General features: G+C 42.6%; 1 protein-coding gene across 1 annotated transcript; it reads left to right on the top strand.

Annotated features, from left to right (window-relative positions):
* Nucleotides 1–24,006: 24,006 nt before the first annotated feature.
* On the top strand, nucleotides 24,007–61,653 carry SP3 (Sp3 transcription factor; the record flags this gene model as incomplete). Its single annotated transcript, XM_084264546.1, has 7 exons — nucleotides 24,007–24,269; nucleotides 24,692–24,851; nucleotides 25,030–25,146; nucleotides 35,329–36,691; nucleotides 50,717–50,909; nucleotides 57,524–57,720; nucleotides 59,892–61,653. The coding sequence occupies 7 exons, from the start codon at nucleotides 24,007–24,009 to the stop codon at nucleotides 60,206–60,208; spliced, it is 2,610 nt and encodes an 869-aa protein (XP_084120672.1). The 3' UTR covers nucleotides 60,209–61,653.
* Between the last annotated feature and the right edge of the window lie 10,436 nt (nucleotides 61,654–72,089).

Raw genomic sequence — 72,089 nt, 5'->3', positions numbered from 1 at the left:
CGGCCGCGTAGCAAAGCTGAGGGGGTTTCGACTCAGGGATCTGAGCCTGCCTTATCACTAACCTGGGCACTTGGTTTACTGCTCGTTATGTCCTGGTGAATACTTTACTCTCTAACGAGATGGGAGGGTAGTTAATGTTTCCAGATTTAAAGCTTGCTGTTGCGGAGATTTGGCTCCAGAGCTCCCAGGAGGAAGGTGCTCCAGGGGGCCGGAGGGCTGCACTAAAGCATTTAACAGCTCACTCAGGTTGACTTTACATATGGGGTCAGTTAAAAGCTGTGCAGTCCCGTGGCAAGGTGCCAGGTTTGTGTTTCAGTTTAGATTGAAGTTTTTTAAAGAGGCTTACGAATGGAGGGGGTAGTGGTTTCCTCTTTGGCTTTGTTTTAAACCCAAGATTTGGCCCCAATGTTGAAGGCATTGCCCTGTGAGAAGGGAAATCTTGCTTGACTTTGCTGCACAAACTCTGCGTCCCACCCTGCCCATGCTGCAGCTGCAGGCTCCCTCTGCTGACCCTTGGCTCTGTGGGAGTCAGGGAGGTTCCTCGGGGTGGGGGTGCCTGTCCTCTGAGCCTTTGTTAAACCTGATTTCAGCCGAGCTGAAGGTATATAGGCGTGCCGAGGGTCCCAGGGCACAGCTCACTCGTGCTGGCACGCTGGCCACAGGCATCCCCACTGTGTGAGAGCTTCCCACAGTTACCCTCCCCTCCATTTATCCCTGCGCCGAGGTCCCCAAGTGTGTGTGACTCTCAGGCACCAGTGTCTTGGGGCTCCTGTTTCATCTCAGACACCTTTATGCTGTGGCTGGAAGCAGGTGATGGTCACTGCGTGGCGGGAGGTCACCCCTTGCTCTGTGAATGTGGAGCTGCGGTGAGGTCAGGCCGCTGGACTCAGGTCCCCTTTCTCTGTTCTTGCCCCTGACAGGAGCCAGCCTCAGAAGTGCCTCCAAGCACCTCTCCTTGCCGGCTTTGGGAACCCCTCTGCTACACTAATAGACCGTAAATCCCCAGAATACACAAATTCCTGCATGTGCCCTCTGCTTTGCAAGGCACAAATTAGGGAATAAGTAAAACACCGCCTGGCTGCTCCAGCCATCACAATAGCATCCGTAGAGCACAAACTTTTGTCTGTGTTCACAAATATGAATAAACCCCACCCCCTCTTTCATATTTGCCCAGAAAGGGAGCAGGAGATCGTTATAGCTGCACACTCTATGGGACCTTTAAAAGTGGTGAGTACAGGATACCTGGTAAAACTTTAACATCTAATTCTATCCAAGTTGCCTATTTTCTGAAAAACACATGGAGTTATTTGCGTGTTTTGGCCCTGGGATTAATTTGTAATGCAGAATGCTGAGAGTTCTGAGGAAGCTCAGGAGTCAAAATACAAACCAGCTACCTTAAATGCTGGTGGCAGGGCAGCATCAGCATTTAGGAATTAAACCCTAAATCTGATCTGTGGACTAGTGTCAGCTTGCAATGAGTGCTGCGGAGCGCAAGACGCAGCTCAGCGGTCCCCACAGGGTCCCAGCTTTCTGCAAGCACTGCAGGTGGCCTCTCAGGCTGACTCTGCTGACATGACCCCAGTAGTGGTGCAAGGAGCGCTGCTCTGCTTGCTTCACCCCCAAATCTCCCGATGGATTGGATGAGTGGGTGAGAAAAAGAAGAAAAGTGACGATGCCCACCTTGGCCCCACAGCCACAGCCCTGCTTTCGAAGGAGCTGAGGCCCTGCTCGTCTGGCTGCACCTCCCTTGCAGGCACTCACATCCCACAGCCTCCCATGCATTTGAGGAGGATGAGGAACTTAAGTCTTGCAAAACAGACCAGGAAAACTATTTAAAGCACCCCTGAAATGTATCGTGAGCCCATCTATGGTTGATAGACGCTGGTACTGAGAAGAAAGCCAACACGGTCCATGGCAGGGACATAGACTGGAGTGGATACAAGGCTATAAAAGATGGGAGTGGGTCACTTGAGCGCCTGAGGAGGGACAGTGCCACTGAGGGCCAGCACACCTCTGTGCAGACCAGCTGTGAAGTTCCTTCAATCTCCATCACGCGTTTCCTTTCACTTCCATCGCTAATTGCCACTTTTTACCCATTTTTGCATGTGGAGTGTGTTAGTACAGGATAGGGTTATTATCAAATTAATTAGGAGCTCCCTCCAATTATTCCTGCTGTGCCTGACGGGCTCTCCCCGCTCCCCCCGACGGGCTGATTGGCTACTATCAACTCTCCGGCTTTAAACGACTGAGCGGTGCCACGGGCTCATTAACAGCGCTGCCTCGCCGCGCTCCCCCGCCCCGTCGCCTCCCTGTTAGTGCTGTTGCCGGTTTCCCTCCCAGGTGCCAGTGAAGCCCCCGGGATCCATCAGGCCCTGGCGACGATGGGAGTTTGGACGCCTCTCTGAGCGGTGAGGGCAGCTGCCCCACCTCGGTCCTGGGGAGCTGAGGGACAGTGCCGGTTTGTGAGTGACCCTTCTACCCAGGCATGCAAGCAGGGGTCTTCAGGGTTGTTCCACACCCTGGCAGGGCAGAGGCGGTCAAGCAGCATGGCTTTAGCTGGGGTGTGTGACAGGAGGGGATGGCAGGGAACAGGAGAGTGGAGAGGTTTGTCCTGACACCCGCATCGCTGCCAGAGAGGGCAAAGCTGCGGTACCTGGTGTCAGGAACAGCCAGACGAGGCTCTTGAGCAGGGCACAGGGTTTTATATACAGGATCTTGCAACATACAAAACCACAGCAGCAGCTAAAGCCAACCAGGGTGCGGAGATTTGCTTAATTGAGAAATAAGCACATAGTTGTGGGTCAGTGACTACACAGCTGATTGGCTGCAGCTATTTTATTTTGGAATAATTTACAGTTGTTAAATGGATTTGGAAAAGCCTTAATAGTGGTTATTAAACTATTGACTTAGCCTGACGTGTTTAGTGTAGTAATCCGTGTTTGTATTCGTCGCTGTGATGAGGCTGCTGGAGCCGGGAAAGGTGCCGGAGCGCCGTTGGCCCCAGGCAGGGAGGGGTGCAGGGCTGGGTGGGCAGTGCCCCTCCTGCCAGCCAGCGAGGGCATCGGCAAAGCGCTTCGGACATTATCTGGGTCAGAAACGATGCTTTGCTTCCCTGTAGTAACAAATTCATTATGTGCATCTCCATCATCGTCTACTGAACCTAATTCAGAGTCCAGACACCCCTCCCATCCAAAGAGTGGCTTTTTTGCACCTGTGCAGAAGCAAACCCATTTCTCGCTCGTCTTTGTGCTGGGTACCTTCAAGCACAGGCCTTGTGGTGCAGCCTTCTGGCCAGCAGGTCAAGAAGTTACACGTTCGTTTATCCCACGGTGTGGGGTGTGTTAGTGAAGGACTACAGAGCACGTGCTCTGTGATGCACAGAAGAAACCCCTGAAATGAACTAAACGCCTCTGGCTCGTCACATGCGCTACCCACAGGTGACTTACAGAGCAATTCTAATTTCCCTTTTATTGTTTTCTTTCGCATGACAGTTAAAAAAGGCAGCAGACGGGTACTTAAAAGACCCCATTTTTTGGGGGGCTTGTTTACATGTACACATTACTAAACGTTGGTCTGGCCTGAAGAGCTGTTCTGTGGGCTGGCAGCGGCGCGCGTAGCGCAGAGGCTTTGCTCGGAGGAGCGCAGCTCTCGGATGTTTTACACAAAGCTTGTTTCTCCAAAATGTCAGCTGCTGCCTGAACTCCGGTAGACATTAACTAGGAGGAAGGAATGCTAAGCAGCCAGATTAAAAACAAAAAATAGATTATAAATGCATTTTCCCCGCTGGGCTTTCACGCCCTGGTCTCGGGCAATATTGTGGTTTCATTAGTGCCCAGTTAGCCGGAACCCCTCCTGGGAGGGACAGGACCTACATTTCGAAAGGAAAACAAAAAAACAAACCAACAAACCATCGTGCAGAATCTCTCCTCTACCTCTGCTAGTTTTCAAAGAGAAAAACTAAAAATCAAGACTCCTTTAAAATATGATAAAAGTACAGGGGAGGTCAGGGGCTCCCAGGCTGCCTTTGGAGGTCACCTTTGAGGGCTGCTGTGCTGCAGCCAAGAGCTGCAATGTTTTGATTCCCCATCGTCTCTTAAGATTGGTGCTTTGGAAATGCACCTTCAGTGTGAACGACGCGCTGGACTGAAATGGGTTTTAGGTTGCAGCGGAGAAGAAAAAACCCCATCTATTCCATAACAATTACAGAAATGGTGTGAAGTCCAACGTCAGGAACACTGGCATGAAGCACCTGCATACAGCATACAGTGTTTTCAGCTTCAGCAAACCCCAACTAGCAATGGGAAACTCGTGCTGTGGCCCATTTGCAGCCAGGACTCCTGCCCTGGCTGCCCGGCATACTCCTTGGCATGCCAGCAATCATGCTCTTGCTTTTCCAGCCGTTTCACAGGCCCAAGGTCAGATCAAAAGGCTCCTTTTCTGGCAGCGTTCCCAAGTGTTGGTGTGTGCTTAGCAATGCAAAACCAAGCGAAAGCAGCAACAAAGCTCCCCACATCCTGATCCTGTTAGTTGCGCCAAAGCAGTTGCGTTGTGGTGTGCCCTGGAGATGAAGGAACGTGCCTGCAATGTGCAGCCAGGTAAGAGCTGGGCATTTTCTGTGGTAGCTTCTGGAACATCAACTTTTCTTGGGCTGCAAAAAAAGTGGGGAAAAGATGTTTTGTGAGTCAGCAGCAAATATGCGTATTTCCTCAGCCTGAGACCCCTCCGCTCTTAATCACATCCTGGTAGCTTGGATGAGAACTGAAACTGTTGGCTGTGGGAATAGTCTCAATCAATTTTTGGTTTATTTGGTATTTTTTTTAATGTATCACAGAATGGTGTGGGATGGAAGGAACCTTAAAGATCTTCCAGTCCCAACACCCTTCCATGTTCAGGAACACCCTCCACTTGACCAGGTTTGCCCAAAGCCCCATCCAACCTGGCCTTGAACATTGCCAGGAAGGGGACAGCTACAACTTCTCTGAGAAACCTGTGCAAGGGCCTCATCACCGTCACAGCAAAGAACTTATTCTTAATATCTTATGTAAAAATATACCCTCTTTCAGTTTAAAAAGAATTACCCCTTGCCCATGCCCTTGTAAACAGTCCCTTTCCAGCTTTCCTATAGACCCCAGGATCCACAGATGCAACTCCTCAGGTCCCACAGACTTGTGCACCTTCAGGTTCCTTAGATGGTCTCAAACCTGATCTTTTCCTACAGTGGGCAGTTCTTCAATTCTCTCAGTCCCTGCCTTTGCCTTCTGTGACTTGGGTGGTGTGGCTTGAGCACTTGCTGGTGAAAGCCATGACAAAGCATCATTGAGTACCTCAGCCTTCTCCATGTCCTGGGTAACCAGGTCTCCTTTTTCCTTCACAAGGGGGGGCCACATTTTCCTTTGTCTTCATTTTATCACTGACGTACCGATAGAAGCTTTTCATGTTGTCCTTGTGGTCCCTGGCCAGATTGAATTCTCTCAGAGCTTTGGCTTTTCTAACCTGATGCCTGGCTGGTCTGAGAGTTTCGCTGTGTTGCAGCCAGGTTACGTGTCCTTGCTTCCACCCTCCGTAGGCTTCCTTTTTGGGCCTGTGTTTGTCCTGGAGTTCCTTGTTCATCTATGCAGGTACCTCCTGGTGTTTTTTCCTGACTTCCTTTTTGTTGGGAGCTTGAAGGAAGTGATCCTTGAGAATACTAACCAGCTTTGTCTTGGGCCTCTGTTCCCTTCAGGGCTTTATCCCATGGTACTCTACCAAGCAGATCCCTGAAGAGGCGAATGTCTGCTCTCCTGACGTCCAGGGTCATGAGCTTGCTGTGGTAGTTGTGGTTCCCCATGAGGGACCAGAGTTTGTGAAGGTGAGACTGCTCCTCTTTGTCTACAGACCGGCTTGATTTTCCTGGTAAGGTGGCCTGTAGCAGACCCCCTGCTATAATGTCCCCTGTCACTGCCCTCCCTTTAATCCTGACCCATGAGCTCTCAGCTTGCTCCTCACTCAGCCCCAGGTAGAGCTCCATGTACGTGGACAGTTCTTCCTCTTGCTTTTTTAATCGACTGTCATTGGTATTTCTGCTTTAAAAAGACCAAGTTCTCATTTAAATTATGCATGCTACAATTGTTTTTTAGAGCTGAGACATATTTCTGTGTTTTTTATGTATATAGTGCACATACATCACAAATACACTCTGTAGGTGCCACACCACTGCAAATGGATGTTGCTGCTCTTCACACATACTTGGCTATTCAGTCGTAAAGAACAACATGACAGTTCTCTATCACAAAATGAAAAGCACACACAAATTTAGGGGGTCCACATATTTTAAAACTGTGTAATGACATTATATTTACACCCCAGTATTCTGTGAAGTATCCTGCGTGAGGGCACAAATCGACATAGTTTACATAAGGCTGTGGAAATTCAGCTCCAGAAATGAACCTTCACATCTCTAGGAACAGCTGGAGAGGCTCAGGTCTGCTCATCCTGTTCAGAATGGACACGAGGAATTTGGATTAGATACAGATGGAGCGGGGATTTCGTTAATGACAGAAAGAAAAGCAAACATGTTGAGGCATAACTGCCTGAATGCAAACGCATAATATCTGTGTACGTATTGCTGACTTTAAACTATGAGCGCCATAAATATGCTATCATGCAAGAGCCAAAGCATATGCAACCCTAACAATATCCCATTACCTCTCCTGCAAGAAAGAATTTTCATAACTCATTCATACCCCATTGAATAAATGCTAAGATTCACTGCTGGCTGTTAATTATCCTCTACAAAGACCTGGTTATTGTGTTCAATCTTAGTAAAGGCGCAGTTGTTATTGTAGTGTACATAGAGAGAATGGTACCTGAGGGAGCGGGGAGGAAATACGCTCGTGCAGAATTTTAACAAGGAGAGCTCTGTTGCACAGAAGGGATTCATAGGGTGGGATTTTGATATGTGCTTCAGGAAATTAAGCTTTTTCAAGACAAAAACCTTGCTGTGATGCTCTGAATACATGATATCGCTCGGTATTTGAAAGACACCAGCCGCTTAAAAATTGCTTGCTGTTATTAAAAGGAATTTCTAAGACTGCTTTGACTGCGGGGGTAGAAGGGAGGAACTGGTCGGTTTTTCCCCTGAAGTCCATGGCACCATAATCATATCAAGATAGGTGTATACAAGAGCTCACAAGGCCCCATTCATCTCCCTGAGGTTTTTGAGGAGCACTTCGAAGACATTGGCCAAAGGCAGCAATCCTTTTGCCCAACAGCAGCACAGGGGAGGAACCAGGGCCTTAGACAGGAGCTTCCCTGAAGGTCCCAGTGCAACAGCATAGTAAGAGGGAGCCAGCTTGGGTTGCCATCTGGTCTGGGTGCAGTGCCAAGGACACCGGGACTCATCTGACTCCAGAAAAAGAAGAGCTGGGAACAAAGGCGATTTATCACCTTTCCAACATATTTTCTGCACTGGACTGTTGAGAACGTTGCAGCTGCTTGGCATTCCAGTGGGTCTAGGAAAGATCTGATGAAGGTATGATTTTAATGGGCGAGTTCTTTCCCACACACCCTCTGCTATCTGAATGTCAGGCAGGAGGAGGCGAAGCCTTGTGACATTTGGGTTGCTAAAGTCATTGTGTTCAGTATGAAGTGGGTCGGTGGCTGTAGGCTCATGTGGGAAGACTAGCCTTGCTCAGAGGTAGCACAGTGGCTGCAAGGAAGTCAACTTCTCTCCCTAAATCTTTTTCTCATTTCTGTTCTATGCCCCTCTTAACCTTGGCTGTGCAGGGACAAGTACAGAGCTCACACAGTTGTGTGCTTGTTCCAAATGTGCATGTTGAGAGAACAAAGCATGTAGCTTTGGATGGAAATACCAAGAGCAAGAGGAAAACAGAATAAAAAAAGATGAAAAAAAAAGAGAGAAGTAAAACTTCTATAAATATGAAGCATAGCTGGGAAAGAAGGGAACAGAAAGGAGATATCATAGGTCAGGGGAGTGATGCAAGAACTTTGGGTAGGGATGTAAGAAACCATGAGACATCACAAGATGATCCCAGCCCTGTTGAGGTGCCCTTCCTGCAAGGCCAGTTGGATATCACTCTGGTAGTCCTGCTGTCGCCTGCTCCACCGGCCTGGAGCAGAATGGGACACTTTCTTCTGCAGTCACTAATGGCTGATCCAGTACAGCAGTTAAGAAAGCCACACCCAGAAGGCTCAGTTCACGTAGGAGATACTTGGATCCTTGCCTTGTGTTGAAAAGGAAAGACCTGCATAGACTTCCCTCAGAATCCCAACCTTGGTCTGACTGTAGCAGTGAAATAGATTAACTGTACCTTCTGCTCATCAATTAGCACTGTGATCAGCATTAAATCCTCTCTAACCTTTGAGCAGATACTGGTGTTTTCTTTGTACCATCATAGTTAAGAAGCCTGGCAGCAGCAGTTCATGCTCAGAGACTTCCAACTTGTAGCAGCTAGAAATAGTCATCAGCTAGAAAGGGTTTATTAAAAACAGTACAGATTGTGTAATGCATTGTTTTATCTTCTAAGTTCTTTGTGACCAAGCTGGGAGATGCCTGCTGTTGGATGGCCATCAGTAGCTGTAGAACATCTCTTCCATGGTGAGACCTGATACATAAGCCTGGTGTTCAGATGCACCATTTGAGGAGCAAATAAGCAGGATCTCAGTGCAACTCCACAGCTCGCAGCTTGGGGAATGTTGCAAGACCCTTTTGTCTGTAAGTCATCTTATTACCAGAATTAATTTTCTGCATTTCAGCACATTGCTGGGCTAGAAGGGAAGACTCTAAATATTCTGGGGTTTTTAATAGTGTTGCTACAAACTGTGCAGCATTCTAATAGCTGTTCGCAAAGTTCTTGCTTACTTTAGGGAGCAACTTGTATCACATCTGTATGACTTTTAATGTTTAATATTAAAACATCTTGAGAGGATTTTAAAGATATTTTTTTTTCTCTGTTGATTTGTGTGATGAGTCAGAAAATAGTTTTGATGCCCCTTCTGCCTGTGATTTTCTTGACCCCCAGCTGTTGTCCTGCAGCTGTAACAGACGCACACTGCACCTCCTGGGGTCTCGCTGGCAGCAGGAGGGAAACATAGCCCTCAGTGAAATTCCATGGGAGGCATGCTGTGCTCCATGTATAAAGCTGGGGGATCAAAGATGTAAACTAGGAGTATGTGGTTTGTTTGGGGTTGGGTTTTTTTTTTCCCAATTCCTACAGGGGGTATGACTCGCCTTAACTGGATTTACCTCCTAGACATGGAGTGTCAGTGTGGAAGAAGGCTTGGGTCTTCCCACTTCCTCAGTGTCCGGATTGTGTGTATCAGCTTTCTAATAAAAGGTTACCAAAATGAGTATGCAGATTGTTGCAAGGCAGAAGCAATCATCTGGCCAGCATCTAAGGGATGTTTTTGTATTCGTGTTTCAGAGGTGCAGGCATGATAATGTGCAGGTGCTCAGGCAGAGTGTGCAGACTGTCAGGGCTCTGACACGAGGAGCGGTCACAGCTTGCTTTACCTCCTCCCCTCCATTTCTTTCCTTTGCTCAACCACGCTGCATACCCACCCAGCACTTCAGTGCTGTTTTGCAACGGATGTACAACGCTTTTCTGGCACGTATGTTGCATCTTGTTATCTGTTTCTAAGCATGTTATGCCCAATGAATGGCTGCCATGGTGAAATGTTGCACAGTAGATGAAAGGTTCTGTGTAGCCTTCAGTTTTGGCCTGAGTGGTGGCGTATGTATGGTTAGTTTTCACATGTGAGGGAAAGAAACACCGAGGCAGATGTTGTCTGCAAGCCAGTGAGCTGTGGAGATAAGCCGAGGTCTCTCAATGTTCAAGCAAATATGTATTAAAATGCAGAACACCTTAGCGAGATTCAGGGCAGCACTGTCGGGAAGGAGATAAGGAGCCAGGCTGGGACTGCCAGCTCTGAGGGGTTTGGGCCCCCACAGCAAAGTCTGGATCAGCCCAAAACACTGGCTCCTCTACTGGAGGAGACTGCACAACTGAAAGAAGAACTAGAAGAAAGGGAAGGTGTATCCCTACCTGAAGAGGAGGGAAGCCTCTTCTCACAGGTAAGTAGTGATAGGACAAGAGGGAATGGCTGCAAGTTGTGCCAGGGGAGGTTCAGGTTAGAAATCAGGAGAAATTTCTTCTCAGAACGAGTGTTTGGGCATGGGAACGGGTTGCCCAGGGAGGTGGTGGCATCACCATCCCTCAGGATATTCAAGGAAAGGTTAGGTGAGGTATTTAGGGACATGGTTCAGTTACTGATATAGGTGGTAGGGGTCAGTTGGACTAGGTGATCTTGGAGGTCTTTTCCAACCTTAATAATTCTGTGATATGTCATGTAAACCATGACTTGTTTGTCTGTTTTGGGGTTTTTTAAAATATCATGATTTCCCTTCAAATGTAAAAACAAATGTGACGCTCCTGGCTCTTTCTGGGCTTCTTGGGCAAGTGCACAAGCCAAAGGCCTGCACCACTGCCCTGCTCACCACCCCACAATGCTAAGCCTTGCAAGAGCAGCCAGAGGGCACCAGGGCAGAAAGGCAGGGGGTCGAGGGGGCACTGGGTTACCTGGCTCTGGAGCCCTGGTGGGAGTGGAGGGACGGAGGGACGCAGCAACACAATTTCCTGTGTGACAGAGGCAAAATATTGGTACAGAGTATTTCTGTTATTAGCTGTGATCCACCTGAATGCCCCTTGCTATGAGCAAACAGGCTGCTTTGACCATAGGCATGCCAGCACAGCCCCTCACACAGCTTGCAGTGTGCCAGGGGCCCAGCTTGTGGCCGTGTGCGATACCTTTGTGCCCCTGAGGAGTCTGGTTGTATCTTGCACACCTACCCAGGCGAGTAAAGTGAAGGTTAGTGTGGCCACCAGGTCAGGCTGGGGGGGCATTTTGATTTAATCATGCCTCATAGATGGCAAAGGGGTATCATTGTATTTTTCAGCTTTGCTTTTTCCAACAGTTTTAGATACCTCATGCAGGGAAAGGAGTATCTTTTAAAGAACATGTTCTATATTTGGTAATGATTTGAGGCTCGAACGTGTCTGAAGGAGAAAGGCTTTTCAAGCCGCATGCTGCTGGCTCAAAAGTTGCTCAACGAATTCTGCCGGGCTCTGCCTCTGAGCCATGCTGCCCTCTCACCAGCCTGAGCCTTGAGGGATCAATTCGGGAACTGCTTGAGACTCTACATGATATTCTTCAATGGCCCCTTTCTTCTCTGGAAGAAAGATACAGGGAAATGTCGGAGAGAATTAACAACTTGGATGGGCGGGTGGCAAGGCTTGAAAACTGAGATGATTGCGATAGGAGCACTGTCCTCCAAGGAAACAGTTACTAACACTGCACAGGTGGACCTGGAAAATTCGGTTATGTTTTGAGGGTGTGGTGGTTGCAGGTTTTTTTTAAGAACAGCACAACCTTCAATGCTCCCCCTGCCCCCAAAAGTGGAAAGTCAGAGCTAAATGATCCCCCAGTCAGTACCTTGGCAATAGCACATTGGGAATGGCTTCTATTAGCATCCAGGCTGAAAAACTGAAGTTGGCTGTGATGCTCGGGGGCTGCAGTGATACGTTTCCTACGCATGAGTGTGTGTGAAATTGTCAAAAATGGAGAGCGCAGGCCAGGCAGTGGGAGGGTCTGTGGCAGCTTTGCAGGGTTCCCGCTCAGATGGTGAAGTGCCCAAGAGGACATGGAGTTGGAATGAATCTGGAACTGCTCCCACCACAACACCTTCAGTTGTTTTCCTTCTGTGTAACTACAGGCGCGTGGTGCAGGCACAACCTGAGAGCTGCACTCAGAGCTGGCCTGCTGCTTCCCAGGACACTTAACTGGGAGCAGTTCTCAAGTCATGAAGGCGTGTCTATGTGGAAAACCTGCAACAGGAAGGAAAAACAGTTCCCAAAGAACAGAATGGAGCCATGGCCAAATAATTAAGCTCTTCCTCAAAAGAGAGGACAAGAAAGAATGCTGCTTTCCTCTTCTGTGAGGTGGAAAGACAGAGGATGGATTTGGATCCAAAAAACGGGTGTTTAGGTTTTGGTTCTGCTGTGACCTCTGGTAAGGATCTCTATACTTCTGCATGCCTCTCTCATGTCTGTAAAATGGGGATAATCACTTCCATGATCAACAGAGATTTTAGGAGAACATCCTCGGTAGCTGAAGTCCTCAGGCAGGGAGGTGAAGCAGTACTGGGGGGGAGTTCTCTGATTTCTGTAATGGGCACCGCGGAATTAGATAAGCAACAAGCCAAGATTTCAAACAGTTTTGGAGTTGAACAGTGTTGGTATCCGACAAAGAGTAAATGTTTTATACTGGGAGATAAGGATATTTTGTTTCTTACAGTGTAAACAAGAAAATATTTCCCTTTGTAGATTAGCTGCAGCAATGAAAATACTTCACAGAGTTGCTAGTTCTCAGACTCCACTAACACATCCCAAACGGTCTGGCATAGATTGGAATGGGGAGGTGAATTAAATATGAGGTCCTGGGCAGGCTGAGGCCTTTTTGCTCAGGATGCAGCAGGTCGTGTTCCCTGTGAAGTCTCTTCTCCACTTACAATCACTGTACCCACGACCTGCCTATCAGGCGTGGACACATGGCAGAGAAACCAATGCGGGAATGGCGGAAGGGAGCATTAGCTCACTGTCGTGTTGGCTGCCGCTCGGTTTGGATGGGCGAGGGACTGCCTCCCTGACCCTGTGGGAAATGATTAACATACTTTAATTCCTACTGATTTCTGTATGACAAAAGTAATATCTAACTCAGGCTTTGCACAGAAGCCAGACTGGGGCTCTTTATGCTGACTTTCACAAATAACTTTCTTCTCCCCGTGGAAAGCCCAGAGGCAGATTACAAAGTTTCACGGATCATTTGGAAACCCCTAAAATTGGTTTTGGGGGTTTTTTTGTCCTTTTTTTCCCCCTTGTTTTCTTTCCTGTGGCCATAGAAACCTGTTCCCAGCCTGCCTCCTTCATTGCCTGAAAGTCACAGGAATAAAGAAAGATCTTCTGACTGCGGCCCTTCCAACGAGGAGCGTTACTGTGTATTACAGATCAGTGAGCATCTGGGTCCCAGAAACTCAGAAATCAGGCACGTATTTAACTTCTAGTCCACACAGAGCCATACTGCCCTGGGATCTTAACTCCATGGGGAGCAGTACATAAGAATAAGGCAGCTTTTTCTCCCTCTGGCCTGGAATTAACGTGCAGATTTAATTGACCTGTTTTATTGCAGATGTTTATGTTGAATTGTCCTACTATGGGAATTATCATTCATCCAGGAAATAAAATGGCTCTAATGACTAACTTGAGTGCCACATAAAAAAAAAGATAGAGTCCTGCCAAATTTCTAAGGTTTTATAATACTGTTCCCTTATACTGTTAAAATGAAAGTAAATTTGTTAAATATTTACTTACTCAACAAACATGCGGTTCTAACTTCCTCTCTATATCCTTAAGTAATGAATGACAGAGCATAAAATGAAGGCCCCTTGTCTATTTTACTTTAGATTAGTGTAGGAAAAATAGGGACCAACAAGTATAATGTACTGAAGAGAATGGATATTTTCCCATAAAACTGCAAAATGTAGCTAGTTTAGAAGACTGTAACTTGATTTTATTGCTCCAAGTCTTGGAGATTCTTATTACTTTGTCAGGTCGTTATTATTCTCTTAGAAACAAAAAATTTTTTTATTAAAAAAGATTAAAAAAAAATCATTAAAAATATCTTGGGACTAACCTCACACACGTGTAGCAGCAAGCATAGTAACACCACACACATCCCTTTGTCACCCTGTGACAGGAATGGACACTTCTGTTTTTCTTGGAGTTAACTTCTTTGGGAAGAAGAGGGAAATAGCAGGATTTAGCTGCTGAATTCTTTCATTATCTCTCCTTCCTTTGTGTGGGGCATGAAGGACTGCGAATCAGAGCACTGCTAGATATGGCTACAGGCATCCAAAGCAGCCGAGGCACATTGATTGCCTCAGCACCTACGAGCAAGATTGCTGAGCTTGAGAACCAAGTTACCTTGCTACACACCATGAAGAAGAATAAAAAACTCCTGGATGGTATTTTTAGAGACTTGAATGTGCCTAGCAAAGGAGGGTCTGAAGTGTGCAGTGCGGAACAGAGGTGTAGATGAAAGATGCGTTACTGTGAGTAGGACATAAAAAGGTAGGCAGTCATCCAGGGGCGACTGCAAATGTTGGAGTATCAGAGCTTGTCCCTGGATGTGACTGGTAGGTGATGAACATGCAACTCTGAAGTAAACAAACCTTGTCAAATGCACCCCAGCTATGAATGGGGCGGAAACATGACAAGCACTACAGTGGCTAAGTGTTGCAAAGACAGTGTGTTTATTGGTGCCTCAGGGAGTTACGCTGTTTGGACCCTCTCACTTTCATTTTCCCTCTGGCATCCAAGCAAGATGCCAGGCGCGTGGCACTGCTGTGCGTGTCCCGCAGACCAGCAGAGCTGAGGGCCCTGCGCTGAACCAGCAAGAGACCACACTGCCAAGCAGCCTGACTTAGTCCTTCCTCCAGCTGTAATTCTGCATGGACACCGCACCTCCATTGTGGGGAAATCAGGGAAGTTGGTAGACCTGTGTACCCCTCACCAACCTTTTGAGAGTGGTTACACCCTTGGAAATCAGTGGTGTGACCAGTTAGAAAGGGGGATGACGGGCGGTTGAACAGCACTGGCTCTTGTTAATTTAAACAAGACCAAAGTCCTGGCTGCCAGGGCGTGAAGCTTTTCTCCAGCTTTTCGAGAACCTGAAGATGCTGTTTTCTCTTTGTCTAGTGTGGGGCATGTGGATCTCTGACACTCTGGTGAGAATAGCCCATGGGGTCTCCAAGAACATATTCTGATCCTTACTTTCATCTTGGATGTCGGCTTACCAGGTTTGTATGGGGAAAAAAAAAGAAAAATCTTTTCTTCTCCAGAGTCAAAGGGCAAATATTGTGTATCTTCAGAGCTGGTCAGCAATGGAATAGAAATCTAGCACAAACCGTTAGTCTGGTGAGCTACAGATCTGATGGGGCTTGGTTTCCCTTTGGCAATGTCTTGTTTGGATACTTCTAGGTCTACATAGCCAGAGGCTCCGACTGCAGCTTTTCCTGCTGCAGAGCATCTTTCATCTTTGCAGCTTTCTGGGTGTTCAATAAGGGTTTAACTCAAGCTGCAGTGGGTCTCTCTTCTTTCACTTAGCAGCCTGTTTTCATGAAATGTATAGGAATGTAACACTTTTAGCCTTTTATTGCTCTGTCAGATGTGGTTAAAATTGGCTACTGTTTGTTCTCGTTCCCTCTCTTTCTCTTGCACAACATGCAAGTATGTACATGCACGTATGTGTGCACACATGCGCACACACACAGAGATTTATTATACATATGAAGAGATAATGATCTCAACCCCCTTTTAATTTCTGTAGGAATCCAGGCTAGGGGAAAAAAAAGTATTGTAATGCTTTTTCTTTGGGAAGAGGAAAAGGAGGATGAAGTAATTTATTTTTTTTCCCATGGAGCAGACAGAATATTCAATTACCACTCTGTTTAAACACAACATGTGTTGCTGAAAATCTGGCACTACTATTGTAAAGTAAAAGATGTAGTGGGATTCTTGTCCTGGAACTGCATGCCCGTGCTTACGCACGGCACGCACGCTTCGCCTCCAGCGCCTGAGAGGTCCTGCTGAGACTCGAGGAATGCGCAGGGAACGTAGGCTTCCCGTTGAGATCCTGTCTCCATTACATCTTTTGGAGTTTTGCCATGGAAAGGAAGGCATTTTACCCTTCATTTGTAAGTAATTAAGATGATAGCAGAGTTTCTGAGTTTTGCAACTCTGTGAAAACAAACTAATAGCAATGATCCACTTCAATAATTCAGCTATTAATTGACACAAGAGAGAGAGAAACAATACATTAAAAAATAATTAACTTTCGTTAATTAATTTTTAGATTTAGGAAGGACACCTGCAGCAAGCGCAGACGTTTGCAAGTGTCATTAGACTGGGAAGGCTGTGCAGTGATTCTGAAATGAAAACAGGTCAAAAGGACCAAGAGTGATCTGCAGCGTGGTCTGAGAAGTTCAGGACAGACACAATTGTTAGTGAGCTGCAAAAAAGTTGATGAAGATATGCATTCTTTAAGGATGTCTGTAGAAGCCAGAGGTTAATGAACAGTTTAAAAATGCCTATTGGTGTTTTATGTCAGCACTGTCAGTGTGTTAATTATTGTCATTTCAAGCATCAAATGTACCTCTTCCCGACTTAAGCTGAAATAGATTGATGATTCTTTTACTCAGGCACTTCTTAAAATTTTAATTAGTATCTTTCTTCCCTGAAAAACATTTTTCTATGACCAGAACTGGAATTTCAAGTCTCACTCGGCTTTCTCTTCCTTGCTATTTGAGACGTCATCCCACTGATCTGTAATAGTGCAGGAAGGTAAGGTGAACATGTCTGTTACCCATGTGTTGTCCAAATTTTGACTTTTCTGCAATGTAGACACACGAAACCCTGAAATGAACCCTAGGGCTTTCTGCCTCCTCTTTCAAAGTTAGTATGTAGAAAGGCACAGACCCACCCAATTTGTTCTGCTGCTCATGAAGCGTGCGTCTACTTTGATGACATTATGCTTGTAGGAAAAACTGCAGAGGCTTTGTATGCCACCATGGACATGTCAGAACTCTGGTCAGCAAGGGGGTTCCTCACGGGGGAGTGAGAGGGGATCAGGTGTCTCAGGGCCATCCAAACCAGCCAGTCTGGAGAGAGCATGGGCTGGAGGCAGTCCCCTAGTGCCAGCTAAAACGAAATGCTGAGAACCTGCATCACACACCTCCATGGGAAAGTTTTCCTGCCATAGGCAGCTCCCAGCCCTCTTCTGGCAGTCACTGCCCACAATCCCTCTTTCAAAGATCCTGTAGAGGATCACCTAAAAATATGAGCTGTCAGCCAGATTTCTGAGTCTTCTTTACATAGAACAGTGGACATTCACTCCATTGCTCAGCCTGCCTTAACCCCACAAGCCCGCAGGCCACTGGAATTAGGGCTGCTCACCACCTGGAGACTTGGCAGAGAGCTCATGGGATGTGGTTGGGAGAGGAGCAAGCCCCAGCCTTCCTTCTCCTAGAGGGAGACAGAGTCCTGCTCCATCTTGCTTTGGAACTGGAATTCTGGCTGCAATTCCTAAAAATCCATCCCCCTTGAAACGTTTCCTTTCAGAGTATGTAACTGCTCGTGTGAAGTTTCCAGTAAACATACGTGCATGTATGTAATTTGCCCGACTCTCCTTTCCACAACAGCCTACTTTCCTATCTGTGCTATCAAAAGTAAAGTGCCAAACTGGGAGACAGAATTATGCCAGACAAAAAGTATGCAACAAAACTCTTTTTTTTTTCTTCTTTCAGGTGAATTTATCTACGTATCTCTGTATTCCCATTCCGATTTTGTGACGGGCTATGGAAAAGGCCCCTTTGATGTCACGTTACTGATTCTGCAAGTCATGGTTACGGACTTCTTCCTCTGAACAATTTTTCTAACCTTACATAAAGGATCTAGGATTTCCCCCCACCAATTATTACTATAATTAAGTTGTATCCATTGTGATGACCTCAAAGGATAGGAATTAAGCATAAACAAAATAGGGCCCAAAGGCAGTAAGTATAAGGAAGCTTGAAAAAAAAAAAAAAAGGATATTTCTCATTTAAGCAAGGTGAAATGAAAGTCATCTGCAGTGATTTAACTGCTAGAGGGCACGTTTTCAGGTACGTACCCACCTCTCTCCAAACAGGAGAGATATGATGAATGTTTCCTCTTTATAAAAAACCCACTTTTTCTTAATATAAAAAGTTCTTCCTTAGATGGGATAAGCTGCCAATTGAGTAAAAAACACCCACATTTTAAAGAGAAGATATAAATAATCTTTATTTATTTGCATATACAACTAAACCAAATAGAATTAATGGGACACCAACCCCCCGCCCCCTGCCTCACCTGGGCCAAACACACTGAAATTCTCCTCCTGCCGTAGCCATGTAGTCTAACAAGAAAAAACAGAATTAGTTCTCTCTAATATGTTATTAAGGACAAAGCCTGTTTACCGGTCAAGTATCGGATGTCCCCATGGAATGCGACAATTTGCAAAATACACAAAAATGCAGTGCCTGGGAGAGAGCTGCAGCTGTAACAAACAAGGAAGAATTTCTGACTAAAAGGCTACATGAGTTATTTTGTCCTAATTGCTTAAAAAAATCATAAATACAATGACTAGGCCAGAAACAATGTTCCAGAGGACTGTCCTTGCACACTGGCATGCGTAGAGCTTGGACAGTCTTGTTGGCCCCATTCTTTGAAGATCTGTCATCTGTGTTGGTGAAGAGTCACAGCCTTCAGATTTGTGTGCAGACCAAGTAGTTAGGATACTTACTCACAGGTTCTTCCTCTTACTGTGGCTAGGTTGTGTGTCTCAGACTTTCAAGGGTGGAAATTGCCTGGCATGGGCGTGTTCCTGCTGTGGATGCTGTGCTGTCCATCGGCTGTCCACCGCTTCGTGAGGCCTCTCTCTACCCCGCCAACAGCTTCCACTGGATGTGAGCAGACCAGCGCAACCAAACATCTTCCCTGCTAGCAGCTGGATCCATGTACCACAGATTTATCTCTGAGCTCACTGTAATGCAGTCGTTTCAGGCAAAACCTAGTATTTTTAGAATTCCTTTCCCACTTAAAACAGAAAAGTTGCTCTTCTAGGATCCATTTCACTTTTAATAACTATTATTTGTCTTTTATATTGTTACACTTGGATACCACCACGCTTGTGCAGCATACTATACAAATGCCTTGAAATTTCAGATGCTCTTGAGAACTGTTTGTGCTCCTCTGGAGGCTGGAAATCCCAGCTGCTGACAGGCACTTAACACAAAAACAGCCAAAAGCCAGTTCCTGTGCAGTCTGGCAAGCTTGACACTCCAAATTAATCTATGTGCTGCTGAAGGGAATCCTACCTCTCCTCACCTGCTCCAACCCACGAAGCCCTGTCCCCCACTGCGTTTAGCCTGACTTTGTTCAGCTTGTGATGTGGGGAGCTGTACTTCTGCAGGGTTTGTTTTCTGGCAGTTGTATAAGTTAATTAAATTATGCCGAGGTCAATGAGCTATTAGGTTGGCTCAGCTGCTTCTGGTCAAACCACACCTACTGCTCAAGCCTGCTCCCGCCTTGCAAAATTTGTGCTCTCATAGCTACTCATATCCGGATAGGGAGGTGCTTTCTGGGGGATGACGACATGATCACAGCCAACACCTTTCCCTGACCACTGCTGATTTTATGCCAGGCAAGGGATCATTTCTCTCTTGATTTTTAAGAGGATGTTCTCAAGTCATGCAACTATCTCCAACTAGTACTATGTGTTGACTCAAGAAACCTCCTGGTCAACCCTAGTCCTTCCCGCAGCCCTGATGTCCCAGTAAGCAAATGGGCCCATACGTGATGCAGAAATCAAGACTGTGATGCCTAGGACTAGCTGCTAGATTTTTTTTCCTGTTTGCCAAGACTGAAACAAATTGGAAAGGCAGGCTGAACTACAGAATGAAGTTGAAGTCTAGTAAGTTTAATAGGTCTGATTCAGTTCCTTGTAATTATCTTGTTTGTAGTACCAAGTAAATGTTTGGCACTTAGAAACCAAAACATATGGTCCTCCAGATTCTACTGAAATTTTAAACAGATGACTGAAGTAAAAGAAGGTACCTCAAATTCAAAAGGATAGCTCCTCTGAATTGTTGGTTTTATGTGTCCCAGTTACTTTTTCAGGCATGAGATTTACAGGTATTTCTGCTTGTTGTCCCTTCAGTAAAGCCTGTGTTTTAAGGCAGCTTACTGACTTGAATCCCTACTGCCTCTTCCATGTCATTTAAACCCAGCCTTTCAAACTAAAGCGACCCAAGTCCGACTTCTCCCAGCAGTACAGCACACCACAGCAGGAGGCTGTCCTGCCTGTCTTGTCCAGTTGCATTCTAGGCTTCAGCACGGCAAAACCACCACTTTACAGAGGAATAGAGTAACACGGATGTGAAAACTGCACCGGACCACATACTAACAACCCTTAAATAATAAGTTCCTTTAAATAAACGCAGGGTCACCGACAGAAGGGACTGCTAAAGGCAGAAATAGTATGTCCTAACTCAGAAGTTCCAAAAGAGTATAAAGAGAGAAAAGACATTTCCAAGTACAGCCGGCACTGTATGGATCTAAGTTGTATTAGGTGGTGCTCCTCCCTCTGAGCTTGTCCCAAACTGATACGCTCAGAGGGACTGAGCCCAAGACTTGCACCAATGAGATCCAAGTTACCGTGGCCAACTGCAACACTGAGCTCACAACTGGACTAGAGTGCAGACATTAGTTTTAGCGTTCTTTTCACTTTGCATCTTCTTTCATCTTTCAAAACCTTCCTTGAAGTTTCATCAGAAGCTGGCAGACATCACTTCCTCTCCCAAACTCTAGCACTCCTTACCACAAAGGCGGCATCTCAGTTCTGAAATAGCTGCGTTCTGGTACATGACGGAGTTACTCTCATTACGTACAGACCAGCATTGCTTTCTCTGCATCTATGCAGCTCAAATTACAACACACCATTTCCAGCAAACAGATAGACTGAGAATTCATCACAGGTCCTGCAGTTTACCACAAGCAGCCCGGAACCTGGAAGCAAGGGCTTAGAGAGGCAAGGCTCTTTAATAATAAACCGGTCATGGTTAGTTTATTCAGATCACATACTGATACAGTACATCTGGTGGGTAATCTCAAGAAAGAGGAAACAATGGCTCCTCTAATTGGGCATGGAGCTCAATCTCTGTGGGGATATCGGCACAGTGCTAACTCAGCAGAAAGACCTCCGCCTCACACAACTGACATCCAGTATGGACACAATACCCTCCCCGATACACCCAGGATTTCTCTAGCGAGTGTCCTGATGTTAATATATTGATAAGCAAAAGGCTGCAAATAATGTCCTTTCTCATGTCCTTACTCCTGGATTTTTTTGGGCCATGTGTTCTCAATCTCTATGGGGAAGTGGTAAATAAACACTTTATTCTTATAACCTATCAGTTTCTATGTAACATTTCTGATGGAGTCTCTTCTTTACACCCCTTTTTCGTAATAATGTATATTTTTAGCAAATGTATGTGATTTATTTTAAAATAATTGATTAATATTCCATTTTAAAAAAAAATCTGACTGTAATATTACCATTATGAAGACCCCCTCATTTTAGGTACTTGCCTACCAAAATATGGTCCTCAACTAGTGCTGTGAGACCTATTTACATCTGGGTTTTATTACACTGAAGAACTCCTTAAGATGTAAAAACAAACCTGTAATTGATATTTCAAATCCCTCTTACGTGAAGCACTGCAGTTCTGTCCAACACCTGCAATCAGATACATACAGGTAAACTGCTTTATTGACATCATCTCACTGATGTCACAGAGCTCTCAACATTCACCTAACTGTAGAAGCAACTCCAACATTCATACTTAGTCCTAGACAATATAATCTTCCTAAAACAAACTGCCATTGATCAGGTTTGTCAATACCCTGCTAATTACCAAAGGCCAGTTTTTTAGTAACATTCTCACCTTCCTAGCATATGAACAGGAATTATTTCTCTTCCAGATCAATCTTTAAATGAATGACTTCCTAGGTTCAGGGGTCCAAAGTCGCCTGTTTTCGTCCTGGTTCCAGGATCACAGGCTATCAGCCACTTCAACTTCTGATATTACAAAACAAATTGCAGATTTTATGCCAGCTGTAGAAGAGTTTTTTTTTTTTTTTTAGCTAGTACAGTAGCTTTCTGGATCATGTAATCTTATATTTTCATTTCTTTTCTAAAATTTGCTAATGTATATATACTACTTTTTAGAGGTTGTGTATTCTAGCTTTACTGGCAAAAAATCACTTGACGTTATAATGCTATCTCAAAAGAAATGTAACTTCTGTTCCTACTTAAAACTTTTGCTTCTTGGAGTGTTTTATTACAGTAAAAACAATGAATTGCAAAAAAAAATTAAAAGCTTCGTCTCTATATGCCATTTAACTTGCAGACAACTGATTCCCTTAGAATTCTCTAAGAATTCTCTTAGTAGAATCACAAGACATGTTAACAAATACAGACTTTTCAGAAGAAGTGGGGTTTGGTGTGCTTTGCTTTGTGTTTTTTACTACCCTGGAAAAAATGAATTGTGACAAACAATTACAACTTACTATTAAAAGTCACCTGAAGGCACAGGTACTGCTCAACATACCAGCAGAAGTAAATGGGCTTAAAATAAGACTACACATCACACAGCAAGAGCAAACTTCTACTGACAGGGAAGATACTGTAGCCTCTCCATCAAAACTTCCCAGTACTATATTAATGTTTTCTCAACTGTTTTTTCCTGTTCTGTAGCGGTACGCGGGCAAAGCCTGGGCAGTTACTGCAAGGTCACAGTGCTGGACTGATTAAAAAGCACTGTTTATTCTCTGCTCAGAGAGGCTGTTAATCCTGACTGTATTTCTGAGTTTCCTAGTTACTATCTTCTCCATGGATTTATCTGGCTGGCCTGTGGCTTCAAATGCTCAGCACAACTACGGACACAGGAGACTATGCTCACTGTATCGCCTAGGTAATTGAGAATGACGTTCAATGTCGCAACAGAAAAGCAGGCTCAAGTTCTTCAATCCAAAGCTTTTCAGTCTCATTCACAGACTCCCTGGAACACCACATGAACGGCAACTAAGGAAAACCCATTCATCCGGGGCATTTGTGAGCTGAGGGCCACAGTCACTGCCTCAGCCACCACCGTCCTATCACCCTCTGAGGGCGTTTGGACGCCAGCGAAGGCCAAGCCGAAGTCACTCCCCGCTACAGAACTTCACAAGCTACGCGGTGCAGCAGGGAACCAGGCCCCACCAATAGTAATTTCTGTATCACCACACTTATATAATGCTTTAAACACGCTTCCTGCCTCCATTTAGCAATCCGAGAGCTCCTGCTTTCCTTTGTGTTGCGTAACACAAGGGACAGCCGCGAACTGACACCGAGATGTTGTTAATTCCCCTCAGTATGACTGAAATAAGACCTGCCGTCACAAGCGCCCGTCTGCGCCACGGCCCGGCTCCTCAGCTCAGGGCAGAGCACGCTGCCACGGCCGGGAGGGCGCGTCACGTTACAATCTTTCTCGCGGCTTTATGCTCGATGGGTTTTGTTTCACAGCAGAGGCAGAGGAGCTTTGTAGTTTTAGCCCGCCGGCCTCTGCCAGGTGCGAGCCCGCCACGGCCAGAACGCTTATGCAACGGCCGGCTGGGTCGGCCATTGAGGTGTGGCTGCCGGGGCCGCGCCGCCACCGGCCGGAGGCCGGCGCTGACCCGGATCCGCCGTCCCGCAAGAGGGGGCGGCCTGCCCTGCGGGCTCCGGCGCCCGGCGGCGGCGCTGGGCCGCCGCCAAGCAGGGCCTGCCCGGGCAGGCCGGCTCCCCTGGGGCCGGCGCGCCGACATCTTAGCGCCGGCGGGGACAAAGCGCGGCGGCGGCGCTGGCTACTGGCGGGGCGCAGCTCGGCCGCCGCCCCGGAGCCGCGGCTGTCGCCACCCGTGACTGACACCCCCGCCAGGGAGATTTCAAACGAGCGCGGCTCCCACTCGGCGCCTCCCGGGCACACGCGCACCGCGCCGCCTGCGCGGCAGGGGGACGGGAAGGGAGGGGGACGGGGGGGGGGGGGGGGGGCGAGGTGGGGGAGCGGGAGAGCGCCGCCGCCGCGCAGCTGTGCCTCTGCGCCGACCCCTGCGGCGCGGGCGGGCGGCCGGGCCCCGCGGGCCGCGTCGCCCCGGCGCGGTAAGCGCTGCAGCGGGGCCGACTCCCCGCAGCGCGGGGGCCGCGCGAGCCAGGACCGGAGCAGGCCCCGGGCTCTCGGCGGGTCCCGCTCATTGTTCCTCGCACGAGCCCTGGCAAACAGGAAGCCGCCTCGGCATGGGGCGCCCCCTCCGCCCCTGGCGGGTGACTGGCAGGCCGGGCGGCCAGTGCGAGCGGCGGCGGCTGCGAGACGCGGCCAATGAGCGCGCGCGCGCGAGCGTAGGCGGGAGTTCCGGGCTGGCAGGCGGGCGGGCGGGCGGCGGTGTCGGCCGGGCCCCCTCTCCCGCTGCAAGCCCCACCTTTCGGCTTTCCCGCACCGTCAATCAAAATAGGAAAAAAAACCCCGGAGTAGGCTCGGGCCGCCGCCGCCGCTTCAGCCCGTGAGCACAATAAGCATGTCCCCGGCGGCAGCCGCCTAGCCCCAGCCAGCAGGGCCTGTGTGCGAGCCAGCCAGCCTGCCTGCCTGCCTCCCGCCCAGCCAGCCAGCCGGCCGCTCGCACTCACACCATGACCGGTACGTACGCACCGACCGAGCCGCCCCGCGGGGCTCCCTGCTCCTGCTCCGGCCCTGCGCTTCCCCGCTCCGGCCCCGGAGCGTCCGTGTGCGAGCGAGGCGAGAGCGGCACTGAGAGCAGCAGCAGGAGGAGCAGGGGGAGGAGGGAGAAGAGGGGCAGGGGCAGCAGCACGGGGAGGAGGAGGAGGAGGAGGAGGAGGGCTCCGTGCGGGAGGGCGGGGGGAGCGCTGGGGTTAGGGGGGGGGAGAGGGAGGGAGGGAGAGGGAGGGGGGTGATCGCTCCCGTCAGTGACTCTCCCCTCCCCCTCCCCGCTGTGCCCGCAGCTCCCGAGAAGCCCGTGAAACAAGAGGAAATGGCTGCCTTAGACGTGGACAGCAGCAGCCACAGCGAGTATCTCCAGCACGGCAACGGCGCCGCCTCGGCCTCTGCCGGGGCGGCTGCCCCCCAGGTAAGCGCAGGCCCGGCCGGGCCCCTTCCCCCCCTCCCCCGGGTGACACGTTGTGAGCGGGTGCGGGAGCCGGTGCCGCCGCCGCCGCTTCCTGTGTGCACGTCTGCGAGGAGCCCGGTCGCTGTCCCGCACTAACCGCCACCCACTTTCTCTCCCTGAACCCGCCCATTGTGGGTAGGACGCTCAGCCGTCACCGCTCGCTCTGCTGGCGGCCACCTGCAGCAAGATCGGCCCGCCGTCGCCGGAGGAGGATGAGGCCGCCGCCGCCGCCGCTGCCTCTCACTCTGCCGGAGCGGTGAGTGCCCGCCCCGCCGCTCTCGCACGGCCTGCCGGGGGGAGAGACAGCACAGCCAGCCAGCCCGCCCGCCCGGGGGGAGGGACGGGACACACGGCACTGCCCGCCCGGGGGGAGGGACGATAGCAGGGCCGACCTGCCAGGAGAGGGGTCCCCGGGCTCCCCTGCCTCTCCAGGAGGAGCCGGGCTCCCGGGAGGAGGAGGGAGCCTAGCTCCCCCCTCCCCCGCCGTTGGGAGCGGCGCCTTCATTTACTTTCAAAAACGGGGGGAGGCGGGAAATCTTCCCTCCCCCGGCCCTGGCACCGCAGCGGCTCTCTCGGCACTCGGTGAGGCTGGCAGGCATCTCACCTCCACCTGAGCGCACCTCCGGTATCCTCCCCTTAGCTGTCAGCCTGGAACCGCGCACCCAGGCGGGAACACAAAATGAAGGCTGACTGTGGGGAAGGATGTAGTTTGAAGTAAAATGGCTGTTTAGAAGCGAACGCGGCGGTGGGAAGCTGCTTCCTGTATCGACGCTGTTTTTCTGAGGTGCAGTTATCATGCAGTCCCTCGTATTGCAAACTGCATTTCTGGCCTTATCTCTCATGCGCTGTCGGCTCTGAAAGGAGCCTTGATGACCTTGGGACCTTGTGTGATGAGATGGATCTTGCAGAATAGAAATGTATTCTTGTTGAAGCAAGTTTAACCCTCTCCATAACAAAAGCCTAATGGAAACTCCTGTGTTCCTTAATTGGTCTAGCTAAACTCTCCTCTTGACATATGCTCATAAAGTTAAAAGAGATGGGGCACTTCTAAATTACAGATGCCTAAAAATGTCGGTATATTAAATGGGAGTTCCAAAATACCTCCTAAAATGGCATGATGAAGCATTTTTTTGGCCTTAGTCCTCGGGAAATTGCATGTATTCTGTGCTCTTTTTTTCTTTCCAAAAAGGGTTTTAATACAAGAAAAAACACAACGTTTTTGCTTTTAAAGTAAGTCTCGTTTTTTAAACTTGCTGGACAACAGCCTTGTGTTTTTAGGATTCTTCCAAGTAGGAGAACTGCAGAGTATTACACTGGTGGATGAAGTGGCTCTGGGAAGCTCGAGCGCTATGCTTTAAATACTTCGTGTCTGTACATTTCAACTTGCTTTACATAAAGGGAAGCTGCAGCAAAATAGTTGACTGAGGTCATGAAGCAAGTTGTAGACTAATGACAGAGCTCAAGAATATATTAAGATTCTGCCCCCCTTTCAAATGGCCTTTCTGCTGAACCTGTTTATTTTCTCAAGCTGTTAAATCTTTCTAGACATTCCTAGGTGCCCGATCCCTCTAAAATCTGTTTCATAATACCAGATGCATAAGGTGCTGAAAAGTGGAGTGTTGAATCTGTCTCTTGCATAAACATACACATTGAAAAATGAATGATGCTTAAAAGATAGCCTGGTCTCCTATATCCACCGTGAGGTTGTTCTCATGTTAAAGCTGAAATTGTGCACCTTGAGGATGGGTTGATGACTGAGCGTGAGCAGTGCTGGGTCTGACGGGGTACAAGAGTGCAGTCACAGGGCAAATGGATCCTCATAGTTCAGCGTGGGCAGAGCGGTTTTGAAATAGTGCTGCTTTATTCCTGTTAAATTAATCTGTTGTTATATTTATGTATAAAGGGCTTTTCAGGGCAAGACAGAGGCAATCCAAGAGAAGCCAAAATCTTAGTTAAAACTAAATATGAATATAAACTCACAACTTTTCATACATGCAGATAAGCCCCTCCTACCTATCTGCTGTGAGTTAGGCTATAGCATTCTGGTAATTTTTACACTCCTACAACATAGATCTTGAATGATTCAGAATATTTTGGGTGAAAGCTAAATATAAATTGAAGGAGATACCTACAGCAGCTGAACTAGACAGTGGAGATAATTGCGATGACCTTAATAAAGGGAGAGGAGGGACTAAAGTCCCTGAAATAAATTATTTGTAAAAAAACAGGATGCTGAAAGAGATTTAGTGCAAAAAAAGATTTTTTTTTTTCCCTAGTCCCCAGAGCATATCTTATTGGGGAGTGGAAGGAGTGATGAGCTAAAAAGGGTTAAATTGTAGGTACCTCATAACGCGTATGGAAAATGAAATCTATATGCATGGGCAGAGACATACTGTCTTCCTGGTGTGTGTGATGCTGTTCTTTCCTATGCATATAGATGGATCAGTTTAATATCTGTCTCTAAGTGATGGTGCCTGATGGGGAGGGAGGCAGTCCTTTCCCAGAATCTTCTATACCAGGGCTGCAGTTCTGATGGCTGAACATCTGGTAGAAATCTCAAGACATACAAACTGATAGTGGAAGTTAAACTAGGCGTTTCCTTTCAGAAGCGTTTGAAGAGCTTGCATGTGTAAGGATAGTGGTGCTGTGTGTTTGGGACTATTTTGTTAATGCTTTACTGACATTCACTTGGTAGGAACTGGTGGGGCTGAAGCCAGTTTGCTAGGCTAGCCAGTTATTGCACACTGCTTTCCTGGCTGAAATGGTATGCTGCAGCTGCTCCCCAAGAGACCCAGAGCATGATTTAAAAGCAGCAGCAACAACAAAACTCCCAGAGGAGCACAGGGAATATTGCATGTGTGGGATTTGGGGAAGAGCTGGAGCAAATGTGATTGTGTCTGCTGTGAGCTAGTCAGCCCAGCTTTGAGCCCAGGGCTTGGACCAGATGACCTTCAAAGGTCCTTTCCAACTGAAATTATTCTATGATTCTATGGTGGTATCTCAGTCCAAACCTGCTGTTTGAGTGGGTGCCACTTTTATGCCACTGAAAGGATTAGTGTGGAAATAAGAAGACTAATGAATGTGGCAACTGCTTGGTATGGAAAACAAGTGAAGAAAACAGTTGACAGAGCTAAACTCAACCCTCTTCTCTCTTCCGTTCCGTCGGTGAACTAGGCAGGCTGTCTCTAGCCCACAAGGTTTTCAGCTTGGCCCAGGATTCTGGTTAGAGCTATATTTACTTTTGGATGACAAAATGCTATCAGGCATTACTGCTGATCTCGTCTTTGTGCATTGATGGAGATTGTAGTCTTTCAGCTTAAGCTTTGACACCATGATTTATTCTGCCTACGATCATTCCAGACACCAGTGCTTTGTGTTTTGCCTGCTGGTGTTTGGTTTTAATGTAGATGGCCTTGAGTTTGTGGCTTGCTTACCTGAGAACCTTTTCCTTGGTTGCCACACTGCTGCATCCATGTGCTTGCTGTGTTCAAGTGCTTGCCATGGAAGCTTCCCCTCAAATATTGCTGCTAGCTGGTATGTATGAAAGCCTTGCTGGGGTGTTTTGTGCTACTGCCTGACCTAGAACGGCAGCTCGTATGTTTTGACCTCCATAAATGTCTTTCCTGCTCTTGGGAATTTAAACTCTGAGAAGTATTAGTTTGGGTCTTGCTTTTTCACTCTTTATCGTTGAGTAATAATTGTGCTTTAAATTTTCATATTTAGGACTCTTTTTCATTTAGCTATAAATACTCTAGTTTCGTTACCATTTAAACACCTGCAAAGATTTTAGCATTAGGTGAAAAGGAGAAGCAAGGCAGAAGGTGGCAGAGCCTTGCATAGCGGAGAAAACAAAAGAGGAAACAGATTAGAAAATGTGGTCCAACAAAGTATAGTATAGTTGTCACATGATCAGGTGGTTGTTTAAGAAGCTACAAAGTGGAGATGATAACCCATTGTTTATGTTCTTACTTCATTGCAACACAAAGCTAAAGAAAGTCTCTTGAATGTTCATGCTCCCAAGGGCTATTCCTGTGGTTGTGCTGGGCATGGTTGGGACAGGTGAGGATACAGTGCAAGACTGGTGGGAGAGTGGGGTAGGGGGACTGGCAGGTGGGTAAACTGAAAAAAGTGGTGGGCTGACTGAGAAAGCTTTTGGCTCTGACAGCTGCCAAAGAGTGGGGACTCTCAGGGATGACTGCCCCAGTTGTGGTATGTAGGTACATCTAGTGTGCTGCAGGCTGCACTGATTCTTTAGTCTTTAAAAAAAAAAAGCAGGGGGGAATGATTTCTTTGTGGTGGTGTTTACCAACAATATATGGAAAACATTTGGAGAGGTTAATAATTAGCAGTGTGGGGAAGATGAGTATAATTTCTCTGCTCTAGATAAAACATGTGTTTGTGTCTTCTACAAATAAAGGTTGGAGTGTTTTAAGACTGCTTTGGCATATCTCGAGCTTTAATTGAGTGTCAGTGCTTCACAGAACTTAAGGAAAATGTGGAATTCCAGTTTGTTTATGCCTCAGAACATTTCTTTAACCATTTGAGATGCATCTAGCTAAACCTCAGTTTAGGTGGAACTAGTGATGGTGCTGATAGGATAGAGAAAAATTAAGTCATTTTAAATCTCATGTTTTCCACTAGGCAAAAATATGGGTGATGTCATGTGTCAGAGTTACCCATGCTTCTCAGCTCTCTGGCCTGTGTGATAGCTTTAAGAATGCTCAAAGTTATTCTGACATCCATTTTCTCATTTATGGGTTATACTGTAGCTCCTGGATGTGAACAGATGCACCAGAATGTGTTCAGCCACTTTAGAAAAGTCTGCCTGGGATTGTCTTGCCTCTCTCGGTTGTGTACTGTTGCAAAAGTTTCAGGTAGAATGTAGTGCCCAACAGTATGTTTCCCCTGTTGCTGTCCAGAAGCTTATATTTTAAAATCTTATTTTACTTCTGGATTCCAATTGTGTCTTCCTAATGGTGGACCAGAACCAAGTGTGGAAGTTCTTCCACAGATGCTTTAAGGATGTTCTTTACAGTTTTAGAGAAAGATAATGTGTGTTTTAAATAATTTCCATATTTAAAAATAGCATATCCCAAACCCTTATCTCCTGCATATTTAAACATTAGTAAGAAGTGTAAGATTGCATAAAAAGCTGAGGCAGGTAGGGATCTCTGGAGATTGTCTGGTCCAACCCCTTTGCTCAAAGCAGGGTCAGTGAGAGCAGATTGCTTAAGACTCTGTCCAGTGGGTTTTCAGTATCTTCAAAGATGGAGCCTCCACAACCTCTCTGGGCAGCCTGTCCCAGTGTTTTATCACCCTTATGGCAAAAGACAAAAAAATAAAGATAAAGGTATTTTTCTTGTGTTACAGGGAACAGAGTCAAAAGCCTGAGTAAAGGGCTAATAGAATATTAATGAATAATAAGAGGATAAATAAATATCCTCTGCATAACCCCATCTACCAAGCCAGTCATCTCATCATAGAAGGTTGTCATTTCCCTTTCTAAGTCTAGGCTGACTACTTCAGATCACCCTTTTTTTTCTCTTTCTTCAAGGTTATTTGAAGGTTGTTGGGGTTTTCTTCAAGGTTATTTTCAAGGTTATTTGCTCTTTTGCATTCCCAAAGATGAATTTGAAGCCCCAGGTCCTCTTTCTTGTCCTTCTTGGTGATTTGGTAGAGCCTTCAGCTCTTGAGTTGAAGTTGCGAGCAAAATGAGCCATTTCACACAAAAATCTGTGCAAAATTCTAGTTTTGGATATAGTTATACAGAGGTTAACACACACATAGAGATTAATAATTAATAAACTAATGAAGTTGTATATAAACTGGTTAAAAATGCCTCTTTGTTGCCATGTCTCATTCCTTAATAGTGCACCTTTCTTGTTTCTGCTAATGTCAGGGACATTGTATTGTCTTAATTTAGACAGGTTCTGAACTTCTGCTGATTAAAAACAAGCTATTAAACTCTTGGGTTGAGATGGCCATCTTCAGCAAAAAGATGTAGGTACCATTAAATGTTAAATATGTTCCACCAGATTGGAATTGTCTTTTAAAATAAAATTTTAAGCATGCCTTTTTTCCTTGAAACAGTCTTTGATTCTCTAAACTTTTGATTTGGGTAAATGTGTTTCTCTGAATTGAATGGCTTCTTTGGCAGAGGTCTGAAACATGCAACAGAATTAATTTGCCTTAACAAGCAGCTTTGTGTCAGGTGAACCACAGTGACTGATGTTGAACATGTTTTTAACCTATGGCAAGTACAAGATAGAATGTATTAGCTCATACCTTAATGAAAGAGTTGAAGCAAGTGCATTTTATCTTCAATTTGTAATGACCTAAGCATGCACAGATAGTTTACTGTAGCTCAGTAAACATATGGTATTAAACCCATACATTAGAGCCCTAAGTCTTTCATAAAACAACAATTTGGATGAGGCAGTGGCAAATCTTGTTCATTAGCTATGTGATTTTTTTAAATGTATAGGAGCTCATGACTCATTATCTGTCCACCTCTGCTTGTTTTGCTGATGCTTTTGCTCCAGGAATAAATGGGGCAAAAGTGACTTTGTGAAAAGTGCAGCAAAAAGCGGTTCACAATAGACTGGCACAGATAAACGTTTGGTAGCTCTTTAGCAATAAAATACTGAAGGCTAATGGTGTGTGTCCAGTTGATCACATTTGACATGTTGAAATACAGGTGCCTACATACAGCAGTTCTTACAGGGATGTTTCTGCCCTTTTAATTTTGCTTTGGTGAACGATGTTTTATTTTTTTCGACTCAAGTACCATACCTCAGTATGGTTTAGATCACTTTTTAAAGGTATTTTTTTTCTTTTGTATGTGTTTTTCTTGTCTCCTTCCCCATTTGACTTAACATAGTTCTCATTTTCTCCAAACAAATTGAACGAGACAATTACTAGATTTTTATTTATGGTGGCCCCTCATTCTTCAGGGATGAGAATTTCATCTCAGAGAGATCTCTTTATTTTACTCACTGGAAATTATACAAGGCTTGTTAAAGAATCAAAAGACAGGCTGAACAGCAGTTGTTGCTTCCACTCTTTGGTGGTACTTGACCTTTCTTCAGGTGGACGTATCATCTGATTTTAATTCTTCCCGTGCCTTATGCCAGCTACTCTCTTTGCTTTGTTCCTGCCTCTTTCTCTTGTTTCCTGATACTGCTTCCAGTGAACTCCCCGTTGCTTCCTGTTCTCTCCTCCTTGGCTGAGTAGTGCTAATGCTGAACTTTCCTCAGATCTTTGTCCCTTCCTTTTGACACAGAGCCTTTGGATTGCAACCATCCAGCCTTCTCTTAAAGGAGCAGCTTCCAAATAACTGCTGTCTGAGTATCTGTTGATAAGGAAAAGAACTGTTGCTTTATCTCTACCCTCTAAGTATGTTTCACATATGTCTGAGAGACAGCAAACAAACTCTGGTCTATTAGGACTGTACTGTACAGATCAGTGAGTGGGCTGTAGATGTTGCTGCTCCATTCATCAGGGGTAGAACTTTGAGCTGCTACAACATTTAATTTTGTGAGGTTTCCATGAAAGTTTACTACTCTTTTTAGTAGGAAAAGGAGTCCAAGAAACATTCTGCTTAGCTCAGCAGACTTTGAGAAAGGGTATAACAGTAAAGCTTGTTACGGCAGGTTGATGACCAGCTGAGGTTAGAGATCACCCTCAAATACTCTTTAATATACAGGGTTTTTTCATGCTTTAATACTAGTAATTTTCATAGCTGCCAGATAGCTTCTTGAAAGCCCCACCCTCTTTCTGCCCCTCCCTCCTCATGATTCATCTGGTGGTGTCTGATAGCCAGCAGTAAGAGCAACATGTGAGTAACAGGCATTTCATGTACTGTCTGTGGCAATAACCTCATATCCACGTGGATGACTACCCTGAACTTCTCTACAGACTGATGAGTGCGTCTACCGAAAGAGCAGCTCTATTGAGCTAAAATCCTTACAGAGTAGGATTTGAGGGAAGATTTCAGCAGATAATGAAAAGGTGAGGAGAGAGATGTGTGTCAACATGAAAGGGCAAAGGCCATTGAATAGTGGTATGGAAATCAACATATGTTTGGGGAGGAAAATAATAACTTAGGTCATTTCCATATCATGAAGGAGACTGGTTTCTTTGAACTATTTCTGTGGAGGGTACATATAAGTCCAGTTACAACCTAAACAGTCAACATTTGCTTATACACGATCTTAAATCAGTGTGAAATTACATCGGACTTGTAATGCTTCTCACTACTTTTTCTTCCTCTCTTGTTCTAACGGATACTATCAGCGAACCTTAGTATATGATATTTTATAATGACACATACTAAACATATAGCAATCATTTTTGCTTTTGGCATTTTCTGACTGATGTTTATCTATGACTTTTATGGGTTTTGAAACTTTATAAAACCTTCACTTAAGTATTTATATACTAGTGAATTGAGTAGTTAGGAACTTTCTTAGCAGCTTTACAGCAACCAGCACCTATGTGTAAACACTATTAAACACAAGACTATAAAGCTAATGTGGTAGCAGAGGAAAATGCTGTTTTCTGGATAAGATGGTCTGACATGGAATATTGCACATTTTTTTGTAATCTCATAAATTGTAAGCTTGGAAGACTAAATTAAAACGTTATTGAAATGAAAGGCTAATCAGTATAAGAGGGGAAATAAAATAATCAAATGGAATTACCATTACTCCCTTTTCTCTTTCTGATTCTTGAAGCATTAAGGCCATAAAATTAGTTCTATTCTGGTCATACTGTAACTATTTACTAATAAATTACCTGAAAAATTATTTATAAACATTGAGGGCAAAAGAAGGCTAGCATTCTTTTCTTAAGTCACACTTATTATTTGAGTGGAATTTAGAACAGAGTTGTGCATTTTCTTATTTAAAATGAAGCTTGCCAAGCACAGTAAAATTATTTTTAAAAAAGTAAGCACTCAGATTTAAATAGAGTATTTTTCTTGTACGTGTAAACATCTTAGTGTCACAGCTCAGAATAGGAAAGTGAAAAATAGGAAAAGTGAAAGCAAAGTCCCACCTCACACTGTGGACTAAATTTGCTCCTGCATGCTGCAGGATTCATTCAGGCTGGCTGAGTCTCTATCCTCTGTAAGAGAAGAATCAGCTGTGTGCTGTATTTTGCATATCCAGGTTTTATTCTAAAGTCAGGCAGAGAGCAGCATCAGAAGGAAGCTGTGATAGGCTGTAACTTCCTTGCCAGGAGTGATCACAGGATTGGTGCAGAAGGACAAACTAGAACTTTTCTTTCTATGTTTTGTGTACTCTGCCAAATAGACATTTCTTTCACAGGGTTGAATGAGTTGTAAGACAAGTTTCTGACTTGTTGCTGAATATTAAGTTATTCCATTGGTTTGCCATAGCATCGTAAGAAGGATAAGGAGAAATTAACTGCGTCTTTTTTAGATTCATGGTTATTTACAATACCAAGTTGGTTGGCTACACAAATCTGTGATAAGCATTGCAGGATGTTAAACCTAATTCTTAATACTCTATTCTGAAAAAGCTTGCTTTGGTAAAGAAAGGTAAGTGCAATTAACCTTTTCTTTACTGAATAAGAAACAAAACCATACTAGAATCATCTTCAGGTTCTTTAATCTTTAACCATGCAGGGGTCTGTAAATAAACATTGACCTTTTCTATTGTTCCAAGTTTTTTTTTATTTCCCCCCCTGCTGGATACATACGACTAATCCAACTATGATTTCAGTGTAAAAGTCCTTAGTTTAGGGGCCTTCTTCCCTAGTGAAACAGTAACTCAGAAGCTTATAAATACTAGGACTTTGTATTAGACATAACTTAAACAGAGGCTATCCAGTCTTTCCAACTGTGTGACTGAGTCGGCTCTTAACACTCTCCCTACTGCTGAGAGTCACAACATGCACATCTTTGCCATGTATAACAAAGAGGCAAAAGGCAGTGGAGCTCCAGAGATAGAGGCAACGCTGGTGCCATGGTGATTGCTCCACTTCTGTGCAATAGGTGCTGGGCTAGGTAAAGAGCATAGCTGAGTCCCAGGGAAACCTGGTGATGACAGCTCCAGCAGCCCCTGCCATCTCCCTTCTTCCCACAGCCAGGGATTGGGATTACCCAGCAGCCCCCACACCAGAATAACCCTACTGCTGGTCATCTGATGTAACCATAGCACAGGAGCTGCATTTGGCCTGCTTGCAAGCCACATGCAGCTCATGAACCACAGGTTGGCTACCCTGATTTAGGCATTAGCTCACTTACAAACTCTGTATTTCATAGGTCTAATCCAGTTGCTGCTGTTCATATGGGCTGCACTGCATGTTGTCCAGTAGTGTGTCAGTCTCTAATGTTGAGCTGCATGACTGTTGTAGCATATAGTCTGTATTTCTCTTGTTTTAATTCTGTCCTTTCTTTTTTCTTTTTATTCAGACAGGGGATTTGGCTTCTGTGCAATTAACAGGAACCCCAAATAGATGGGAGGTCTTGTCTGCAGCTCCTGCCACTATAAAGGATGAAGCTGGTAATATTGTACAGATTCCAGGTGCTGCCACAGTAACTTCAAGTGGGCAGTATGTCCTTCCTATTCAGAGTTTGCAAAATCAACAAATCTTTTCTGTTGCACCAGGATCAGATTCATCGAATGGTACAGTGTCTAATGTACAATACCAAGTAATACCCCAGATCCAGACAGCGGATGGTCAGCAGGTTCAACTTGGCTTTGCAGCCTCTTCTGATAATAGCAGTATAAATCAAGAAACTGGTCAAATTCAGATCATTCCCGGCTCCAATCAAACCATCATTGCCTCTGGAACACCTTCAGCTAATATTCAGAATATCCTGTCACAGTCCGGTCAAGTCCAGGTTCAGGGAGTTGCAATTGGTGGTTCATCTTTTCCTGGCCAAGCACAAGTAGTTGCTAATGTCCCTCTTGGACTGCCAGGAAATATTACTTTCGTACCCATCAATAGTGTTGATCTAGATTCTCTGGGACTTGGCAGTGGTTCTCAAACCATGACAGCAGGCATTAATGCAGATGGGCACTTGATAAATACTGGACAGGCCATGGATAATTCAGATACTTCTGAAAGGACTGGTGAGCAAGTTTCTCCTGAAATTACAGAAACCGCCACTGATAATGACTTATTTGTGCCAACGTCATCTTCATCACAATTGCCCGTTACCATAGACAGTTCAAGTATATTGGAACAAAATGCAAACAACTTGACCACAACTAGTGGTCAGGTTCACAGTTCTGATCTTCAGGGAAATTACATCCAGACATCAGTCTCTGATGACACGCAGGCTCAGAATATTCAGGTCTCCACAGCACAGCCAATTGTACAGCATATACAGCTTCAAGAGTCTCAACAGCCAACCAGTCAAGCCCAGATTGTACAAGGTATTGCGCAACAGACAATCCACGGTGTGCAAGCAAGTCAAAGTATATCTCAACAGGCTCTTCAAAATCTTCAACTGCAGCTGAATCCTGGAACTTTTTTAATTCAGGCACAAACAGTGACCCCTTCTGGGCAGATAACCTGGCAGACATTTCAAGTGCAAGGAGTCCAGAACTTGCAGAACTTGCAAATTCAGAATGCACCTGGTCAACAAATAACTCTAACCCCTGTGCAGACTCTCACTCTTGGTCAAGTTGCAGCAGGTGGGGCGTTGACGTCAACTCCAGTTAGTCTAAGCACTGCTCAATTGCCAAATCTGCAGACAGTTACAGTAAACTCTATAGATTCTGCTGGTATTCAGCTGCATCAAGGAGAAAATGCTGGCAGTCCTGCAGGTATTTATTTTCCTCTTCTCGCAGAAAATGTTTTTTTATTATTGCATGTGCTTGGTTTGGATGGTGATAATTGTAAGATGATTGTCTTGCTGTGGAAACCTACAAAATACAGTAGGTTAAACGAAGTGATGATAGATTTTACTTGAAAGTATTGTTCCATTAGGAACCACTTTAATGGTAGAACATTGTTCTACGTCGCTTCTCTTAGTGTAAGCTCCTGTAACCCCCAACTGGTCATATTAGTTAACAGCACTTCTAATGCAGTGTTTATCTCTGCTTGTAAGTCTTATGGGGCAGAACGTCTGCATACAGAATTGTGGAGGGGGATGTCTGTCTCCTAACAGAGCAGTGTCATTAGCATGCCCCGGTCTTCCCCATCCTGATGAGGAGAAGTTTGCATGGACAATCCAAATGCTTCTGTTGATGCAGGTTTTTTCCCCTGAAAATTTTCAGAGCCCCTGAAGTGCTTTTATTCATCTACTGCTTTGTTAAATTCATTTCCTACTGATTTAATATCAGTATATCTATGATGTATAAAACTCATGTAAGCGGAAGTGAAACAAGCATGTACATACCAAAATGGAGGCTGTGCTTAAGAACGTATGTGATTTTCCAGTACTGCTGACTTGCATTATGTGTCAGAATGTGCAATTTTTCAATGATAAATTTCATGGGTGTGTTTTACCTCTGCGAGTAGAGAAGAAACCTTTTTTTTTTTTTCAAAAAAATTGCCTATTTTCAAATATGAGAAGAAATAAACGTGCTTGCTTATTTTTGATAAATTTGATACAGTGCGTTGCAATCTCTAGTGCATAGGTACCTAAAAAAATTAGTAAGACATGACTGAAGTTCAAGACATTTTGCTGTGCCAGAAGTTGTTCAGCCTTATCATTGCAGGGTTGTACCCGCGTCAGTTATGAGGGGCAGAGTGAGCAGTAGAGGTAATTTGGGAGGAGGCAGTTGTACAAAGTAGCTTGGAATCACCATTTTGCTATTATCATGAGATCCAAGCCTCTGGTTCGTTAAGATACTGAAGTGTAAATATTTTACTTAAACAGTGTTTTGTATTGTATGCCTATTTAAGCATGTGAGATGAATGCAATATGAAGTGAAAAATACCTAGAGGAGCTGCTGAACTGGGCTTGTTTCAAAGGCTGCTGATTATAATAGTTATATAGTTATTGATATTGGTATATTTTATGTCAGGATGCTTGCTTTCCCTTTTGAATCTAACATTGCATTTTAAATAATAAGCTGGAATGTTTTTCTAGTTCTTTTTCTTTTGTTTTGGAAATGACTTCAGCATTATGGGCTTATGAAAGCAAAATTACCCAGACCTAGATAAGCCCACTTTTCATTGGCTTGTCGGCAGCATCATCAAACGGAGGAGTGTGCTGCTTACAAAATTTGCTCTGCTGGGTAATCTTGTTTCTTAAATTTTCTATTTCCAGTGACTGCAGCAGGTCTTGTCTGTCTCAGTTGCACCTTGTCACCAATAAGGACAGTGGGTATATACATCAAAAAGAAAAAAACATGTATTGTGCATGGTAGTACATCTAAACTCAGATATCAGAATCAAACTCTTGGAAAAAGAGCCCTGTGGCTAATATGAAATATAAGGAGGATGAGAACTTCTTTGTTTCTGAGATTTATATTTGGTGTGGGATCACGTAGATAATGTTACTGCTTGTTGGAATAACTTGCCAGAAACTTGAGAGAAAGGTAGAAAGGAACAGGAGAGAAAGACTGAAAGAAAACACATGGAAAGGAATTTGAGCCTGCTGTGTATTGATTTGTCTATTGACAATCCTTGAGAGCGTTTCAATGATGGTTCATAATAAAATGCAAGGGAGGTCCATCAAGCATTCCCTGACTGTATTTTCCCCATGAGAAATTTCACATGGGAAGAGAAGAGAGTAAATGAGATATGTGAAATGTGATTAAATAGGCAGGAACAGTAGATGAATAGCAGAAACTGTTGCCCAAAGTGACTAAATATGAACACCTGGTTATATTACAGGTAGGGTGGAGATTTATAGTGACATTTTTCCTACTTGTCTAGGAATAGTAAATGGACTGGAAGGTATTAAAACTGCCATCCCCTACATTTGGGTAGAATTTAATTGTGCCTCCTTTATGTTACATGAAACTCACTTTTCCAAAGTAACCGTCAATGTGAAACTGCTTCTGACTAACAGAATCAGACTGAATTATCTTGATTGACCTTGAGTGTCTTTTCCATACGTATCTGGTATTTTGCCTATATCGGAGCTGTCGGAGAGAACATTTTTCAGTGATGTTTTATTTCTAACCCCTTGCAGTAGGGCATGGCACCCTTTATTCGGGTTCAAGAATACATGGCGCAATTAGAAGCAGATAGTAAAATTATTTTTAAAAAAATGTTAAAATACAGTTTTTTTTCTCATTTGCAGATGAAAAGAGCGCTAGTTTAGTTTTAAACTGAAAGAGGAAGGCATGTGTGTGGGACAGCAGTGAGAGAAGTTAAAGCTAAAGGGTGAGAAGCTATTTGATTCCTCTTTTTTGCAAACTACCAACAAACTTTGAAGTAAGATAAGAAGGGCTTCCATGTATTTTTTCCTTCCAGCCCAGTTAACACACTTCCTTCCATAACAGTTGGGCTGTATTTTCTGTTTCATTTAGTAAAACTTTTCTACTTGAGGCAAAATAAAAAGAACAGATCCTTAGTCTTAGGTCACAGATGGTTGGTAGTTAACTGAAGTCCAGAGAACATAGATTGCTCTGTTAGCAATCTAGCTGTGAGCACTGTGTGGTAGGTTTTAGATTTTGGTAGCCACAGCCCGTTGTGTGAGAGGTGTTCTTCCATGGCTCACTACCCAGGTAAGTTCTGCTCTCATGAAAGGGGAAAATTGGCTTTACACCTAGGTCCTGTGTTTGCTTACATGATGGAAAGTCATCACAGACCTAACACAAAGCTGGTATCTTTGTCCAGTCCATGTGCAGTTTTCTTTGAAAAATGTCCAGTAATTACTCTTCTGCTAAAAATGTCCCCTTTGCCAGGCATGCACACGCAGAGACTGCCACTGCACTGAACTGGCTCTGAAAAGTCTCGGCTGAGCTTGTTTATCTTGGAATGTTTATTGGAGCTCATATTCCCCCTCATTGTGCTTCCTGTTGTCTTGTGGTGGATAAGGGAAAGGGATTGGTTTGTCAGAGCTGAAAGGTTCAGTGTTGCTCTTCAAAATGTACAGCTGTATCAAATAGTATCTGTGTGTTAAACACTGGCAAGAAGATACCTTTCTCACTGGTGTTCTGGCTCCAGGCTTCTGGTCTTGAGGGGAAGTTAAACCTGAGGAAGCTCTCTACTAGTAGTCTTCTCCTTTTGTTGGCAGTGAATAATAAAATACTGCACTGTGTGTAACAAAAAGAGCTATTCTGCGCACGGGTCATGTTGCTCTTCAGCAACTTACCTCTTCAGGAAAGGTATTTATTTTTATTAGCATGTTCATAGATTTCTTCTTCAAGCATTTCATACAAAGTAGTAGTCCTTTTGGAAAAATACAGGATACTGAAATGTACCAACTTGATTTTCATGTTTCTGATCCTGTAAATTTGTCAATTTCAAAGAATTTTTAAATTGCTGGATTATTATTACTATTTTCCCCTAAAGCCATTGTCCAAACAAAGGACACTCAACAGTGTTAATCAAAGTCTAATACTAATAGTGTCTTGGCTAATTTATTAATCAATTCATTAATAAACAGTTTTGAATTGGTTATCTCCTTAGAAAAAATGGCAATTTTACCAGGTCTTATCTAGGTTGCTTAATGTTTTACAAGATGCTGGATAATTTATTTTTTTTTTAAATACTTTTGACTCAGACACACTCAGCTGGAAGATTCATTTATTTAAAAATAAACTACAAACAGTTTTCCATGTTGGTCTACAATTGGAATAAAGTCAAAAGGATTCCTTTCAAGAGTTGACTCAAAATGCCACTGCAAAATTTCTACAACTTTCTTCCTAGCTCCTCTACTGCAGGAGTATACACAGCTACTTCAGGACTCATCTGCCTGCTGCCATTGAAGCTTACAGTCATGCCTGATGATCCACTTATTTCAGATGATATAGAGTGGGAGTGGTTGGCTATTTGTGGTCGGGACTTCATTCCATTCCTGCCAGAACGTGAAGTCTTTATCACACTGAAGTAATTTAGTTATTCTAAATTTGGCCAAAAAATTGGCAGACAATTTTTAAGGTAAATAGTTGCCCAAGTGACAACTTACCTTTCATCTGCTGGTATCTTGAGAGGCTTTGGTCTAACATCTGTTAGGTAAAACAGTCTAAACCCCCAAGCAAAGTAAGTTAAAAATGGAGTATTTACAGTTTTACTTGCAAGAGTGTTTGTTGCAATGTTTCAATGCTTCTGGTGAAGTAGTGTGGAATGCTACTGGAAGCATAGCTCCCTTCTGGCATCTAGAACTTTTTAGAAGGTTTTTGGCTCGTTTTCAATATTACACAACTTAGGCTTTTCTCTTCCTTTGTAAGTCCCACATTTTAATGTAGTTAATTTTACTTTCAGTTATGCAGTTTTTCCTTCTAAGGCATGCTTCATAGCAGGCTTTTGAGAGAAGGGCATGGTGTTATTCTGAAATTAAGTCTGATTATTAAAAAAAAGTCTTAGGAAGTGCATGAAGTAAACTGAAGTAATGACGTTAAGTAAATATTTTTGTCTGACAACATCTGTTTTGCTGTATCCCATTTACATTTGAGGCATTTAGTTTGCATGTTGTAAAATCAAAATAGTTAAAAACAATTCCCCAGTGGTTTTATTTTTTTATATGAAAAATTAAATTGGGAACTCACAAATTTACATTAGTGCAGGAAGGAATTAGAGCTATTTATGTACCAATCTTGTGTAGTTTGCTTTCAACATGATAAAATTACTTTCCTTATTTTCTCATAGTTTTCAAAGGAAATTAATAAATTATAGAAGAATTAGAGGATGCGTATAACAGCATATAGTAAATTACCTTACTTCAGGTGTAAGAAAGTTTGCATAACTTCAGTTAGTCTGATATTTTTTATATATATATATGTTATCTGCTGCTGTGGAATAGATTTGCATTTTTTCTTCAAATTCTTAAAAAGATTTAATTGTTGCATCCTTCATGGACTTTTCTGCTGCATGTTCCAAAATAGCTCAGAGTCTAATTGATTTTCTTGCAGCCCATGGTGATGAGGTGAGACTTTGTTGTATGTATGTTACTCTTAAGTGAATAATCTGTCATGTATGCTGAGTGTCTGGTGAAGAAACTTAGAATTTCAAGGTTAAGTAGGTTAGCCTGAGTTATTTTTAGACTCGGATATCTTCAGGATGTTCACAAAAGAATATATTAACTGGTTTCAGGTACTTATTTTTATCATAGTATCATAGAATAATTTGGGTTGGAAGGGACCTTAAAGATCTTCTACTCTCAACCACCTATGGGCAGGGACACCCTCCACTAGCCCAGTTGGCCAAAGTCCCATCCAACCTGGCCTTGAACACTGCCAGGGAGGGGGCAGTCAAAGCTTCTCTGGGAAACCTGTGCCAGGGCCTCACCACCCTCACAGCAAAGAATTTCTTCCTTATTTCTAACCTAAATCCACCCTCTTTCAATTTAAATCTATTACCCCCCATCCTATTACCACATGCCCTAGTAAACAGTCCTTCTGCAGCATTCCAGGTGTCCCCGGGGCCTTTTCTCTAGGCTGAAGAAGCTGGAGTCTCTCATCCTATCTTCATAGGAGAGGTGCTCCAGCCCTGTCACCATCTTTGTGGCCCTCCTCTGGACTCACTCCCAACAGCTCCAGGTCTGTCTTTCACTGGGGATCCCAGAGCAGGATGCAGCATTACAAATGTGGTCTCAGAGAAGCAGAGTAGAGGGGAGAGAATTGCCTGCCTTGACCTGCTGGTTGCGCTTCTTTTGATGCAGCCCAGGATACAGTTGGCTGCAAGTGCGCATTGCTGGCTCGTGTTGAGCTTATCACCCACCCTCATCCCCAAGTCCTCCTCTTCAGAGTTACTCTGAATCCATTCTCTTCCCAGCCTGTATTTATACTTGGGATTGTCCTGGTAGATGTGCAGGACCTTGCACTTGTCCTTGTTGAACTTCATGAGCTTCATATGGGCCCATCTCTCACTCCTGTTAGGATCCCCCTGGGTGGCATTAACCACACTGTGCAGCTTGGTGTCATTGGCAAACTTACTGGGGGTGCATTCAGTCCCACTGTCCATGTCACTGACAAAGATATAAAAGTGCTGGTCCCAATACTGACCCCTGAGGAATGCCACTCGTCACTGGTCTCCACTTGGACATCAAGGTGTTGACCACAACTCTGAGTGTGACCATCCAGCCAATTCCTTACCATCCATCAAATCCATGTGTCTCCATTAGGTGCCAATGCTGTAACCGTGTTGTAGAAGGCCACCAGATTTGTCAGGTAGTTTACTCTTAGTGAAGCCGTGTTGGCCATCACTAAGCACCTCGTTGTTTTCCATGTGCCTTAACATAGTTTCCAGATAGATCTGACCCGTGATCTTACTGGACACAGACGTGAGACTGACTGGCTTGTAGTTCCCCATGTCTTCCTTTTTTCCCTTTTTAATAATGCGGGTTATTTTTCCCCTTTTCCGGTCAGTGGGGTGATCACCAGCCTGCCGCCTCTTCATCTGCCAGTTCCCTCAGGACCGATGGATGCAACTCCTCGGGTCCCATAGACTTGTGCACCTTCAGGTTCCTTAGATGGTCTCAAACCTGATCATCTACAGTGGGCGGTTCTCCCAGTCCCCACCCTTGCCTTCTGTGACTCGGGTGGTGTGGCTTGAGTACTTGCTGGTGAAAGCCATGACAAAGCATCGAGTACCTCAGCCTTCTCCATGTCCTGGGTAACCAGGTCTCCTTTTTCCTTCCTGAGGAGGGACACGTTTTCCTTTGTCTTCCTTTTGCCGCTTTTCTTCTGGATTGAATTCTCTCAGGGCTTTGGCTTTTCTGGCAGCTCTGAGAGTTTCTCTGTGTTCCAGCCAGGTTATGTGCCCTTGCTTCCACCCTCTGTAGGCTTCCTTTTTGGGCTTGAGTTTGTCCCAGAGTTCCTTGTTCATCTATGCAGGTACCTCCTGGTGTTTTTGCCCGACATCCTTTTTGTTTGGATGCATTACTCCTGAGCAATGCATTTCCTGTTTTGTTTTTCAAATACCCTTTTTACAAGGTACTCCTGAAGCAAAAGGAAAACTTAGGTCTGTGGGGTGTATGGCAAGTACCCTTGAAGTGAAGGCTGCAAGGGATTACTTTTGCAGTACTGTTTTGACATAGAAAGAGAGGCTGAAATTTACCTTCAGTCTTTTTGCAGTGTCAGCCCTTTAGGTCCATTGTTTATAGTTCTGTGCCATTTTCTTGCCTGTTGAACCTCCTGATGGGCTGATGCACTTGGTTCTCATCTCTCAAGCTAACTTGTCAGTGCACCTGGCTCATAAAAAACCTCTGAAGTTTCTACTAAGCAGCCTTTATGCCAGGAATGCTCACCAGGATCCTAGGGTAGTGGTGATTGCACTCGTGAAGATAAGGCTGAGTTATAGGTGGGTTGTCTTTCTCTGCTTGTAGAAGAAACTTTTTTTTCAAAAGACACATTTTAAGGGCAAAAGGGGAGAAGAATGCGCTCTGCCAATGACATGTCTTCATTACTTACCATACAGAAATGACAGTTCTCAGTCTGCATTTAAACTTCCTGCCAGTTTTCATCCAGGTATTCCACATACGTTTTGTACTTAAGTTTTCTTAATCAAAATGTTTTACCGTATCCGAGTAAGTCACTGTGCATAACTGTCAAGTATAATATATCAACAATGGTGTAATTATTGATTTAAAAACAATTACTTTTCAGTTAAATTGTTCCCATAATCCATTGTGAGTGGCATTAATTCTTTCTCTACTTCTTTGAGTCTTTGTTTACCTTTTTTCAGTATTGTGCAGTGCTAGCTTTTTTCTAACCCACTGAAACATTCACTTGGTTCAAGACTTGCAGCATTAAAACAGCAGAGAGCTCTTGATCCTTCTCTTAAAGTTATTGAATGAAAAGTATCCCAATCTCTTGATTTATTGTTTATTTCAGCAGCTGTTTTTATATCTCCCTGACAGTGTTGGTGGGAAGCTTTTCATTCTCGTGTAGTGATAGGCCCTTTACTTGGTTTTACCTAAATACAGACCAGAAATACTTACTGAATGGTGCTGCCTTCCTGAGTTGCTGCTGACAATTCTGTTGTTTGACCCTAGCAGCAGTCTAATACTCTATGTAGGAATACTTAACCCCACTGGTCACAGAACTCTATGTATCCTCCTGCTTTCCTTACCTATTTCTGCAGTTCCTGGCTTCTTCTATATTGAGCATGGTCAACTCTTTTTCCTCCTTTGTAGTTATCCCCTCTTACATTTTCAACCATGGGGGAAAAAAAGGAAAAAGGGCATTCTGCAGCAGGTGTTACTGTTAATAAGAATCCAAAATCTTAAGAATCTGTAAACACTACATCTCAAAGAACTGCAGTTACTGTCGGGTAAGTAACTGTTCTTTGATGCGTAGTATGTGTTGTGGTAGCACCTGCTTAAGTACTTCCATGATTCAAATTTTTTAAATAATTGGCTTAGAATAATGCATAGGATCACTTGGAAATATATTATGTGGCATTTTTTGCAAGAAAAATAAACCAACTCTGTAGCTCTATTTTCAGTCATTCTGCTGGTACAGCTTAAATATTGAGCATTGTGAGGTCCTGCTCTTAGACTTGTACACATCAGTTGTTTTCCTCAGAAACTTAAAATCTGATTTAGAGCTATTGAAACCAGGTGACAGTCGTTCCTCTGACTTGATGCTCGTGTGTATTTTAGAATGACAATCTGCCGTGTTCTTCTGTTGCTTTGTAATTTATTACATAATAAAAATTCCTAAATTCACACTTAGGTGTTGGGGGCAAATCAAAGTAGCAATTAAAAACCTTGTTGAGTTGCCTGTCTGAAAGACTTGCACAACTGGCCAACTAGTAGGGAGAGTTCAGTTTAGGTAGTTTTAGTTTAGATGGGAAGGAACAAGGATGGTGCCTAAGAAATTTCAGCATCTTTAAGGAAGCTTTCTCACGTCCAGAGATTAAAGCAAGATGAGTCAAGATACTGGGGGAATGTGGGTTGCACTGTAGAGAAAACTGAAAACCAAATTAACAAAAGAAGATGGAAAGGAGATGGGAATTCACATCCATTTTATTGGGAAGGGTGGGAAGGGAAGCATCTATTTGGAGAAATAATTGAATAGGCATGACTGCTTACAAGACACTGAAACTGCAGTTAGTCAGTTTGTGATGTTAGGAAATTGGCGTGAAGGTATGTGCAGTGCTGCTGCAAATCAGTTTTCAGTTGAAAGACCGTATTTCTTCTTTTGAGACCAGGAACTTGTAAAGGTTAGCTGAGTAAGATAGCAGGGAGGCTTTCAGCTTCTAGGAAAAGCAGTTAAACTGGAAGCCCGCAGTTTGGAGACAGTTGCAGGTAGTGCTGAAAGTGCCTTTAATGTGGCATTCTGCAGAGGCAGATGCATCAAAAAATTAAAGTGGTGGCGTAGTCCTGAAATGAATCACTTTTGCACTGCATCCTCCTCTCTTCTCAGTTTATCCCTGTTTATGTGGCTGTTGGATAAACTAATAACAATTCTCATAGATAAAGAAAACAGCATTTTCTTAAAGTCTTAGTTGAAAGAGTAAAAATATGAAGTGTAACTGAAGCATTCATCTGATACATGGTGAAGTAGGCTGTATCAGTGGGTGCTAGTAGTTCTCTGTACACTATAGCTGAAATGTTTAATAGTATAAACTGCGTTTACGTCTGCATAGTTTCATTCTGTCAATGTATTTATTCTTCTCTGAAGCACTTTAAACAAATCGCTCAGTTATTGCTTTTATTTGCCAAATATACTTAAACTTGCTCCATACTGTAGACAGCTCTGGGCTTTCTGTTGCTGAAATACTACCTTTGGAACAAAATTTTATGCCAACCTCACAGTTTCTATCCTTTATAGGAAAGTAAAATCTAAACCAAATCTGCTCACTAGATCCCAAGAAAATCTTGAACAGAATATAAGGTTTTCAGAATCTGTAGGCGTTTTGAAATGGTAACTTTGTCTGAATTTCCTCTTCATATTTATCTAGTACTAGGTCTTGAACTAGCTAAGAAGTAAGGACATATAGAAATTAAAAAGCATAGAGATAAAATAACAGTAAAGAAAATATAACTTCATTGAGCCTGTGTTTAATTGGTAGAAAACAAAAGTTGCCGATGTGTGTACATCAGCTTGTCATGACTGTAGGGATTATGTAAATTTTTTCAGGCCCAAATTTTTGCAGAGTATGTGTAAAACCTAATATTCTGTCGGATGAGACTGCAGTAGAATGGAAGCACTGTCACAGGAGCACCAAGGGAGAAATCTGGAGTCGTTCCTATCTATGTGAATTTGCATAATCTCCAGTTCCATTGCATTGTAGAAGTTTTTTTATCTTTTGCTTTCCTCCATGGTTGGCCCTTTTTAGTTCTTAATTTTCCTACTGTTGTCTAAATTACAGTGGCACCTCCAAAAATAGTGATGGCATTTCCTCATATCTCTTCAACAATATAAAACCTACTTAGAGGGTAACAGCCTCGTTGGCTTTAAGGACCTGGTTAAGGCAATCAGGTTCACTATGGGATTAGATTCAGTCCACCCTCCGTGATACTTCATCCTGCAGAGCCTAGATAAACACTTCATCTTTTGATAGTTGTTTTAGCTTTAAATAAAGTATAATGTACATAATTAACTATTAAAAAGTACTGTCTGTAGATTGACAGTTTACATAGTACTTTTCTGTGTGTCTGGAGTAGAGGACGGTCCTTCAGAAGAATGCCTAAAGCAATAGCTACGCTTTCTGCCTTACCAAGATGACCAGGAAATGCAGCACAAAATTACAAACACAGCACTACTTTGACTTCATTTCAATTTTGCATTTTTAAAAATAGTGCTATAAACTGTTGTATGTCTATGCAAACCATTATTTTCTCCAGTATCTTTTAACTGTAAGGAGTGTTTTGCCTGTCCTGTGGTTTTTGTCCAAATAGATTTCTCAACTGTGGCTCTACCATTACAAAACTACTATGAGCCTTTGTGCTGCTACAATGGTAGTGACTGGGAGGGAATAGAAAGATACTGATGAAAAAAGTGTAAGGAGCTCACGATGAAGCTTTGTGAAGTGGAACAAACAATGCATGCATTGAAGATAGAATGTCCTGGATACTGGTGTGCAGTAATAGACATTCTGGACACTTTTATATTGTTAGGTGTATCTCTGCTATTAGAGCGTAACTTCGGTGTGTAACAGGAGAAATCGTATGTTCTGTGCAACGTTTGACCTCAGTACTGGAGTTGGATCTTGGGAGCACAGATTCATACCTCAATTTGATCCATTCATCTTTGCTAGGACCTTCTGCTATCTTTTCTAAAGTATGTCTGAAGTGCTGGGTTCCTCTACTGACTTTACAAACTCACTGTATGCCGGTGTCTAATGTTAGTAAGATCATAATGAAATTACCTTCATGCAGCATTTACTTCAATTCTTAAATTCTGTTTTTATTTAAAATACAAAGTATGCTTTGTGTAACGTTTGATTGGTAAAAGAATTTTGAGTATGATTCGTAATGTATCCAGGCCTAAAGAACTGCTTGGAGGCTTGAAGTGGCCTGTGCTGGCAGCTGTGCCCTGTTGCTGTATATAAATTCTTACTATGTGCCCAGTTGCATAAGAGTATTCAGGCTTTTTCTAAAATTGCTGTAAGCAATTGTATTAGTATACTTATAGTATTCAGTTTGAAAAGTCAATTTCCTAAACTCTTTGAATGTTGTATAGTGATTTAATCTTTGCTGATGTAAAACGAATTTAATACATAACATGTAAATACAAGTTATTATGTATAATAAAATTATTTCATAGGAGAGTATCAGAAAATGACTTGATTTGGCAGGAGGGGTAGTTTGGTGGCTGATGCAGAAGATTACCTGTCTCCACGATAGGTCTTTGCCTGAAAGAATTGTTACTTAGCTGCCTGAAAATGTGAACTACTAAGAGTAACAGTGACACTCAGTGCGTAGGTCAATTTGGACAAGCTTAACACAGTAGTTCCACTAGATGTTACCACATGCGTAAAGAGTCAGCAGAAGTGAGTGTGCTTGCTCCTGCATTCTCTCAGGCCAGAGCCTGTCACCCTCATGCAAATTTACTTTCTAGTGTTGACTTTTGCAGCCAAGCTAGATAAATATTCTAGGCTTCCCTGTTTCTGACCTGGAATTCTCTTCCCAGTGCAGTGGTTTCCTAGAGAATTATTTTAACTTCAGCTGCATCTGAGATGTAGTTAGACATTTCCAAATAAAAGGAAGGAAAACTGTGGTGTTGGGAAAGTATGGACTGAGACATTATTAAAGCAAATTTTTGTGTGTAGCTACATCCTTTGTCTCTAAACAGATGAGCACTGGAGATGATTTGGAGGGTAGACAGGTAGCTATTGCTCTCTTCATGTTTTATCATTAATTTCTTCCCTGATCTCTACTGGGACAGGTTGCTGTTTATCATCTGACCTAGCACAATCTTTCTTATGTTTTATCATGCAATCTGTGCAGCTTTGTCTTCATTATACCAAACATGTCTGATGCACTGACTCCCAGAAAAAAAATTGGTGTGCCGCAGTGCTTCGTAAAAGTTTCAGTGGAGTTTGAGTTAAGGATAAATGCCTACATGATAACTGAGTTTGTTCTGCAGAGAAAGCAGTGTCTTAAATACACCCAGAAGGACACACAGCTTTTAGTTTGAAGCGTCAACAAAAGAAAAAAAATAATTTGATGATTTGTTTATTCATTTCTGCTAGTGTGCTAATGTGATAATCATTTTCAATGAAAATGATTTCATTGAGAAAATTCACAGGAAACTACTCTGCTGAACCAAAGAAGGGGCTGGAATTCAGCTTTCTAATATGATAAATAGAAACTGGGGGTTTTTGAAACCCAGACTTACAGACTTTCAGCTCATTGGGAACCCAGAACAGGGTCTGAGGGAAAAATGTTTCTATTAAAATGTAGTTCAGTTAAAATAGTAGTTGTTTCACAATGTATTGTGATGCTGTAATTAGTTCTTGAATGAGATTGAATGAATACTCTGTAGGGAGAGGGTAACATACTTGCAAATGTCCATCCTGTGAGGATAACTTATGAGTCATTTTTGTGTCCATGAAACTGCAAAGACCGATTTAAGCTACTAGCTTGTCACAATGTTGAAGTGCTTCATGTGTTGCTTACATCTCTCTGATTCTGAATAACATTCTTCCCTAAATGTTTTCTTTTCTATATGTAGTGGGAAAGGCAAAAATCTGAGGGGGAGAAGGGGAAAATGGAACAAAGGCATGTTTGTTATTTGAGGTTTTTTTCCCTTAGACATCTTGATCTTTCTTAGGTCAAAATGTTTTACTGAATTGATTTCTCTCATTACTTTATACATCACTGTGCATACTTAAAGCTTCTGAAGATCATCAGGAAAGGCTGTTTCAACCTTCTCGCACTAACTGAGAAATCCTGTGAAGCCATAAATGGTACTCGGGATCATTTGAAACATGTTTACATTTTTTTTTCCAACATCTGTCCAACCTCTTGTTCTTCAGTTTTCCCCAAGTTTCAAGCAAGCCAAGTTCTGGTGACAGCATTGCCTACCAAGAACAGTTCAAACTCAAACTTTAATACTCCATTATAGCTTGTCTTCAACTTTTAAATGTATATAGTAGGATAAACTTTCTAAATACATTACAGGTTACAAGGGCACAGAAACAATGTCAGTATGCACTGAAGGATGTTGACTTTTGACTGACATAGTGCTCTCAACAGTAAAAAGATTTGATCATTATGGTTTCTTTCTTTCTGTTTAATGGGCTACTTATGGATCTGTGTTTGTTCTTTTCCTCAGATATTAGGATTAAAGAAGAGGAGCCTGATCCAGAAGAGTGGCAGCTCAGTGGTGATTCTACACTGAATACCAATGATCTAACACATTTGAGAGTACAGGTTGTAGATGAGGAAGGGGACCAACCGCATCAAGAGGGAAAAAGGCTGCGACGAGTAGCTTGCACGTGTCCCAACTGCAAAGAAGGCGGTGGAAGGTACGTAACGTTCAGTGTCATATAAAGCATGTAACAATGAAAGGGAACGATGAGTGAGGAAAAAAGGAGCCTTAGTTAATAGCAGTTGTCTGCAGCAAGAGAAAACTAGAGGCTTATGCAAAAGAGCTTATGCAATAAATGGCTGCCACTTTTATTTCTGGGTTTGCAGATGGATGGGCAGAGATTATTTCATCCTCTCTGAGTTACTCCATTGAGATTAATTGGAAAAATCTGGAGTTAGATGCCACCTAGTACAAGTGAGAGGGATAGAACGTTGCCCTAAATAATATGAAAATGAAATATTTTGGAATATGCACATCCGTGATTGGCTTCCTATCATATGTCAAGGACTTGATTAAATCCTGTGTTCCTGCATTTCCTCACTGATTGAGCATTTTTTTTTCCTCAGTTTGATTGCTTTAGAGTGTTATAAAAATACAGTTATCCCGATTTTCTTACTCACTAGTTTCCTAAGAAAAGCAAGGTTTGTATAATGACTCTAAATGCCAAATTTTGAATTGGCCGATTGTTTTCAGCCAAAGGTAGTGGACATTTGGTTAACAAAGAGATACTAAGTTCCAATTCCTATAAAACTTCAGGGCTGCATAGGACGTCATGTTTTACTGTTCTTTATCTCCTAAAAGTATTCTTCAGGTTGTTGTTGTTATTATCAAATTTTTATTCTATTCCAAAACACTTCCTTTTAAACATCTCAGTTAAGGATATGAGAGGAAATGTGGATAATAGGCTGCCTTTTACAAGTGAAAATATTTAGGTGTGTTGGCGTTTGGTGTAATTGTGCAGGGGCTTCTTTCCAGTATGCTAAAATTTGTCCATTTTGGTAACAGCTTTTTCTCTAAAATGGAAGTCTTATTTATGTGAGAACTATAGTGTAAATTACTGAGTTGTCTTTAAAGAACCTATCAGTGTCCTATGTCTCTAAGAGTTCTAATAGCACGACTGACTATGTCTGTTGTCAAGTCTCTTGTGGGTTTTTCCTGCATATACTAGAATACCTTCTTTGCAAGCATGAAGAGGTAATATCTTAGGCAGCCATGCCGAATAAACGTTGCATAAGCATCACAAATGAAGTTAATCTGCAGTTGAGGTTATACAGAATCTTTGGCTGTCAGCTTCCTCTTGTTAAATTCCTATGTGTCTTTCACTGAAACCTGATACAGACGTGTCTAAGTTCTTGGTGAACCTTGGCTCTGCCATGAAGATCTGCCTGAAGTGTGCCTAGGTTGAGATGTGCTTCAGTCTAGGAGAAAACTGCAAATGTGATTTGCACTGGCAGTACTCTTAGGAAGCAGAGATTTCACGTGTTCCATCTTCCTTGTGCTCTATTCCTAACTACAGTGGCTTTAATTTAGAGACATCTTCATTTTAAAAATCTCTTCCTCCTAAGTGGAGTTGCTTTAACACCAAATTTTAATGTCAAAGCCTAAGAGAGAATCTTTTCATTAGGTGGTTTCCATGAAGTCTAGAGAAGGGTGTAGTTGACTGAAACCCAGATACGGAAATTTAGGAAGGGGTTAAGATAAGAGCTAGGACAGAGTTTAGGTGGGTGAGGATCTGAAATCCATTGTAAAGGAAGGACTGGACACATCAAGTGTACAGAGTAAGTAGGCAAAGTAGGGCAGGAAGTCAGGAAGAATTAGGACTGGAATAGGAACAGGAGACGACAATGGTGGAGAAACGGAAAGTGCCCACAGTTGTTAGAGCAACTTTCGCCTTAGAATGTAGAATTCCTTCAGAGTCAAGGAAAAAAGGAGGAAGCCCACTTGGAGGAATATTTTCCTTCTCCAAATACTGGTTGATCATGTTCCATAGCTGCTATAGTTACTTGTTTAGTGCTGCAATTCTGAGTTTTGATTTGTCTTTCAGCTGATGACTTGTGGAGTTTTAGGTAATAAGACATTTGTCTTTATAAATTTCTCCAGATAGCAGTCAATTCTTAAAATTACATCAGGGTTTCAAAACTGAAAACTTGGAAGTTGGCAAATGTTGAAGCTAAGCTGACATGGGCAACTTTAATCCCTTGTGCATATGCATTATCATTTGGTTTCTGATTACATGACTACCTGCTCTTTGTATAATCCCAGTGCCATTCAGTGAATGGGAGTGGCACCCCTGCTTCAGTTATTGAAGAAATTGGACTGCATTTAGGGAAGGAGATATGGGATGGTAGCAACAGGGTTCTGAAGTTTTGGAGGTGCTTGTCTATCCCTGCCCCCTGCCCCTGCCTTTTTCACTGCAGTAGTACTGAATTCATTCCTTCGGAGAAGACGATTGAGCTGAATTGTGAGCATCTGCACTACTCTAAGAAAATATGGCTCTGCATATTGAACTTGACACCTCAGGCTGGTGGGTGTTGGACAGTTTGGCCTCAATCTCATATCTCATATTTGGATGTATGAAGTGATTGTACTAGCTAAAGTTCACTACACAGCAGTGTTGCAAGATGATAAATTCATTAATGTTTGTGAATTTCTTAGGGACTGTAAGTGTTGTGAGTGCCTGTGATAAGGAAAAACCCAAAACCCTGGGGAAATGAATAATTCTGTATTTAAGATAGTACTTAAATAACATGTAAGCGAAGTGCATGAAATCAATATGAAAAAGCTGACTAGCATTTCACTTAATACTGTCGCTCTTATGCACTGAATGGGGTAGGAAAGGCAGTGCACGGCTTCACATGTGCAGACTTCATCATTTTGTGTAGCCTTAGTGTTGGCATTTCTTGTTTTTTCTGTTTTCTGGATGCAAAGGGGGATTGGGAGGTTCCTTCTGTTCTTTGTTGTTGGCTTTTGTTGTTTTGGTTTTATTCTTGATAAGATTTAGACTACATTGCAGTCTTTAGAGGATTTCTATTTCTACCAGTCCTGTGAAGTAGGAAGCCACTGTTATCTTTACCCTACTTGGCAGGGCGAGAGGTAGGAAGTGAAGAGAATGATGTATTAGATGTGTAAATTTAAAGCTTCTAGGCTCGAGCTTATGTAGTAAATGGGGAATAAGGAAGTGGGGAGAGAGAGAGAGAGAGAGTGTGTGCTGTGTACCTCAAAGGATGAGACTGACTCCAGACAGACTGTATGAGGTTTCTAGTTAGGGTGTCTGAAGTCAGATGGAAAGGTCACCCTCCTCTCAGTTACATCCGGAGATTTCAAGCTCTGGAATTACATTGAGATGTAATATCTGGATGTATAGAGGATCAGTGTTTCTGAATACCACTTCAGGAATGTAACTCTAAAGTGCACATTCTAAAATAACTAATAAGTGTATGTTTTACCCTTCCTCCTGGAAGTATTGCTGGACTGAAAGTCCAGTTTCTCAGCAGATGAAGTGTCTCCTGCTGAAACAGATGCGTTCTTCATGGTTACTGAGAAACATGGTTTCCAGTCTTTATAAAGCTTAAATGTACTATGAAAATACTTAAATATTGATTTGTAGACTCCAATTGAGGATTAGGCCTGAGTCATATCCTTTTACTCAGTGGTGATGGTTATTGGCTAGTGCAGCAAGAAAGGCCTCTTAGCATGATGTGTTAGGGCATAGCGCCAGACTGTCACAGCTGCAAAGCATCCAGATAGACTTTGGCTCATATCCAGTCACTTTAGAGCACACATGAACCAAACATGCAGATGCCTATATGAAGCTGTGTAGAATACACTTAGGTACTCATTCATAGTAGTGTTAGAGATTTCATTCTGTGAATCCTTAACTTTCCCCTCACTCTGAACTTGGTAGTCCACTAAGGAATTCTGTCACTGGTTATGCCAGGTGCTTAGAATGATGCATGCTTCACCACCTGTGCACAGTAAACTGACCATGAGTTGAACCTAAAGGTGCAATTAAGCAACTTCAAATGATTGATGGGAATTTTAGTTATTCTAAGGGAAATTTAATGTGATTTCATGTAGCTTGTCTCACATTTATGCGCTGTATGATGCAAAGCTACAAAATATTGATCATTATTGTGGAGGGGAAGACTATGGTATATTTGGAGGAGGTGTGAGGGTGAAATACCAAATATAAAAAAGATACTCTATATACAGTAACATATTCTCAAATGCAGAAATACATTTTTGTTATAATAAGTGCAGGCTGAGCACTCCTTAAGGTTAAATGGAGTTGGACAGGCAATTAAAGAGATGGGATAGTGGGATCCTGCGGGGAATTCTTTCTGTTACCAAGGCTGTGTGATGGAGAAGAGCCATGGTGTTTCTTTGCCTTGCACTACAACTGCAGGATGCATTGAGACACCAAACGAGTATCTGAAGATGAGCTGTCTAGAACTGAATCACTAGATGAAAGTGGACGCAGAGCCTCAGGACTGTGCAACTGGTTGCAGTAAGGCAAAAGAGGAGGAATACAGAAAATCCCTTCCTTGGAGTGCTGGGATCTGTGTGTTCAGGCTGGTAGATTAAATCTACTGGAACTGTTATGGGTGGAGTGAGTTCTGTGTATTGGCCTAGCCATCTGCAGAGCCTGAAAAATTAGAAAAGAAAGGGGTCAGAGATTTTGCTAAATGCCTTTGAGGTTGGCCAAATGTTCAGAACTTGAGAATATTAAGGTTTTGTGTAGGTGGCTTAGTACAGAGTTAAATGCCTGACATTACAGTTAAATTTTGCTTTTAAATGGCTTGAGTGAAGGCCACGGAAGAGTGTGAACATGACAGTTCAGCTGAGGTAAAGATGTAAAAAAGGCAATGTTTGTCCTGGTCCAAAGAAGTTATCGTCTTTTGGGACATTTTGAAAAGGAAAATCAAGTCAAAAGTGTTCTTGCCAAAAGTAGTAACAATGGAAGAGCTTAAGATGTCTGGTCAGATGCCAGAGAATTTTTTGCATGAAATTTATAAACAAGCTGGATAAAACAGGCAGGTGCCTTCCTGTGAGGCTAAGGATTGAGGGCTGGCAACAGAAACAAAAAAAATTAGATAGGTAAGCAGAATCTCTTCTATTACTGCATCCATGGGCTCATTTGAGTCTACTGCTACCACAGCAGGGTCAAAAGCCTTCTGGACTCTACTTCTGCTGTCATTGAACTTGTTCTTAAGTCCAAACCTATGTTGCCATGACAAATAATTAGTATGTAAAAGTGGTAGTTTTTTCTTCTGAGACAAAAAGACTAATGAAGCACTGTGAAGATGACTATACTGAGACTTCTTAGGAACATTTTCTAGGACTTAAGTGGATTTTTTTTCTCTATTCTGGAATGTCTGAAATTTTTCAGGTGCATATGTGCTTAGATTAGATTTCCCTTTAGATACCATGAGTTTTTAGCGTGAGTTAATTTCTGTGCCTGCTCAGAAATCCTTAGTCCAGTTGCCAGCTCCTTAAAGTGCGTGTGTGTTTTACACTGAATCCTCATTAGATGTAAAACAGAATTTTTCTGAATGCAGGGGTGAGAATCTAGGTCTAATAGTTGCTTGGCAAATTCTTCAGCCAGTGGACTGTTGAGCAGAAGTTGAGCACCCAATTTAAGGAAAAAAATTGCCCTGGGGAGGCAACTGAAAATTGTATAATCAGTCATGGAGGATGGAGTGCCCAAGACTGTGATTTCAGAATCCACTTAAGCTGCTCTAAGTTAACATTGCTGATGAATAAGGTGGCCTGATGCTTGGCTGCATTTTCCAATCTCCTCCCTTGTACCAGCATTTACCATTCATATAGCTGCATTGTCAGCCAGATCTATTCTCTCGAGTGCCCCTTTCAGCAGCAGCAAACACTTAAATTAGCTAAAATCAATCATGATGCTCTGCGCTAGCCAGGCTGATGTCTTTCTCTGGGTCTTCAGAGTCTCTTGTCTCTCTGGTGATTTTATTTAAATAAAAAAAAAAAAGAAAAAGAAAAAAAGAAAAAGGATTTTGTGTTAGGTACTTCCCCAGAATCGATCACCTTCCATTTCAGTGAAGCAGCATCTTAAAATAGGCATCACAATGAGTGGTCCGAATTCACTACCTGTGAATTATGTGTTCATTTTGATGGATTTTTTTTTTCTTCTGAAATAACAAGGAGTTAATTTAAATGTCAGTAGGATCAGCTGCTTCACTGCCACTCCTTTAAGCAGAAATCTTTGGGTTAGTGTACTTGTCCTCCAACCCCAAACTACTACTCAGGTTTCCCCAAGATGCCAAATGTCCCATCTGTTGTCCTCCCAGTTGCCAAAATCTCCAGTTTCCATTTTGGCAGTTGCAGTTGTTTGTGTTTTTCTTTGCCAAAACTCCTTTGGTATGGTAAAAACTGAAAGTGGGAGAAATTTAAAATACAGGCACTTCAGCATCAAGGTACAAACTGCTGTAAAGAATGTATTTCCAACTGGATACATGAGCATGCTTGCTAAGGATTACATTTCTTTCCTTTAAATTCCACATGATGTTGAATTTGCAGCTTGTTGCAGACTCGAACTAGCATTATAGTATTTAATTCCAGCTTCTTACAGGGGGTACTGGAGTCTGATTATATTTGAAACAAAACCAGAAAGCTGCTCAGGTTTGTTTCCAGCTCTCTTAGTATATGTAACCCCACTTATATGCATATATACTTCCAGTATTTAGGAAGAATATACATGAATGAATTAACTTCTCTCTCTCTCATTATTTTATTTTAATACAGAGGCTCCAACTTGGGAAAAAAGAAGCAACACATTTGTCACATACCAGGGTGTGGCAAAGTATATGGGAAAACTTCTCATTTGAGAGCTCATCTCCGCTGGCATTCTGGAGAGCGTCCATTTGTGTGTACTTGGATGTTCTGTGGCAAAAGGTTCACTCGCAGCGATGAGCTTCAGCGACACCGAAGAACGCACACAGGTATACATGGTGTATTTAACTAAAGACATGCCTTGGAGAGGGCTTAGATACATAACTTTTCAGAGGAGAACAGATCTTTGTACTGGGTTGATTTTCAAGTAACGTGCCTTTTCTAAGATCAGGTAATACTTTAAGTATATACTTTGGTTTCGTAGTAGGTCTGTTGTGGAAAAAACGCTATTTTATTTGATTCAAACTGATATTCAAGATAATACAGCTTAACCAGAATACTTTGATTAAGGTTCAGCAATGCATTTCATGTATTTGAACCAGATTAGAACTGTTGTTCCAGCTTAAAACTTCAATAATTTTCTCTCATTTGAAAAAAGAAAAATAAAAATAGAGGGCTTCCTGTCCAAGAGATTAGATACTATTCACAAAATCAAGGAGGAACACATGAGGGTGCATCATTCTGCATCTTCTAGTTTCACAGTTAGATCATCCATTAGGATCTCCAGGTTAATTTTGTCTAATACAAAGGAAAGTAGTTAGTCCAGCTTTTCCACCTTTTCAAGGAGCAGTTTGTTTCAAATCTGTTGTCACTATTACCTATTTGCCTACAAACTCAACCCATAAGTACATTCTGCAGGGTGTTCACCTTTTAAAATGATACTATTTGAAAACCCCAAAGAGAGTAGACAAATAATGCTTTTGCTTATCAGCATTTCCATTGCTTAGAAACCCATCTTCGCAGTGTTTGTGAAAAATAGTTCATGTTTTGTACCTAATGGTGTGCTTTTGTTAGACAAATTGGGTGCTTAAACCTAAGCTGGATGTTATGATCTGTCTGGATGGGCAGCCAGATGGATTTCTATAAAAAAGAGGCCAGTTGAATGATCCAGCTCAGAGCACATGGTTAATGGCTTCTATGGTACCTGCATACCAGTAAAAAGCAGAGAACTTGAGGAGTCTGTCCTTTGACCTGTTTTAACATCTGTCACTGACCTGGAGGAGGCAACGGAGTACACGTGTCTTAGGTCTGCAGGTGACACCAAACTGGGGCGACCTGTCAGTGCATTTGAGGGCAAGGCTGCTATTCAGAGGGACTGAGTCTGAAGGAATGGGCTGACAGGAGCCTTTCGAAATTCAGCAAGCATAAATGCAAAGTACTGCACCTGGGATGGTGTTAAACCTTGCAGCCACACAGGGTAAGCACCGGCTAGTTGGGAAGCAGCTCTATCAAAAAGTGCCCGGGAATCTTGATAGACTCTTGTGAGTAAGAGCCAGGGCAGCAAAGAAGGCCAGGGCTGTATCAACAAAAGCAGAGACAGAAGTGCTAGGGAAGAGATTACCCCTTTCTTCTCAACACTGGGTAGGCTGCATCTGGAGTATTGTATCTTGTTTTCAGCCCCCAATATGAGACAGACATTGACCGACAGGATTGATTTCAGTAAAGGGTGACCAAGATGATCAGGAAGCTGGAGCATTTATTGCTGTATGAGGAGAGGCTGTAGGAACTGGACTGAATCAGCAGCACAAAGACGAAGGGTAAGGGTAGAGGGGAGCTTAATAGCAACCTTGTAGTACCTGTGAGGCCACCATTAAGACCCCAACAACTGACTTTCCATTGGATGAAAGACAACAGACATGAGTTGAAACAAGAGAGCTTCAGACCAGATATGAATTAAAACATTTTGTAAGGACAGCCAGGCACTGGAACAGGATGCCTGGAGAGTATCTGCAAGCTCCATCCTTAAAGGTTTTCAGGTCCAAACTGGATAAATTCTTGAGCAACCAGGTCTGAGCTCATAGCTGACCCTGTTTAGGGAGAGATCAGACTAGAGACCTCCAGAGGTCCTGAAGCTCATCTAATCTTAGCTGTCCATCGTTTGGCAGGGTTTGTTCTCCTCTTAAAAGTTATTTATTGGTATTAATTGCAGTGAAACATAGCAGCCTGAGGATATGAGATGGCAGTGTGCTTTAAGCTTGCCTTAAAGATCTCCCCAAACTCAGTGAGCCACAGAGAAGTGAATGAATCAATTGTTTTACAGGATTTGTAGGGATGTCCGAACATTTAACACACAAGTTTCTCATGCTGGATTGGTTTTTTTCCCCTCAGTATAGTTGTTGTTAGGATTCTGACTCTTAAAGGCAGTCAGCTATCCCAGGTTTTGGTGTACATGTGATGTTTTTAATGTTCTTGAAAACATTTCTTTTTTCTTCTGTGACAGGTGAGAAGAAATTTGTCTGTCCGGAATGTTCAAAACGCTTTATGAGAAGTGACCACCTTGCCAAACACATTAAAACACATCAGAATAAAAAAGGTATTCACTCTAGCAGTACAGTGCTGGCATCAGTAGAAGCAACACCTGATGATACTTTGATTACTGCAGGAGGAACAACACTTATCCTTGCAAATATTCAACAAGGTTCTGTTTCAGGAATAGGAACTGTTAATACATCTGGCACCAGCAATCAGGATATTCTTACCAACACTGAAATACCTTTACAGCTTGTCACAGTTTCGGGAAACGAGACAATGGAGTAAATATTACACAAGATACCTATTAATTGTGGTTATTTTTATACAGTAGTGAGAAGAATATTGTTCCTAAGTTCTTAGATATCTTTTTATTGATGTGCAAAAATTTTTGGATTGACAGTAACTTGGTTATACATGACACTGAAATGCCTTACTTTGTATGATATTCCATAGTATATTAAAATGGTAAAATTGCATGGGTTTTGTAGGTACTTTTGGAATCTAGAAGAGATGAAATTTTACCAAGTTATATTAAAAAAAAAAAAAAAGAATTTAACGATGGAAATGGTAGTCTAACCAAATGCATCAATCCTGTGTGGTTTAGTGTAAAAAAATGAGAACATGTTGGTATTTATCTATTGTAAGATAAAAGAAGTTGATGGGTGAAAAGAAATCATGTTATGATAAAAGAAATTTTGTAATTTTCTTGATGACTGGAATTTTTATTATGCATAACTGACAAATCAAGTTTCCAAGCAAATGTTACATAGTGTAGGCTTTACTTAGCTCATCAACTTGTCATTTTGAAGCTAATTATTTTAATTAGGTTAACTATGTACAATATTTTAAGCATTACTCTTGTAAGATTTTGAAAACTACATTTTAACATGGAACTCTAGGGATAGTCACCTTTTAAATCCTATTGAAAAGCCATGTTTAAGATTTAATTTGCCAAAATGATGTCTTGTTAATATTCTTTCAATAACCAAGGTGGGCAATATAACCAATGTTTAAAAAGCTTAAAATGTTAAAAAAAAAAATGTATAGGTTGAGGCATTTGGGTGGTAAGGCAAATGTTATAGTGAAGTATATCCCTTCTTTTGAACATTGGAGGACCAAAAATAAGGTGTATTGCGTCTCAGCAGTGATTTTTATCAAACCTTTTTCCAAAAAACATCTGTCTGCCAGGGCCTTAAAAGCCATCATGTAAATTACCAGTAAAATATAACATATGCAAATACAACAGAAAAATCACTTCCATATTGACAGTACTCCCAAACATATGGATATAGTCATAGTGAACTAGGGGTTTTATGAGGTTTTTATTTGTTTGTTGTTTAGTTTTTGGTTAGTCAATCTGCATTTAAATATCAGCCATCTTTCCTTTTTTGCTTCTTCCCTTAAAAATTGTATGTATCCAGTACATTTAACTGATACACATATATGTTTTTTATTATGCTGAATTTTCTTTTTATTTTTTAATTACTGTTTATATTTTCAATTATAGAAAAAAAATGTACAAAATGAAGTTATATAGCCAGTCTGTAAGTGCTATACCATTTTCAAAAAATGTACAATAATTACTGCAGTTCACCTATTTACAAACATTTGGAAATCTGTTCATTTGTTATTCTTAAAACCACCTCAGATTTAAAGGCTACCTTATTGTACGTTTAAAGTGTATTATAACAGTGTGGTAGTTAATAAAACACTATTTTTTTTTCTTTTGACTTGAGTTTACTGTACTTCTTGTTAACAAGGTGTAATTTCATAGTACGTCTTGACAGCGTGAGATGGTTTATTATTTTGCACTAGGTGGTGGGAAGCAGAAATTCTTTCCTTATGGGCAAGGAGATGGCAACACGCTGCCTCCTCGCTCTCAAAAAACACCATCTGTATGTGCACCCACAAGCATGCACTCTCTACGTTGCTGTAGTGGTGACTTTTTTGACCTTATGCTAAGCAGGCCGTGATGGAAACATTGTAAATATCCTGTAGAATATGGAAATACAGTTGGATTTAAGTCCCCTGACACATAATGCTGCAATACAGACAGTCCTGTCAGGGAACTGTGGCTAAAAGGGGGAATATTGGCCTTTAGCCTAAAGCATGGGAAGTAGTAATAAGTACAAGGGGGAAAGAGCTGTGAGCTTGGGAAATATAACTGGGAGAGTGAGGTGATGGCTCTATGTGATGCTACAGTGAAAGTTAAAAGCTTGTATTTGTGAAGTCCTGGAGTATCAAATGGCCAGAAGACAGACCAGGATAATTTAGGATAAACTGGATAGAGCTCAGCCTGGAAAAGAGAACTGTAGAAAGTCATGAAGGGGGAAGATTTTCAGCTTTTGCAGTTCAATGGGAAAAAATATATTAATGCAAATCTTTTGAGATTCAGAGCAACAGAAATTGACGGGTCCAGAGAAAAGGGAGTAATTCACCACCAGCTTAATCTTTTATTTAATAAAATAAGAGAGTGAAATTGGTTGGGAAGGCACAAGAGGAGCAGCTTGGCAGAGGAGACGATTCTGTTAAGACTTGCATCATTCCATGGATGTTGTCAGTCAATATTCTAACATACCCTGAAACCACTCCCTTCTGACAGGTAAGTGGGCATGGTTTCCCAAAGCCCTTCTACTTCACAGGGCATGTTTGTGTAAATGACTTCCATTTCTAATGTTTAAGTTCTTTTTCTTACCTCTCCAGGTGTTGGGAGCTGTATTAGTGCATTATTTTAGGAGGGAGGGAAGAGGGTTACTTCCTTAATGAAACTGCTTTTCCATACAAAAGTGTTATGGCATTTGATGGTGATTGCACTGATGTGTGTCTGTCAGTGAAGGTGTTTTGGTACCGAGAGTTTTGATGCCTCGTTGCTGAAGATGAGGTTTGCTTTATTTCCCAGAGCTTTAATGCTCTGTATATCAAGTCCTTAATTAATGTTTAGGCAGTGCGCTTTTTCGAAAGGGTATGTTGTTGTTAAGCAGCTTCAGAGAGCAGAAGCTTTGGGAGAAAGTAAAGAAGTGTGTAGGGAAAATCTGATGGAAAACCCACAGCCTGTGGGCTGTCTGCCTAATGGCTCACAGTCATGTTTGTGTTACTTGAGAACGCTGCCGTGTGTGTTCACATGTGGTTGTGTGCGTGGCTGTGATTTGTGAAAGCTCCCTGCTCACCTCGAGGGCAAAGGTTCACGGGCCCAAGTGTAAGATCTTTGGTGCATGTGGGATTGTTGCTTCCTTGTGGCTTTCTTTCATGGTCACTCTAGCAACTCATCCAATACCAAGACAAAATTTTGCACCGTGTCGAAGGCTTTCTGAGTTATCGGTGAATCAGTTCTTCGTGGGGTCTTGGCGATGGTTGGATGGTTGCTTGGTGTGCTTCTTGCTTCTTATCGGTATGATCTGTAGCATTTTACATAATTGTTTTCACAGCAGGCTTCCTCACTTGGGTAGTTTCTTGGTATGGTAGCCTTTAGATCCTTAGATGGTTTGCATCTCTTGCTGTCTGATGTAATCACTAATTAAGACAACTTTACAACTGGTTCTGCAAGAGAGCATGAGCATGAGAGAGGCCTCTGTTACCAATTTCAACAGTCAGGGTACTTATTGTCATGAAGTATGAGGCTTGTATGTACGCAAAGGGCTCGTTCCTGAATGAACTAATGGTTTGATCCTTGCAAGCTACAAACCTCTACTGGTTCTTGCAGAGAACAAGAGGTTTTAATCATTGCTACTTACCAGGCCAAGGGGCGGTATGACTGAGGAGAATGATATAATCACTGAAGCAGTTGTGAGGAGCAGGATTTCTGGTTTGAAGATTCAGATTTCACTCTGGGAAGGGACTCCACAGAGCTCTTCTTTTGGCTTGTCTGAACAAGAAACAGCAGGCTTTGATTTAAGGCGTTTTGAGATTCGGGAAGATAAACCTTTCCAATGGCTTCCGTAAAGCTCTGAGATGTTCTCTAACAAGTTGTTCTGGGTGTCAGGGAATGAGCGAATGGAGCTAATAGTCACCTGTCAGGGGTTTCTTAGGCTCTTTAGGATAAGAACTAATGAGCAGGTGGCTGTCTTTCCTCCAGCTTTTTACCACCACCATTACTACCATGAGTGTGAGGCATGCAGTGTAGAACAGGGCAGAAGAAGCTGACGTGGCTGACTCAGATCTATCTTATCTGGCAGATGATATTTTCTATAAAAAGACCACCTCCATTTGATGCTCCAGAATTGCCATTCATTGCTACTTCAGTGTGTTCTGGTACATCTTTCCTGTAATCCATGTCTGTAGGATGTCTGCTGGAATCTTAGTCAGATGTGTAGGTGCTTTACTCAGTTTCAAATATTGCTCCAAATGGGGTTGGTAATTTCTCACAAGACCCTGTTACCTTTCTGGCAGTGAAACAGTGGGTGCCTGCCACCTCTCTTGTCCTGATGCATTTGTCCAAAGGGTAAGCATGAAAAGCTCTTGCAATTTTGGGGGTGTGCTGCAGTCTAAAGATCCAAGTTGCCCCTTTGCTTGGAATTGTGCTGCATGCCTTTTTTGCTCAGTGTCTCAACATTTGTGCTTGGAAAACAACTATATATAAAATGTGTAGATAATTTAATTCTTGGGTATACAATACGTGATGTACTGTATTGTATAATTCTTCAGTATATGTGGCGGGGAGACGGGGGGCAATAGATTTGGTAATAGATTATTTGAAAATTCTTTTTTTTCACCCAGAAGCCAGACAGGTTCCTGCCAGTGAAAAACCTATCCTTCACTTCACTGGTAAGTCTCTGCTGTCTCTTGACAATCATAGCTAGCTACAAACCATGCATAGAAATCCCATAGTTTGGTGGTCATTGGGACCTACAATTTCAGAAAGTTTAAGGCTTGCCTATTTTGAAGTTAATGAAAACAAAGTCTGCACATTAGTAATACATGGCTCTTCTCTGATCACCCAGCAGAGAAAGACCCTTTGCTGCCCCTAGCATTTCTGCTAGAGAGGAAGTACACCCATTTTCCACACCAGTGGGGTGTTGGTGGTTTGCATCAGGTTGTTCCGTGCTCTCATTTCTAAAAGATTGTATCAAAAGGAAACGTTTTATACAAGAGGTTCTATGTATGTTTCCTTGTTTAATCTTGAAAGTAAGAAAAGTTATTTCAAACCAGAGAGCCTCTACATAACTTTTCCATCTTGACGCTAACTAGACAAGTTGGTACGCCATCTCAAGCCCTATCATTGCTAATTTGACAGAAGGACGGTCTGAAAATTATCTGCAGGGAAATAACCTTCCCTCCCCTGCTGTGCTTTCTCTTTAGTTGAAAAGCTCAATTGCACAGATTTTTGAACTCAACACAAGATGGCCACCACCAGGAAAAGATTCCAAAGCAAGACCTGGAACTATTTGTTATTTGTGTACAGCTTTCCTGTTTCCTTTGAAAGCTCAAATCTTGGGCATGCTAGTGGTATGCTTACAGGTAGAACAAGATTTACTCTTCTATACATCTTAGAACCTACTTGTACCTTTCACAGATCTGCTTGAAGAACAATACCTTTGCAAGCATTGCTAGATGACCATAGCAAGTAATTTTCAAGCACCAAAGATTAGCTGGTAAGTGCTATCTTATAAACCAACATACCTTTCTCCAGAAATGTCCTTCAGGTGAGGACCTTTTGGCCCCTGACAAGAAAACAATCATTGGAGAGATGGTTGAGCTGGGTTGCAGGACAAAATATCACTGAAAACTTATGGTATCCAAAGGAGTGCCCGACTTTCACATATGCTGAGCCACTAACCCACCCACATTCTTAAGTTCTCCCTTCTGTTTCTATAGAACTTACTCCTTTATACAGTGTGTCCACAGAATTTTGTTCATAATTCATGCACAAAACCCACAAATGGCCACTTCATCACAGGTGCTTCCTAACTGGATTTTTTTCCCTTCCATCGAGTTGTGTTTTGATTTGACAAACACTTAAGAGAATTACAGGCTACTCCATTATGCTGCAAGCAACCATTGTTGATGTGTTAAATGACACCGGAGTAGAGGTTTGCAGAGAAAATCACTGGGATTCAGCGCATGCATTCGCTCCATGGTGGAGACATCATGATGATGTTTCTGATGGGACTGATCTACATTTACTGGGTCAATTGATTGCTGATTTCTATCCATTCTGACTCAGCATGAGGCATTAATCAATACATAGGGAAGGTACTTGAATACAAAAGAAGTCCTATTGCTTCTATTTACTGTGGGTTTTTTTGGCTTATTCCCTGGTCCTAGAACAGTACTGCAGATGGTAGTGAGGGAAGGTTTAGTGGTGAAAATGATGGCTCCTAAAAGGGCAGAAGCCATGTCTTGTATTGTTAGCCTGGCTGCAACCTGGGCTTTTGCCTGTTCTGGGGTGTTGAGCACAAGTTAGTCTGGCACAGCTGTACCTCTTACCATGTAAGATTCGGATCCCTGTTGAGACCTCTGCTGCAGCCATACATAAAGAAACATGTAATGTTCAAGTGTGGTTGGAGCAGATGCAGGGCTGTATGGCAGCACTTTGCCATATTTTTCAAGAGCAGCACTGTGAGGGGTGGGTGAGAAGAGCTGGAGTAAGCTGGTAACAAGCAGCTTGTTAGTAGACACTGAACAGTTACTAAGAAAGTGCTCTTGCAGCACAACTTATTGGCTGGTAGGAAGACTTGTGAGCATGAGAACAAAGTGAGGATGGTGGGAAAGAGGCAGGAACAGATGGGTTGGACAAGTGACTTGGAGCAGGGCTGCAGAAGGCTGTACAGACACATAGCAGCTAAGAGTTGATACAATTTGTGGGTTTTAATCCCTGCTCCCCCCACTGAAACCCTCTGGGGTCCAGGTTCCAGACAAGTGTGAATGCAGCTGGGAGGGCTGTAGATGGATCAGCTGAGATGCAGTAAAGTGAGGAAGGGGGTACAGAAATAAAAACGGGAGTGCTGCATAACGCTTTCTGGCATTCCCAATGCTTTCATAGCATACTGCCTTTTGGTTCTTTATTGCTTCGTGTACATCTTTTTCCTGTTGGAATTCTCCTGCCAGGTCACAAGATAACATAAATGCAGCAAGAAAGCAGATGCTAGGCTAAAGTTTGCCATAGATAGAAGCTTTGCTAGCCCTCAGCAATAAATACACCTGGAAATCTGCACTATTAAAAGTGATCTATAATGCAAAAAAATAGGTAAGCATTAACGATTGAACTGTGGATTGCTGCTTGAGCAGCCTCTTGACTGAATCCCATCCTTTCCTTTTAAATACAGGGATGCCAGGTTTTTGGAACTGGCTTGGAAACTAGTACAAGAGAGGAGCTTGGTCCCGTGGCAAAATCAAGCTTGTTGACCTCTGCCTCCATGGCTTTTTTGTATGTTGGCTTTATTTATTGCCTGGAAAAAAGGTTATTGTTTGGTCCTCCAGCCACATTGCTTGCCTGCTCTGGTTAATTTGAGTCATGTTTTTTGTTTTGGAGACCAGTCCAAAGGACTGGCCTGGGTGCTGCTTGCAGCAAGGCCTCCAAAGCCTAGCACTAGGGCAGGCACTATGGCCCCAGTTCCCTCTCACCCTTTCACCATCATCAGACCACACAAGCAGCGTGTGGGGCTGAGGAAAGGGCAAGCAGGGGCCTGCGCCAAGGTGCCAGCACGTGGTGCTGGACTTCATTTTTAAGTGATGTTTTGTCAGCGTGTTGTCACATCAGTGAGAAGCAAGGAGGGTCGCTGCGGCTGTGAGGGGTGTCATATGCAGGCCAGTGCCTTACGGCCTTGGCTTAAATCCGTCATTCCGTCTGGGAGGGAATCTGTGCCAAAATTGCCATTGTCTGAGAAAATAGGATCTATGTAATTTTTCCATATATGTTTGTAGACTTTTTACTAAATGTAATGTGTCCTAAATACATAATTATTTAACAGCTGGAAATGCTTCCAAAGGAGCTACTCAAGTCTTTTCTGTAAATAAACACCTTTAAAGCTGTGTTAATGCTTAATGCAATTTTGGGACATTTAATGTTTCCGTAAAAAAAATGACCCCCTAACCAGCATTTACCAGAGGGATTAAAAGAGTACCATTTTAAATTGTGCTAATTAGCGTTTATGAGATGTATTTGTTCATCTGAGATTTGGAGCAGGAGGTATTTTCTGTCTTCTGTCTTAACAGCCCTCAGAGGAAGGAGTAGCTATGAGATGTATTTCAAATGCAGGAGGATTGGTGGATCTGGCATATTTTAGAGTTTTCCCTCTTGGTATGTGTACGATACCAAACAGTAGTGAATAGGAATGCAGAGCAATTGTGGATGAACTCCAACCTGAGGAGCAGAGTAAGGGAGGTGACAGTTCACGTCCATTGAGTACCAGTGTTAATCCTCTCATTGCCTGTGCTTTCAGCCTTACTTAACAAGTGTCTCTTCCGCAGCTCTCCAGATTTCTTAGAAGTCCCTTCGTTCCTCTTTGAGCGAGAACAGCAGATGTTTCCTGTCTGTTTATTCATGGGAGGCAGAAAGCTTTGGGGTGGAAATGGTCAAAACGTTGCTTTGTCCTGATTATGAGAGAGACAGAGAAAAACCAAACTGAGGATCTCACTCTCAAATGCTGAATATGTAGAAGTTAACTGGGGCCTGATGTCAATGCAAGGGACCTTTACATCTGTCAATGGCAAGTAAGGTACAAGAGCTATTTGTGACTGTCTCTTGTCTAGTCATCGAATAGGTTTTCAGATTTGCAAAATTGTGTTATCCCATCTATATAATTTCATACAATAAGCCTATACAACTAGAAAAAACCCCTCGTTCTCACTTTTATTAAAGATATAATTAAATATAGAAATGCATAAATAATTTATTGCTTACAAACAAGCTTTTGTTTTGTTAAGGCTCGCATCTACTTTTATTGAACCAGTAAAGCTTTGTTCAGTGTTACACTATAAAAAATGAGTCAGGTAAACACTGTTATTTTAAGTACGGGCTATACATTTTCTCCCAATGTTCATGACTTTTTCATACTTTAGAAACTGGCTAGTTTGGAAATTCAGTACCAGGTATTGTAAAAAGATTTCAGATGCAAATAGCTGATTAAAAAGTTTAAAAAACCCGCCACCACTCCCCCCTCATTTGACATATCAAATATAAATATTTTGCAACCTGAATGTTTAAGATTGGTGTATGCATGCAAAATGTGATTTGTTCTCCAAGTGCACTGTTCAGTACATATTAGTGTTCCCTGCAATGTCATCTAAAATGACATTTCTCTGAGTATATTTTAACCTGTGCTTAATCTAAGGAACATTCCAAGTAGCAACAACTGGAAAAGACCACAGGGGCCAAAAGTTTTCTACTTTTTTCTTGTTTAGTTTCTTTGTTGGGCAGCACAGTTTGTGATCTGTCAATTCAGTATGTGCAGAAGATTTGAGCACAGCAGACAAATGAAATGTGGTCTTGCAATCCCAAGACTTCAAAGCCAGGCTGAGATCCAGGTACAGTATTCACTGCTTATTTGGTAGTGTGGGGCCTCATTGTTTATAAAAGAGATCTTGTATCCTTTAATATATATCCTTTGAATATGTGAACATATTAAGAAATACCTTTGCTTGTTGTCTTAGGATCCTGTTTCTTAGAGTGTGAAAATTTTGCACGTTCTGACAAAGGCAGTGAAAGGGTCCAACACTAGTTACAAGGAAGCATCTGAACTATGAGAGTATGTTTTCCTGCTTCTCTTTGGCCAGGTAAACATAAATACTTGCGTGAAACTGTTTAATTATTACGTCCATGCTCTTCTCTCTCATTCATTTCAAGAAAGACCACAGAAAGCATTCTAATGGCAGTCTTAAACATCTGTCCAGCTACTTGGTTTTACCTCAGAAATTGTGATTGAATCTTGTTCTGCTTCATGTTCAGAGGATGCAGGATTTTGTTCAAGGTGTTAATATGAGACAGCTGCTGTAATGGGAAGCATCCACCACATTTGCATTGGAAACAGGTTGCTTCTGTCAGTCATCTCTCTAACATTTTATTTCTCTCCTATTCTTTTTATTTCTCTGAAGTTTTTCTTTTGTCCCCTCTCCCTGTTATAGAAAGTACAATGTATACATTTTTAGGCTTTCTATATCATTTTTAGTTCTTAGGCTGTACAGTAAATTACTGACTTTTGATAGAATTCCACTGTTACTATCCAGAACCTCAACAAATTCTGGAAGAGTTGTCTCTTCCATTTTTAAAAGCTCTCGAACATCGTAATATGACATGGACATAAGAGCATGTTTGAGAATGTCATGGCTCCAGATTCACAGTTTACACTACTGAAGACCCAAGTATCATCTGTGACAGATCAGAATCCATTTCAGCATAAGTTTGGCGATCCAAGTGCTCAGCCACATGAAATGGCCGTTGATTTGAATGTTGTGATCATTTATGACAAGAGAGGTGGCTTTGATCGCCACAAACTTTATGATTGGAAATTTGTTAAATAAAGCAAGTTGCATAGAGGAACAGAGGAGTGCCGGCTATGAAGGCAGCCCGAGCTACCAGCTTAGAGATCTGCTTATTTCTGCTGCAGAATGGGACTATTTCTGAAACCCTGAATGCACAATTAGAAGTATGGCAAGCAAATAATAGATTCAGTACTGCCTATGCCCAACGGAGGCTTCTGTACCCACACAAAAGAGAATGAAAAATCAGGAAAATGCACAATGATAGCAAAAACCGTAATCCAATTTAAAGGAAATAATATAAGAATCATAGTCTTTCCTGATAGAAAGGAGGGGGAAAAGCTCCAATAATTCTGTACAGTTACTAAGAAAAAAGAATTGAAAGGAAAGTACTTTTCTGTATAATTTTTGAATTGCCCATGTAAGAAGCTTTTTTTTGTTGTTTTGTTTTATTCTTCATGCTGTCTCTGTCTTAGATTCAGTTATGTTCTGACTTCCCTACACTCAGTTTGGCCTTGGAAAGAGGTTAAATGGCATGGTCAGCCCACACATCTATTATGGAGATTCAGTTAGACTGGAGTGGAGGCAAACAGCAAAAATCTTTAACTAAACCTTTTTTTAGGACATATCAGAAGAGACTTTGAAAGAAAAGGTGGAGCTACCCGAGAAACAGTGTTTCATCTGAGAACACTGATGGGGGGAATGCTTATAAAATATAATGAGAGAAAAAATGTAGTGGCTTTGTCTCTGGCAGGGAAAATGGGAAAAAGAAGCTGAGAGAAACAAATTGCTAGATGAAATAAAAAAAAAATATTTGGCAAAGAAGCAGAGGAACACAGATTCTGAAAGAACCCTCAAGCAGCTTACTATCCTTAGAGGCCAATTAAACCTGAATCAGTCAGGAAAGACAGAAAGAGCCCTCCTCAGGCTTAATGAAAATTTATATCAGGCAAAATAAAACCCTGAGATTATTGGCGTATAAAGTGTAGAATGCGTAGAGAAATAAGCTAACTTGGCTATTAATGATACCAGGGTGGTATTTACATTTAAAACAAAATATATTTGTGAGGTCTTTGAAGGTTTTCTGTGTCCATCTGTATATTAACAAAAAATCAGCTCCAGCTGACAAAATAATGTATGTAATGAAGCAAATATGCCCTTAGGTTCCAGCTGCCCAAATCACCATTTGAAGCCATCTGAGTAAGAAAAAAAAATTAGAAAATATCTTCAGAAAAATGCCAGCTAGCCCAGAGATCAGGTATTTTAAATACTGCTAAACACTTAGCAACTTGTAAAAGCAATGTCTATGCTTTTAAACACTGGTCAGCTTTTGCATTTGGAAGTTGACACATTGTTTTGCAAGAGCTTGCTAAAGCATCTGTTAAACTTCATGGTTTTACACTATATTAGAAGGATATAACAATCACCATAAATCCAACTTGTAGAAAGGGGACCAGCTACTCAAAATGGTAAAGAGAAGATAGAAGATGTTATGCCTCCTTCCCTCTGTCCCCATACCTTGGACTTCCAGCAGCCATTTTAAGAGTGTATCAGTTGAAGGCAATTTTGCTAGCGTACCTATTTCCATAATAAGAAGAAGTTTGAGTAGGAAATTCACGTTTTCAGTTTCACTATAAATCTTCAGGCATGTCAAATAGAAAAATAAAGCAGAGGGATTTGTAACTTGGGGTTAAAAATCAATAGTTCTCCTTAAATTCCTACTTTTTAGACATATGACCTTAGCATCTTCAAA

This window comes from Gallinula chloropus, assembly GCF_964237585.1.
Source record: "Gallinula chloropus genome assembly, chromosome: 5".
In the NCBI taxonomy this organism is placed as follows: Eukaryota; Metazoa; Chordata; class Aves; order Gruiformes; family Rallidae; genus Gallinula; species Gallinula chloropus.
This window is presented reverse-complemented; position numbering and strand designations above follow the sequence as displayed.